At 40.3% G+C, this 72089-nt stretch overlaps 1 protein-coding gene across 1 annotated transcript; it reads left to right on the top strand.

The window, feature by feature from the left end:
- The first annotated feature begins 31034 nt into the window (after nt 1-31034).
- Nucleotides 31035-57622, top strand: olfml3b (olfactomedin-like 3b). Its single transcript, XM_028798093.2, has 3 exons — nt 31035-31225; nt 53649-53934; nt 56456-57622. The coding sequence occupies exons 1-3, from the start codon at nt 31121-31123 to the stop codon at nt 57238-57240; spliced, it is 1176 nt and encodes a 391-aa protein (XP_028653926.2). The 5' UTR covers nt 31035-31120; the 3' UTR covers nt 57241-57622.
- Nucleotides 57623-72089: the final 14467 nt, after the last annotated feature.

Below are 72089 nucleotides of genomic sequence, written 5' to 3'. Positions count from 1 at the left end.
GACTTGGCCACTCCTGGACACTGACATTGTTTTTAAGCTATTCCTGTGTAACTTTGCTTTAATTGTGGTTGAAGTCTTGCTGGGATACACATATTCTCCCAAAGTGCTGGTTTCTTGTGGACTGCTTCTGGTTTTTCCACAGGATGTCTCTATGTAATGTGCTGTATTCATTTTACCCTCCACTCTCATGAACCTTCCAGGGCCTGCTGCAAAGAGACATCCCCACAGAATGATGTTGCCACCACCACCATGTTTCACAGTGGGGATGATGTGTTTTTGAGAACATGCAGTGCTTGCCTTATACCAAAAACAGTGTTTAGTCTGATGGCCAAAAAGCTCAATTTTGACTTCAGCAGACCATAGAACCTTCTTCCATTTGACTTCAGACTCTCCCATGTGCCTTCTGTTGAGATATCATGTGCATTATTTCTCTTTACGACTCTCTCATAAAGCTGTGCGAGGCGAAGCACCTTGGGGACAATGGTTGTCTGCACAGTCTATCCAGTCTAAGTCACTGCGGCTTAAAACTCCTTAAGAGTTCTCACAGGTCTCTTGGTGAACTTCCTCACTAGTCTTCTTCTGGCATGATCACTCAGTTTTTATGGAGAGCTTGCTATAGGCAGACTTACAGCTGTGCCATACTCTTCCCATTGCTTCATCATTAAGTTAACTGGACATCTGTTATGTGGATATTTTTTTGCCTCCATCTCCCAGCCTGCACTATTCATTCACCTTTAGAAGGAGTCACTTGGAGAGTTCTTTTGTCTTTGTTGTGCAGGTTTGGCCACCATACTGACTAACAACAAGTTGGGCCCTCCAGATAGAGTTCAATCAATTGAAACCCTGGACAGGTGATTTCCTTTGAACTAATGATGGAACTTCTAAAATCAACTGGCTACACCAGTGATGATTTAGGTGTGTCATATTAAATGGGGTGAAAATGTATGTGATCAATTATGTTATATTTGTGATTAGTTTAGACAATTTTTTCAGAGATCAGTGTTCATTTTGACATTAAAGAGACTTTTTCTGTTGAAAATTGTCAAAAAGGCCAAATTAAATTCACTATGATTCAATGTTTTATTACTATAAAATGTGAAAACTTCCAAGGGGTGAATATTTTTTGTAGAACCTGTATACATGGCACAAAAATGCATAAAAAGTCAGTACTTATCATGAATACACAGGTAAATCACATGTATACATGTTATTTTTTTACTTTGTCCGCTTTGAAGAACAAATTCAGGCACTTGAACACAAAAAAAATCAATCTTTGTATGGTTTTAGTGCTTTCATAGTGCTTTGCTATCCATATGTACTTTACAGTTAATTTATTATAACATCATCCAAAGTGAGAACTATCAAAAAGCACTTTTATATCAACATCGCAAATGACTTTTGCAGATGATCTTTGTTTCATACAGGAGTTTATAGCAGTATGCAAAAATGTTTCACAGGAGCCACCATAACAAATTACTTGACTGTCAAACATGCCTTTACAGTGCCCTTCAAAAGATGTATTATAACAGAGGACTTCACGGTCTTCAGATGTCACAAAACACTTTACAAGAAGTCAGCCTTTATAATGCCTTTCACTGTGGGACTATTATTACACAGTTTATTACAATTGATCTTTAGCTGGCATGTTTTAGAATAGGCACTTACACTCTGCATTCAGCCCTTATTTTATACAATACACTTTACTGCGAACTCTCATACAACACTTTACAATAAATCACTCTCTTATATTTATTGATGGCATTTGTGTTCAATCAGTATGTTAGAGTTTCATAGAAAGCATCAACAACTTCTTTCTTTATTTCTTTGGGAGGAAAACTGAAGTTCCAGGTGGGAATAACACCCAGACACATAGAGATTGTGGAAACTCCACATGGACAACAACAGGGCATGAGGATTTGAACACAGGAAGCTGGATTGATTTTGTTGTGATCAGAAATTTTGATTCTAAGTCAAACTAGGGGGCTTCGCTCGCCTAACCCCCGCCCCCCCGTCTCTGCTGCCAGCGTTGTGATGAGGGGGGCTCAATGCACCCCAAGGAGACGCGGTCGCTCCTCCGAAATCCTCTCTTAAACGGTGATACAATGGGAAACATTGTACTTTGCTCGATCAGCTGCTGGCTTGCAGCTGCTGCCATGCCACGTGATCTGCATCTCACTCAGCGCACTTTTGTCATATCCATCCATTTTCCAACCCGCTGAATCCGAACACAGGGTCACAGGGGTCTGCTGGAGCCAATCCCAGCCAACACAGGGCACAAGGCAGGAACCAATCCTGGGCAGGGTGCCAACCCACTGCAGGACACACACCAACACACCCACACACCAAGCACACATTAGGGCCAATTTAGAATCACCAATCCACCTCACCTGCATGTCTTTGGACTGTGGGAGGAAACCGGAGCGCCCGGAGGAAACCCACGCAGACACGGGGAGAACATACAAACTCCATGCAGGGAGGACCCGGGAAGCGAACCTTGGTCCTCAGGTCTCCCAACTGCGAGGCACCAGCGCTACCCACTGCACTGCCCCACTTTTGTCATATCAACTATGTCCATATATTCCATCTCTTTTTGCTTTTATGTTTTCATCAATATCGCATTGAATTTTGATTCTGTGTTTGGAATTACGTCGTGACAATGCAACATATAACTGCCCATGAGTGAATATCGTTTCTTTCTCTCTACAAGAAATGTGTCTGACAATAGCATTCACACAAAGGGGAAATGATTTCTCTCGCGGGATTTCACTTTAACCAAACAACAAATCTTTTAATTCTCATGGATACGCCTCTTCATTGGGAAGAAACACTACTTTTTTTTCCCTGATGGCAACACGAATTAGACGATCTACAAGGCTCCGACTTAAAGTTTAAAATCGAATAATATATTCACTCTCTTTTTGCTGTTCCGTTATTTCACCGAGTAATAATTTCAGTTTGTTTGCGCTAATGTGATCTTTACTATCCTTTTTTTGAGACTTTCGAATTTTCGTACATCCATTATCTCTAACCTACTCTGCATGTGTACCGCATCAACGTTTTGGAATTCTTTACGACGTTCTTCTTTGTCATCTATTTTGCTTTATTTCCGGCCCCGGGCATGGTTAAATCTCTTGGCACAAAGACTTGTCTTGTGGTACGTGAAAGTGTCTCAGTGAGAAAATCACGTCTCGTCTCCTTCCAACCTTCCAAGGTTTTTTTTTTATAATGGAGTGATAAACAGGAAAACATTCAGGAGTCATAGAAAAACAAATTGTAACCATAGAAAGCAACAATAACCTCCCCCTTATGGCGCCCAACCCCACATCCACCCTCCCAAATTGCCCTGTAAAAAGGGGTCCATATAGGATTAAAATTGCTAATGGTGGTCAGAGAGGCCAGATAAACACAGTAAGCCCCAGGAAATAAAAAAGTAACATGATAATGGAGAATTAAGGATTAAGATTAGTGAAATGGCATGGACCACCCACCAACCAGCTCTGAACCAACTGCACAGCAGCTTGCCACCTCTTCATACTGCAGCCAAGTGATCCATTGATCTGTGCTGCCAAAATTCAAGTAAAATTAGATTATAGGATGAGAATTTCCAGACATTTACAGAGACAGTGTGTCAAGAGATTTCCATCTGGAGGTTAAGATTAGTTTAGAAGACATGGTACCCAGACAGAGTAAACTGCACTGGATAGGAGTCAAGGTAAGAGGGTCCAGGAGAAGAAATTTATGAGGGAAAGGGGGAATGTTAACAGAGAAAATATTGTATAGGCAACTGGAGACATTTGTCCAAAATGCAAAAACTGGAGGGCAGTCCCAAAACGTGGAGAAAAGTGCCAGGGATATTCAAAGGACATACAGTACATGACAGACAAGGTCAGCAGCTAAATGCATAGCAGAAGTACAGTTGATGTACACAATTTGAGTATGCTAATTCTATTTTTTAGGAAGATGTCTAGATATTGCTAAACATATTTTACCATATGAGGTTTTGGATGGGAGTCAAGTTTGAATGGTTGGGAAGGGAGTTCAGAGGATATTGAGACCTTGTTTGAATTAAGAACTGGTCTGATTTGAAGATAGAAAAATAATAAAGAAGCAGAAAACTTGGACCTTAGTAACTGGAACATTTCTAGTCCATAGTCATTACAAATGTCATCGAGTGTCCTAATGCCCCATCCAGTCCATGTCTGAAAAGAGAAGGGGCCTGTCACCTATACAAAGGGCAGGATTCCTGAAGATGGGGGTATGGCTCTGCCAAACTGGAATTGTGCCAAGATGTTTCTCCACCTTCTGCCAAATCTGCAGAACATATAAGACTAAGGAACTTAAAGTAGGGAGGCATGACTTTAGTTTCAGGGAAGTAAAATGAAGAACAGAGGGGGATCTAGGGGACTCCATGTTGGATTCAAAAGGAAACCAAGATGGTACATTTGTGGATATTATTTAACCATCTCCATATTGGCCAAAGGGTAAACACCTAATGATATGCAGTATCTCTAGGTCTGGCATTCTCAGACTTATCACAAATCAATGTGGAGTGCTTAATGGAAAGTCTCTTACTGTTCTGTAGAAAGGCAGACTAAAGAGATCTAACTTCTGACCTAGATTTCATGGGAGGAGATAAAGTGAGCATGGCCCTAACAAAGTTAAAATGAGGGCCTATATTCATTTTAATAACCTGGAAGGAAAGAACAATGGAAGAAAGGACCATGAGGAAAGGGATTCTTTGACATTCCTAAACATATGATGATAACTTGACATTGATGCCAGATTTGTGAGGCAGCGACACTAAGCACTGCATCACTGTGTGACATTATTATTATAGATTATTGTTAATATTATTATTGTCATCTAGAAATTTAAAGCTGGATTCCATCTCTGACACCAGCCATTAGGTTGGATTATATGAAAGGAAGCAATCTCACCCCATGGAATGCCCATGAGACAACTGCCTAACCTGTGTCAAACCAGAAAATGGCTGATGAACCAGTGATGATTACCATAATGATGATGATGATTATTATTGTATATTTAGCTGACTCCTTTACATAAAGTAACTTACTAGGAAAGTCAGTACATATACAACACATTTGTGGTTTGGGAAAAACACTTTAGGTACTGCAAAAATGCATCTATTATTTATTTACTGTTTTGTAACAATACCTTAAAAAGCATCAGCAAAGTGTTTATTCATCTCCACAATGTGACCTACTAACAGACCTTAACTTTGAAGTGGCTTCACTGAGACACACTTCTCTTGATATTACATATTTAGTATAAGACCTGTGAATCCTTCACATTAGCAAGTCATTTTACCACCATGTCTATATGCCACGCTGCACAGAGATGAATAACTGATCTACTGATGTTCTGTAAGTGTTATGAAGACCAAAAGAAGCCTTTGTTAAGATCTTGTTACATAAGAGTAAATGAGCAATAGAGGCATTTTTGCAATATTGTGTTTTGGAATAAAAGGATGAAGTTAACAAACAACAGAATGCAATATTTTAAATTATTGTAAAGAAAAGAAGCTTCATGAGACAAAATACTAGCAATATAAAAATATTACAGTTCATTGATGGCCAATTGACTCAAAGCAGGCTTTTGATATGCAGAGGGAAGCTGGGGGTGGAAAGCTGTCACTAGATGCTTTGTGAAGACCTGGATCCTCAAGCTATAGGATTTGTAATAAGCGCTAAAGCAAATTATAAACTTGCTGCCTCTGTTTATTGACTTTCACATTAAAGATTATCATAAAGAATGTTAAACCACTCAGTCTTCATATGGCACATTCAGAGGGAGTGATTAAAATTCTTTAAAGTTTGACTTTATAATGCTTTCATTAATAAGCAAAGGACTTTACTACTACTCTTTTAAATCACTATTCATTAGATGGACCTTCACCAAAATGCTTTAAACAATGTTACCTTTAATTTTACATGAAAACTTAAAACATTGTCACAAGGCACTTTCACATGGCAGTATAGGATGAAACAATATATCACATGAAAATACCAGGAGATCACGAAAAATGAAGGCAGCATGATAGCACATTGGAGATACAATAATTTGGCAAAAAGTCAAGATGAAGTGTCGGAACGCCTCTTTAGACGGTGGAATTCAAGATTTTTGAGGGTTTTAATACACAATCCACAAACCTCAATGCTAAAATATGCCTTCATTAATCCATGCATTAACAAACCTGCATAAACAAGTCCAAACATTCACTCACACTTACTCCTATTGGTCCAATTAATCACCAATTAATCAAATGTGCACATTTTTAGAATATGAGAAGAGTAGAATGTCCAAACTCCACAAAACATAAAGATTAGTCTCAGAGGCGACCTTAGGATTGTGCGGGGCCTAGGGATGACCAACCCCATGTGGGGCCGTTAAAGTCAAACACTTACTGGTATGTGTAGACTGTATAAACCTGCACATGTTTTTAATAAAAATAATGTTAACATACACCGGATTTCCTCATTACAGTATTCAGCTAAATTTTGGCAAGATAACACGTGGACTTTATCAACATATATCCATCTATTAAAAAAGTGTGCTGCAATCTCTTCCACTCATGGTGTCGACAGTGATAGGGTTAAACCAATAATAAAACATTGCTGCGCGTTCCACTACCAAACACTTCCTGCACTGTTTCGACTAGGCATACTGTAGCAAACTGAGCCAAAGACACGACTAAGAAATGAAGGTAGGCTCTCTGGATACAAATAAGTCATAAGCGACAAGCCATCAGCTGTTCCCAAGACAAAACAGAAGTCAACCCAGCAACTAATGGGCTATACCTATTTTAGGAAGGGACTATACTGGCGACCCTTTTTGGGCGATGAAGGTGGGCTATGGAATGTTTTCAAAGACATACATGTATGGAATTTGACCTTGAAGATGGGATTTTAAAAGTGTTCCTCTTAGAAGCATCCCAAATATACATACAGTATACTGGAGAATATAACTTGACAAATCCACCCAAACGGGACACGCAGACCTCAAAAGCGGGGCCCCCTTAGGTACGAGGCCTGGGGCAGTCGCCCCACTTGCCACCCCCAAACGCCGCTCTTGATTAGTCTTTAGCAGCAGATTTGAAACCTCTGGCTCAATTCTTCTAATGTTATTTTCAGGTTTCTCTGTGATATTTAAACTCATATAGAATTTGCAATTCTCGACAGTCACTTTTCATTACATCCTTACTATTTATGGCAGTGATCCTATTGCCTCTGCTCTCTGGTTGTTCAGTTTCTGAGCATTATTGGAGTCAGAGTTTGTCTCTTTTAATTTGTTGAGGAACTTCACTATGTTTGCAGCCATGTGAAGAACTAACTACACCATCTACAGGTATTTGTTTTATGGTTTTAGATATCAAGATATAACAAGGCCCTCGTCAATGCAAAGTCCTAAAATTGTTGTTTAATGAATAAATGACAATATACACTGTACATGTCAAAATGTTGCTTGTCTCTCGGGTTGGTTTATCTGTTATTTTTGAGTTTCAGATAGTTGTTTGTTATATAAAACAGGGTGTACTTACTTTTTCACATGACTGTATTTGACTTTTTGCACATTATGATTGCAATCTAATTTACCCAGAAATACATTTTCAAAATCTGCTTTCTTCATGCACAGGTTTTCCTCCCAGTATTCTGATTTTCCTCACACATCCCAAAAGATATGCAGGTTAGGTTAATTGGCAACTCTAAATTGGTCTCAACAGGTGTGGATGTGTTTGAGTCGGCACTGTGTTGGATTGGCGTCCTCTCCAAGGTTGTGTGCACTGTGTGCTTAGGGTAGGTTCTTGTTTCCCACATCTCTGAAATGGATTAAATGGGTTTGGGAACAGTTTGGTATGGTATATGGATTATCAGAAAAGAATAACTCATGAACCAATCATGAATGAGACATGAGTCGATCACAGGGCAGCCTGCTAATTCATACCATCTTTTGGATTTTGGGCCTATCCAAAGAAAATTCTACAATGACAGAAAACAAGCCATTAATTGAGCATAGAATGTTAACAGTTTTAATTTGTTGCATTTTTCAAATTCAGTAATCTGTAGATCTTTGCAGTGAACTTCCAGATTATTTTTGTGATGGTGAAATGGACCTTTGTTACAGTGTTCTGGGTTCACTGGTTGAATTTTAGGATTAGCAGTGTCAAGTTGGTACAATATGGAGATCTGCCAGGCTTTATAATCACAGAACTGAAAGACCTATTTGTTTCAAATTGTCCCTCTTGCATTTTCTAAAAAGAATAAGACTGAGAAACTGATAGCTCCTGCACCCCCATCTGAAACCAGAGTCACTCTTCTCCTCAGAGGCTATTTAAGCCTCTATCTTATTGTTTTTTGGGGGGCTTTTGATATGTTTATTCAGCTCAGGTTAGAACTGTTATTGGCCTCTTAAGGATAAATAAAGGGATAAATAAGCAAGGAGGATCTGAGCTGAGCTTCAGATTCCTCTGACTCCTCTTCTCTCTCTCTTTTCAAAGGCACACTTAAATAAAGACAAAGGGACAGTCAGCTCATGCCTGGATTTCTCTGAAACAGGAGACGCCCTAATTCCCTGAAGACGCTAGACAAGTTGGCCCTGTTTTGAATGAAGTCTTCAACCTCGTGGTTGGAGTGCATGTTTGTGTGGCTGGGTGTGTGTTTTTCCCTTTTCCAAGTAATTGTAAAGCTTGTTGTTTTGTCAGTGTTTGTGAATAAGACATCTCAAAGGTATTAGGATGAAAGGAGCAACTGGGAATTTAACAGGGAAGACACAGCTCTTTGATCCACCCTTACATTACCTGCATATTCAATGTAGACACAGAAAGAAATGGAGCCGATTACAGCAGCATTGTATGGAGCACAGGAACCAAACCTCGGGTGTCAGTCTCATAAAATATCTGCTTTAAACAGAAGCTTTCACAGTGATCACCATAACACGAGACTGCAAAGAAAATAAGGATATGTTGAAAAACAACACTAGAGTATGTCATAAAATAAATTAAATTCATCTGCAATAAAATAATTTACAGAGCAGTTAAAGTTCTGGCTTCAAGTTAGAATAAAATTGCAAATCAAAGGTACAGAGGAATCAAAACATGTAAAATGCATGGACAAATTTCTAGTCTACCCTAAAGTTATTTACTTTATGATTGTGTTTTTTTCCTTCTTTTTAAATTCTTTTAAAATTTAATATAAATAACTTGTCCAATGTGTAATAATAAGAAGAATAGGGTGGCATGGTGGTGCAGAGTTTAGAACAGTATGGCTGGGTCAGGCTCCAGCCCCTGCAAACCTGACTTGGATAAAGTAATTATGAGAATGTAATAATAATAATAATAATAATAATAATAATAATAATAATAATAATAATAATAATAATAATAATGAACCAAATAATCAGTTTCCTTACCTAGTTACTTACTTGCATTTTTTATAATACAGAGTGTAGACAGTAAGTGCCCAAACCACTGGCATCAGGAAAAAGTAAGGAAGCAATCTTTGGTATGACAGACAAGGGGTAGGCAGGTGTTTTAATTGCGTTTTCATTAGTGGTTTTAGCACATGTCGGTGCACAACATTTGCTTGAATGCGTGTCCCGGCTTAACAAGTTGATTACCATATAAGCGTTGTAGCAATCAGTGGGCACAAGCTATTGCAGGAGCCGGAGAATAGAAAAGGAAATGGGGTTGGTGCAGGAGAGACGTATTTGACTATGAATTGCTTTTGAGAAAGAAACTGAGGAGAAAACGATCGTTGCTTAGACAGAAGCCCATGCGATGAAAAGGGCAGCGTTGGTCGACTTACCAATGAGTTTTGAGCGGAGGTTTTGCGGCACGGACATTTAATTTGGCAGCTGAGCTGCGGAGCAGGAGAGTTTCAGAGGAACCACTGGAGCAGGAAGAAAGCGGGAGGCTTAAGCGCAATGCCATCCGGAGATGGACAAGGTGTCCTGTGAACGGCAGCAACTGTAAACGTTGTGGTTCAGATCCACTCATGCAGCAGGCTATTTATGTGGAAGCAGCCGAGTGCAATGGCACTCATAAAAGGGAAAGGTGTACTGGAAACGGCGGCAGCAGAGTGCGGTGCAGTTCAGATTAGCTTGGTAGATGGAGGGTGCGATGGGTGCTTGTTTCTGTACTATTTATGCCACATACGTGCAGCTTAGCACCTCGTTTTCTTTTATTTTGTGTTAAAGCAGCGATAGCATTAAAAAAAACTACAACGCGTCGTCATGATTTCAAAACAAACAAAAAAACACCTCATGAGTACCACTTTACGACTTGGGATGCTCAAATGTGAACACGTCCCCCTAGCTGGGAGTAAGAGTAGGATGTTTCATAAATATTTATCACGTCCTGCTCTGAGGTAGGGCAAATTCTTATCCTAGTCTGACTTTTATTGCAGTTCCTAGGAGTAATTATGTAACACTTGATAAATACTGGACCAGAACTCCAGTCTATAATGAAACATTCTCTTTCTCTCCCACCTATAAAAATCTCGACGAATTTAGAGTCCCCAGTCAACCTTGTCTCTATGTTTGGGTTGTGTGAAAAGAATGGAACAGCAAAAAAGAAAAAGCTTTGTGGGCACAAGGAAAACAAGTGTAAACAAACGTCCATGGGTTGGCTTAGACGTAAACCGTTAATAAAGTAACAGAACAGACTGCTTTAAGGACGACATAACTCTGTGCTTATCGCCGTGTAATTCACTTATACAAACTCCGTTACGCGCCCCACCGGCACCAACAGATCACGCCCCCTTTTCTATGGCATCCCCAAGGGGACAAAATATACTCAGTAGGCAGCCTCATAAGGTAAATCAATTAAAGAACAGTACTGTACATGTACATTGCAGGTGGCCCTGCTACACACATGCAAAGTGCACAGACCACGATTTGACCCCACTGGTTATTTTTACTTCCAGGTTTTTCAAATTATTTAAACCAGCAGTTCTTGAGACTCAAGGTTTAAAACTTGGCGATGGGTGGGGAGTGTCTTTGAGAGTACAAAATGTCCTTGGTTATGGCAAGCTAAATAAACATATAGAGATATCTCAAAATATATTTTAAGACACCTGGAAATGCATTTTACATTTCTCAAATTGAAGTGAAGATATATGAAAATTAATCTATTTCAAGATATCTGAAATGCATTTTATATCTAAAATAGATTTCAAGATATCGTGAAATGATACACTGTGTACCCTATTTTGAGATATCTGAAATGCACTTCAAGATTTCTCAAATACAATTCAAGATATCTTGAAATAAGTTTTTGTGCATTTTGAGATATCTAGAATACATTTCGAGGTATCTTAAAATACATCCACAGGCATTTTAACATATCTGGAATACATTTTCCGATATCTTAAAATAACTTTGTGTTCATCTGAAGATATCTGAAATGTATTTTGAGATATCTCAAAATCTCTTCCTGTAAAATTTCTTATTCTTTCAATGGGGCGTCCTGTCTATTTTAAGATATCTCAAAAAGTATTTGAGAGATTTCAAAATACACAGGAAGCTATTCTGAGATATCTTAAAATGTATTTGAGATATCTTGATGTGCACAAGAAGTTATGTTAAGATATCTTGAAATGTATTTGATATGCCTCAAAATGCTGTGGAAATTATTTGATGATATCTGAAAACGTGTTTGAGATAACCTTGAAATGTGCGGGAAGTTATTTTGAAAGTATGTGAAAGTGCTTTTGAGATATGTTGAAATGCATTTGAGATATCTCAGAATTTATTGCAGATCTCTTAAAATGTAAAGGAACTCATTTTAAGATATCTCAAAGTGAGTTTCAGATATCTTAAAAAGTAAATTGAAATTTAAGACATTTGAAATTCATTTTGAGATTTCTGTAAATGTTCATTTGGCTAGCCATACTTGGTCTTATCCCTGAGACTACATTGTTAAGGTCATTCTCTACTGTAAGACAATTAAAATCGGTGCTTTTTAAGCATGTGAGCGCAAAAATATAAATTGTATGTATGAATACCAATGGAGTCAGCACCTCCATTTTTGACACAACAGGTCGGGATATGGTTTAGACACTGAAAGTGAGAATCCCTGTAATGACATTGAGTCAAAGATGGTGCTTCTGCTGGATAAGAATGGTTGCTGGGTCAAATTATAAACTGCTCAAAAAATTAAAGGTACACTTTGAAAACACATCAGATCTTAATGGGAAAAAAATCCTGCTGGATATCTATACTGCTATGGACTAGGTAATGTGTTAGGAATACGATGCCACATCGTTTGATGGAAATGAAAATTATCAACCTATATAGGGCTTAATTCAAAGACACTCCGAAAATCAAACTGAAAAAATGATGCAGCAGGCTAGTCCATTTTGCCGAAATTTCATTATTTCATTGCAGCAACTCAAAATCGTATTCTGTAGTTTGTATGGCCCCCACATGCTTGTATGCATGCCTGACAACGTTTGGTTGCATCATCCTAATGAGATGACAGATAGTGTCCTGGGGGATCTCCTCCCAGATCTGGACCAGAGCATCACTGAGCTCCTGGACTGTCTGAAGTGCAACCTGGCGGCATGGGATGGACCGAAACATAATGTCCCAGAGATGTTCTATTGGCTTTAGGTCAGGCGAGCATGGGGGCCAGTCAATGGTACCAATTTCTTCATCCTCCAGGAACTGCCTACATACTCTTGCCACATGAAACCGGGCGTTGTCGTTCACCAGGAAGATCCCAGGACCCACTGCACCAACATAGGGTCTGACAGTGGGTCTAAGGATTTCATCCTGATACCTAATGGCAGTCAAGGTGCTGTTGTCTAGCCTGTAGAGGTCTGTGCGTCCCTCCATGGATATGCATCCCCAGACCATCACTGACCCACCACTAAACCGGTCATGCTAAATGATATTACAGGCAGCATAACGTTCTCCACAGCTTCTCCAGACCCTTTCACGTCTGTCACATGTACTTAGGGTGAGCCTGCACTCGTCAGTGAAAAGCACAGGGCACCAATGGTGGACCTGCCAATTCTGGGCTTCTTTGGCAAATGGAAATCGAGCTCCATGGTGCTGAACAGTGAGCACAGGGCCCACTAGAGGATGTCGGGCCCTCAGGCCACCCTCATAAAGTCTGTTTCTGTTTGTTTGGTCAGAGACATTCACACCAGTGGCCTGTTGGTGGTCATGCTGTAGATCTCTGCCAGTGCTCATCCTGTTCCTCCTTGCCCAAAGGAGCAGATACCGGTCCTGCTGATGGGTTAAGGACCTTCTATGGCCCTGTCCAGCTGTCCTAGAGTAACTGCCTGTCTCTTGGAATCTCCTCCATGCCCTTGAGACTGTGCTGGGAGACACAAGAAACCTTCTGGCAATGGCACGTATTGATGTGCCATCCTGGAGTTGTTGGACTACCTGTGCCAGCTCTGTAAGGTCCAGATATCACCTCATGCTACCAGTAGTGATACTGACTGTAACCAAATGCAAAACGAGTGAAAAAACAGTCAGAAAGATGAGGAGGGAAAAATGTCAGTGGCCTCCACCTGTTAATCCATTCCTGTTTTAGGGGTCGTCTCATTTTCGCCCCTCTAGTGCACCTGTTGTTAATTTCATTAAAGCCAAAGCAGCTGAAACTGATCAACAACCCCCTACGCTACTTAACTGACCAGATCAATAGCCCAGAAGTTTCATTGACTTGATGCTATACTCTGATGTAAAAGTTTTGCTGTAATTTTTTTGAGCAGTATGTTTCTCCAGTGTGTGTTTGTTTTAAGTATTTTTCACAATGGGTTTGAAAGCCTTGGAGATATTATGTGATAGTGCCTGTCATTGCCTCACAAGTAAAGCCACATTCATCCAAAAACTCTATGATTCTGAGAACATTTCAGCATTTTCTTTGTTTTCACACACAATGTCTCACTGCAGTTTCTTCATGAACCTGTCAGTATTATCAGCCACTGCTAAAATGATTGAATTGGCTCCCTGTATAGTGCATTTAGTGTTTGTAACATCTCTACTAAATATAACAAATTTGCCAACCACTGAATATCTGTGTAGTTTTGAGCATAAGGTAAGAAGCTATCATGAATTCATCTCTCATTTCAAACCTTCTTTTGGACAACCATCTTAGCAATACGATTTCATGCCCCCCCCAAAAAAAGTAAATTGTCTTGAGTTGATGGAAAGTGTTTCACAATTTTATACTTTTCTGTAATACTGTACTGTAATACAGAATTAAGGTTTTTATTTATAAAATCACTACAGGACAGTGCTTTAAGAATTCTAGCCCTTAGCCTCTTTTATCTTTTCCATTACACCCACGCCATCAGTGCAAGAACAGTTTGCTCAGATCAGCATGTGGGCATTCATAACTTCTACAGGTTTATTGAACATATCATTACAGGTTCCTTCACGTTTACCCCAAAAATCATCTCTTCCAATATTTTACCTCAAAAACAATTTCTTCCAGTAATTTACCCCAAAAATCATTTCTTCCAGTAATTTCCCCTTCTCGCCATATCTCACAAATACATGTAGCTAAGTGGAGCCATTGATATTAACTGACTCATCTAAATGGAGCACAATTTTTTTCACTTAGAAACAACAGACCCTTAATGTCTTTTTTGCCATGTCATCAATGAGTTGTGCCACCACATCGTTAGAAAAAGGTCCTATGTCTCGAGCTGGTGAGCAGATTTATCACCATGATTTTGCTCATTGTAGTGGAAGCAGGATGAAACAGGCTCTTGCCAATTGTGTGAGTCATTTTGCACTTGGCTATTGAGTATGCCTCTTTGTATGTTGCCATTTCTGGCTGATAATTTTTTTTGTTTTTATTTGTTATGATTCCCTACCATCCATGTAACTCTCCTTACGTTGAAAAAATTCATCTTTTTTATAGCATGTGTGGGATCTTAGTGGTCTGTGATTCTGCCCATTCTTTGAGAACTGAAGGATTAGTAGCTCAGCTGCCAGTCATTCAGCTGTTGAAATATTGAAAATATTTTACTGTAGTAAGGCAAACTGTGCATTGCATTCAAAATCAGTACTTCTGGGCACCGTACAAGCAGCTTTTTACGGAAGTGCTGTATTTCTCAGCCTTTTTCTTTTTGTTTCTGAACTTATGAACTTGTTACTAGTTACTAATCTTATTTAAAATTAGAAGAGCTTCCGTCTTGTCACTGATAGTAGCCTCTAGAAATCAGATAAATGGATTTTAAATGGATTTTATATTTACACACTATTGCCATGACTGCAATTTAAATGGTCTACGAACTTGGAAGGAATCATAAAGAGCACCCGAAGGCTACCTTATGTCTGCAACACCTGAAACAGCAAGAGAGACTAAAAAAAAGTGTGGTCTATTTAATACTTCCGTAATCAGCTACTTGCACTGAGATTGCGAGTGCCTAGGGAGATAAATACCATAATCTTATTTAATGTTTATATTCCTCCCTCTGCAAAAGGGGGCTCAACAATGGAAATGATTCATTCTCTTACCGACACTTTAATGACGACTCACTTCAGTCATGCAGTTATAATATGTGGCGACTTCCACCATGTGACTTTGGAACAAACATTGACAACTTCCTTTCAGTTTGTGACAGATTCCACTTCAGGAAATAACAAGCTGGACCAGCTGTATTCAAATGTTTAAGATACTTTTAAATGTAAACTACTGGCACCTTTGTGTAAATCTGACCACAACCTGATTCATTTTACTGTATTCCCAGCTACAAACCTGTTATTAGATGATAACCTGTTACCACCAGAATAGTAAGAAAATGGAGCCTGGAACCTGAAATGGCTCTGAATGACCGCTTCCAAATAACAGACTGGGTAATGATGTGCAAGGCACATGGGGATGAAAGATTTCTTAAAGTAAGCTAAATAATTGTAAATACAACTTTTTGGATAAGTCAATAATTCTTACAAAAAGAAGATTTAATGTCATGATATAAATACTTTTCACTTGCTTAGATTTCATTTTTTGCAGTGTGGGGCTCCTTTATACCAACAGTAATATGTCTGCATAATGCCTCACTGTGACTGTGACAGCCAAGTCAGAAGTTTTTCTTTCCTTTTAATTTTCTTGCTTTATAGTTATTCTTGGTGTTCAGGCCAAAGTGTGTGTGTATATTTATTTACTTATCTACCTACTTATGTATGTATTTATTTAAAAAGCTCCTGTAAGAAGCCAAATTTCTATATCTATCTATCTATCTATCTATCTATCTATCTATCTATCTATCTATCTATCTATCTATCTGTCTGTCTGTCTGTCTGTCTGTCTGTCTGTCTGTCTGTCTGTCTGTCTGTCTGTCTGTCTGTCTGTCTGTCTAATCTAAACATAACAAAACAATACACTGGGCTTATGGGCTTACTGAATGAGTTAAAATCATAGAGTAGGACCCCAACTAGGTCTGCACACACGGCCATATGACCTGTAAATCTGTCACTGCTCTCCAGCAGCCACCATGGGATTCTTGGCCACTTTTATGGGTCCAGTTGTTGTCCTGGCACTCTCTGTTAGTGCAGTTTGTCATCCCAAAGTGATGAAAATAAAAAGGGACAGAGATAAAATTGAAAGTTAATTGAATAAATGGTGTCAACTTTGAAGTGAAAAAGGACACACTGCCTACCACCAAATATTGAGAAACAAAAAAGAAAACACGTGTTGGCCAAATTTCAATCAAGTCAGTCAAAGCACTTTCAAAATTTTGGGGTATAACGTTTTTCTATTGTGGGGAGTTACTCCTAAATATTAATATATCGAAATGTCTTTTATTAGTGAATAACTACTGGCCTTGATGTACCATCCAACCAAATTTCAGCTTTTTAACTAAATTGGAAATAGTGTGTTTGTTGATAAGTAAGTGAGTCAGTCAATTTTGCGTGTTTTATATATATGTAGATTAAAAAATAATTGTATTTTGTGACCTAGGTTTAAATGGTTAACTCTTTTGTCATTGTCTTTTCAGTTCTCTTTTTCTCTGTGAAGTTTTCTCTCTTAATTATTTTCGAAAGCTGGCAATTAAATTAATGAATAAGGTGGACACAGGATCAAAGGATTTTGAACACTAAAGGCTGCAGCTGCTTTAGTGCTTCCGACTTGTGTGTATATTAGTAAATAATGGTTTAAATAAGCACAACACTAATAAAGAACAAAATATTAAACAGCAAAAATAAAAATAATTATTTTATCCCTGTATAATAAACAAAAATGCTTGCTGCATTCAATTGAAATATAGCAAAACCAGTAGGTAGCTTTTGGGTTGACTCAAGAAAGCATTGAAAGTGGAAATAATAGCTGTCTTAGTTAAAATAGGAGTCCAGGTAAAAGAAGATATCGGTCAGGCCTAAAACCTTTAGTCATGTGGAGGGGCAGGACTGAGCCTGAAAACACCTGATCTAAAGAAAAACGACCAAAATACAGTGAATAAATAAAGAAAAAATTTTTGCAGATAATGATGAGCTCAGTACTGGAGCTGACCACTGGAGGTCAGCAGAACATCACTTTAGAACACTTAAAACCACAACGGCTGCATGCATTGTGTTGAGCTGTCCGTGTCCAATCTTTTGGCATGTAGTGTGACCAGGGCTTTCAGGACAAGTCCCAAATTCAATTAATCAAATTCAGGTGCTTGCAGAACTGCAGCCTATTCCAGCATCTTTGTATAAAAAGCAGAAACCAGGCCTGGGTGGAATGCAGGTAGTGCAATCTTCATATCTTACTTTTGTTTCCAGTCACTGTGTGTCCTTTAGTCTTATGATGAGTCTGCCCTTCTATTTCATGATAAGATGCCATTCAAAAATTGTGAATTTCTCATCATTTGAAGCCAAACACATTTATTTTGGGTAATTTTTTCTAACATGTCAACATTAAAAGAACTTTAAAATCAGCATGGAAACACCAATCTTTGTATACTAGACATGAAAAGTAAAAAAGTAACATTACATGACTTGTTTATAAGAAGTATAGGAAAATGAGAAATTTAAGTTGTTTTGAGCACCCTTTACAAAAGGTCTTGACTGCACTTAAAAAAAAATGTAGTGGAGCTTCTGCCTCATACACACCCGCTCAGAGTGCTCTATTCTGCAGACACCTGGGGTACTGGAGAAAACAAGGAGGACTTAGATAGATAGATAGATAGATAGATAGATAGATAGATAGATAGATAGATAGATAGATAGATAGATAGATAGATAGATAGATAGATAGATAGATAGATAGATACTTTATTAATCCCAAGGGGAAATTCACATACTCCAGCAGCAGCATACTGATACAAAAACAATATTAAATTAAAGAGTAATAAAAACTTGGAAACCTTTAGTGTCGACTGTGCTAACTGTATCAGTTGTGCCCAGAGGAGAGTGGGTGACTAGCTGGCCTATGTTATTCTGACTTTCACGAAACTGATTACCATTAGACCTAACTATTTGATTTGCTCATTTCAGTCTTCTGTCTGTGGCTCTCCAGAGGTTTATTTTTCTCCTATGGCTCATCGTAGGATATTTTTTGTTTTCCTCTCCTCTGTGTCAGCTGATCAAACAATTACATTCAGGATTCAAGAACTTCATCTACATCCTAAATCAATAGAAACTGCTATGGAATATTTTATTTGCTTTTGTATCTTTTCATTAACTTTAATAACACCAAACTGTTTCTACTCAATGGCTTGCTATGTACTGTGACACTAGAGGGTGCTGTCGCTCCTCAAACCCGATAGACAAATGCCCAAGACACCAGGTAAAAGCACCAAAAGGATCTTTTATTCCTTCTCTTCTAATAGTGGTGCCTTGAAGCACCTCCGCCACCATACAAAGACAATAATAACAACACAATAATTCTCCTCTCCTCCCAGCAGCTCTGTCACGCTCCCTCCCAACTCCAGCACTCCTGCTGGGTCTCCACTAGTCCTTTATATAGTCCTTGACCCGGAAGTGCTTTTGTCCTTCCGACCACGTGACTGGCTGGCACTTCCGGGTCTAATACAGAACAGTGATTTTCTTCTTCTTCGGCTTCCGTCCTTGTGATTAACTCATACTTCCGGGCTATACTGAAAGAATATGTTCCCAGGTCCTTTGACAGCTCCTTCTGGTGGCACCCACGGCACCCAGCAGGGCTGTGTATTCAAACTCCATGTCCCATAGTGCCCTGGGGGAATCAGGGGTACCACTGCACTCCAGGGAAGCTGCCATCTAGCATCATGGGGGAAGCAGTGTCAGCAAGTAGCTGCCTTCCCCCATCCCCCATCCTTCTATTCCAGGGTCGTCCCGGCTGGGTTGAGCTGCCGGCCGACCATTACAGTGCATATGCCTAGGTAAAATGCAGATATATACTGTACATATTTATATAATAGCCATCCCCCACAGCTCTGCCCGTGTATTAGTGAAACAGGACAGTGAGGAGGACACTCCTGACATCACACTTCCCACTCCCCTTGGCCCACAGCCTCTGTCTCGGATTAGTGAGAATATATCACTCCTGCAAGTGAACTATGATTCTTAGTATTAAGTAGTTCTCTCGTTCACTAGCAAAGCAGAGGTAAGGAACATCACGAGACTGGCGCGTGAGTGAAGAGGGCCCAGTCCCCTCCCCTCGGCTCGCAGCTGCTCTCTTGGATTTGTGCAAATAAATTGGTACCACAAGCGACCTATGATACATAGCGCAATGAGAGAAGTTGCAAAATCAACCCGATCTAAATCCATTAAGTAGTTCTCTCGTAAAAAGTTGACTGACATACAGACAGACAGACATTGGATTTTATATACATAGAGATTAGATCTGGTTGCTCTGTTGTCAGCCTTAATATATAAATATTTTAATTAGAAAGCCTTGTTCTAATAAGAGTGAAGGTTTGTTTTGCACTTTAGTGTTTAAATTTTGTTTAACTAAACCTGGTTGATTTTGTACTTAGTATACTTACTTTTATTAGAAATTATTTTAGTATTTAATGATAATAATCCAATTAAATGTGGTATATCTTTGTTTTTGTTGATGACTCCGTGGAAACACCTTGATTTGCATGTACATGTATGATAAGATGCTATATACAGTACATTAAGTTATTATTATTATTTTTATTATTATTATTATTATTTCTTTGTACTTTTTGGTAGCAATTACAATTTTGTGTCTTCTTAGGCTTATCTCTACCAGCTTTGTACACAAGAATTTGGGCCATCCCATTATTATTATTCTTTCCTCTCAGGCTGTGTTAGATTGAGTATGAAGTGTCTGTAAACTGACATCTTCAGGTCTCTCCATAGATGTTCTATGGAGCTGAAGGATGGGCTTGTCCTGAAGTTTCTTGCAGCATGCTTAAGGTTGGCGGCATGGTGGCGCAGTGGTAGCACTGCTGCCTCGCAGTTAGGAGACCCGGGTTCACTTCCCGGGTCCATCCTGCGCGGAGTTTGCATGTTCTCCCCTTGTCTGCGTGGGTTTCCTCCCACAGTCCAAAGACATGCAGGTTAGGTGCATTGGTGATCCTAAATTGTCCCTAGTGTGTGCTTGGTGTGTGTGTGCATGCCCTGCGGTGGGCTGGCGCCCTGCCCGGGGTTTGTTTCCTGCCTTGCGCTCTGTGTTGGCTGGGATTGGCTCCAGCAGACCCCCGTGACCCTGTAGTTAGGATATAGAGGGTTGGATAATGGATGGATGGATGCTTAAGGTCATTGTTGGGCTGAGATGTCACATGCACTGTACAGCAAGTCTTCTTCAAGGACCACTCTGGATTTGCCAGTATTCATCCCTCCCTCAGTTCTTGCCAGTGTTCCTATCCCTGCTGCTGTGAAGCACATTCATGGTGTAATGCTGCCACCATCATGCTTCACCATAGGGATGGTATAAGGCAGGTGATGAGCACTGCCTGGTCTTTGTGACACATGTGGCTCTACCATAAACATGTGATTGATGGAGTGCTGTTGAGATGTTTGACCTTCTGACAGGTTCTCCAGTCTCAGCAGAGGATTTCTGAAGGTCTGTTAAAGTGACCATTGGGTTTTTAGTTACCTTCCTGATCAAGTGCCTTCTTGCCTGGTTGCCCAGTTTGGCAGCCAACTCTAGGAAGAATTCTGGTTGTTCCGAACTTTATCCATTTTATAATCATTTAGGCCATGTTGTTCCAGGATAGGGTGGCACGGTGGCACAGTGGTAGCACTGCTGCCTCGCAGTTAGGAGACCCGGGTTCGCTTCCTGGGTCCTCCCTGCGTGGAGTTTGCATGTTCTCCCCATGTCTGCGTGGGTTTCCTCCTGGCGCTCTGGTTTCCTCCCACAGTCCAAAGACATGCAGGTTAAGGTGGATTGGTGATTCTAAATTGGCCCTAGTGTGTGCTTGGTGTGTGGGTGTGTGTGTCCTGCGGTGGGTTGGCACCCTGCCCAGGATTGGCTCCTGCCTTGTTCCCTGTGTTGGCTGGGATTGGCTCCAGCGGACCCCCGTGACCCTGTGTTCGGATTCAGCGGGTTGGAAAATGGATGGATGGATGTTCCTGGATACACTCAAAGCTTTAGAAATTATTTTATCTTTTTGCCCTGATCTACTGTATGTCTCACCACAATTTTACCAGAGAGATCAACAGAGAGTTCCTGAACTTTATGGCTTGTTTTTGTCCTGATATGCAGTTTAAAAAGTGGGACCTTGCCTTCACAGGTGTGTGCCTTTCTATATGATGCCCAATCAATTCAATTCAATCTGCCACAGATGGAATTCAATCAAGTTCTAGACACATCTCAGGGAAAACAAACAGGATGTGCTTGACCATAACTTGGAGTACAATAGTGAAGGGTCTAAATAATTGAATGAGTGATTGATTTCATTTTCTGATTTTTATTAAATTTGCAAAGTTTTACACTTTGCCATTATAGGCTATTTATTATAGGCTGATGGGCAAAAATGTCAAATTTATCCATTTAAAATAAAATATACAACTCAATAAAGTGTGCAGTAAGTAAAGATGTTTGAATACAGTCTGTATGCAGTATATCAACACCCTTCTTAGCATCCTGATTTGTTCTTAAAAGACTCTTCATTTGTTCAGTTTTCAGTCATGACAACGTGCCATTCAAGTATACTATGCAAATATCTAGGCCAAAGTCACCTGAATTTGACACATCAAACAAAATTGCTAAACTAAAATCAAGTCAGAAAGTTTCTTCTTCTTCCTCTTCATTTTTTCCCACATCTATGTGAAGCATAGTGGCCAGAGTGGTGGCTCTGAGGCTCTGGGATTTGTGCTGGCAATTGGAAGGTTGCTGGTTTGAATCCTGTAAATGCCAAAAGTGACTCTACCTCGTTGGACCCTTGAGCAAGGCCCTTAACCTTCAATTGCTCCGTCCTGGGTATGACGTTAATCTGCATCCAGCCCTTCATGTAGGCCCTACAACCTGCAGGAAAAACCTGGGGGTTGGTGGCAGAACTGGCACTCCGGCCACCATAAAAAGCCTCACACTGTTCCATTCCATCTGAACTAGTGTGGTGCTGAGGTGTCACCCGTTGCATGGCTGCACTCGGGTCCTAATTTGGGATTCTGAGTTGGTTTGTCATGTGGTGGGTGCAGCAATGTACTGTATCAGCTCGTGCTCCTAACCTCTCCTCTATGCCATGCTTGTCATGTGCTTGATCAACCTTCTCCATACAGCTTGGTCCTGCATCTCTTCTCCTTTCAGACCCTTTTCCTTCAAAGTTTCTGTTACTTTATCCACTTTGAGCTCCCTTGCTTTTTCTTCCTTTGCACATCCATTCCCCGCACCTGACATGGTTTCCATAATCATTATGTTGGCAGTGCTTAGCATAGTAAGATAAGGTACATTGGCTAATAGAAACTTTATGTATTTCATGTGCTTATTTGATTTTATCATTATATATTTAATTCATTAGCTAATACATTAGTTGAGTCTAATAAGAAGACATATAACAGAGTTTACGTCAGCTTCTTGTGGGTTTAACAAGTACATTGAAATAGACTTGCAGAATTTTCAAGGCCCGAAAAATGCCTGTTCACTCACAATCTCCATGCAGTCTGACAGAGCTTGACCAGTTTTACAAAGTACAATGGGAATAAAGAGTGTAGCATTAAAATTAGCAAAGCTGACAGAGACCTGTGCATACAGACTCAAGATGTCTGCTACTGTCAACGATGCAGTTACTAAATACTGACTTGAACGGACTGAATAATCATGTGACCTACTGTTCTGTGTTTTATATTTGTAATTAGTCTGATCACTTTACAGAGATTTGACATTAAAGAGTCTTTTTTCTGTTAATTAGTGTCAAGAAAGCCAAATTAAACCCACTGTGATTCAATATTGTGCACCAAAAAACTGTGAAAGCTTCCAAGGGGATGCATTATTTTTATAAGCGCTGAACTTTTTCTCTAATGATGTTGGGCATACCTGGCTAAATATGCAAGTGGCTGTCCTACAGGAGAATGGAGAGAAGAGCACTTTTTTCCTTCTCCGTCCTGACAGTAGTTTCCAGGATCAACTAAAAACATTTCTGCTGCAGCATCAGACTCTTCTTCTCCTTCTTCTTCTTCGGCCAACAGTAGCCCAATTTCCGCCAGCACCCTGTTGGCTAACAGTACTGGTGGCAGTCGTTGTTAACCCGAGGCTCGACTGATCCGGTTTGGAAATTTGTATTGTTGTCTGCGTATTGATTTGGCAAAATGTTGCACCGGATGCCCTTCCTGACGTAACCCTCCCCATTTATCCGGGTTTGGGACCGGCACAAAGAAACACACTGGTTTGTGCATGCCCTGTGGCTGGGTTATCAGACAGAAGAGAATAAAACAAGGTATTATAGCAAACAGTAGTGCATTGTTATGGTATTAGTGTGTGCTTTTTGCTCACGCCCAAACCAAAAGTAAAAAATTTTGGAACACGCCCAAACCTACAAAAAATAAGTTATGAAACTGATCCGAGAAACATACTTTTGGGTGGACTTCAGCTGGAACCCTGGGTACCTGATTTGATGTTGGGATGAGTAAATGTTGATGTGACAAGAATAATTAAGTAATGTTAATCAATCAGTTAATTAATAATTAATTTTGACTTTGGTAATGGCAGTAATACTCCTTAATAAAAGGATAAGTGTCCATGTGTCTGTCGGAGTGTCTCTCTGTTTGTTACGTCTCTGCCATTTCAAAAACTAGTGCATCACAAACATTTTTATTAATAAAGTGCATTGCATTTTCATTCCAACAGATGTAACATCACAAACATTAGCACTGTTTTTACGAAACCCATACCCAAGTGCATATAACAGAGACATCTGCATTGCATGGCACACTGCAAAGATTAATGCTTAGGTCTACATTGATTATTAGGATTTTAACCCATCTTAGATGGGTAGCAAAGCTAGTTAATTAAATAATTTGGTAAGGCTCCCAATTTATTTTGCTGACGTTTGTCTTTGGGGGGAGGGGGCGTTTCCCTGGGAAACAGATTAAGAAAATTTAATCAATAATAGAATAATAGAAATATAATAATTGTATATGTACTGACATTTAAGACAGGACACAAGAAAGATCAACATATAACATAGACGAAGCTGGCTGCTTACTGGCTATTTGACACAGATAATTAGTTTTATGATACCAAGGCTTTAAAGTTGTACAATGCTGTGTGGAGTTGCATGTTGTTGCTCCGAGTTCAAGTGGACGAGTCTTCTTGTGTTGGAGTGCACTCTTGGTGTTTGCTACATGGCTCTTTGTCTGTCTGTGGTGTGGTGGGAGGTTGCCTTCCTTCCTCCTCACTGTGACCTCTGCAACTTCATAGAAAAAAAGAGTTCATCATTCTGGCACAAAAGTACAGGCACTGAAGTTCGCGTTTTGAAGTAATGCTGTTTCTCAGACTGGATTCAGTCTCTGGACTCCCTGAAAAAAACACTTTCCAAAAGCAGGGTCACTTTAGATATCTGGCTGAACACCATGTCTAATTTCTTTAGCTAAACAGACCAACCACTCCAGGTAGCTGGTTCCTTCCCAGTTTCTTGTATAAGTGCTATGTCATTAGGTTCTTACACTATGAGAAAATATAATTACACATAAGTATTATTATAAGCCAAATAACTGATCACCACCCCTACCCCTAACCTCCAAACATGCAAGAAGCCCCCTACTAGTTAGCAATGCTTCTCTACAACAGCCAGTCAGTATTGGTTCCAGAAGAATCTAGTCACCATATTTATAGACATAGTGAGTTCAACACAAGTGTTTAGAAATGGAATTATTGCCACTTTTTTTGTTCTTTATTTCACCTTATGCAGTTTCTTGTATTAGGAATTTGTTCGTTTTCTCATACCCCTTGGGGTCAGCCATTATACTGCACCCCTGGAGCAATTGCAGGTTAAGGGCATTACTCAAGGGCTCAGCAGAGTAGGATCCCCTTTGGCAGTAATGGGGATTTGAACTGGCAATCTTCCGGATACCAGCACAGATCCTTAGCCTCAGCACCATTACTTTACACAAGAAGAAAATCAAAAAACTGAATAACACTTTACTGTGGGAAACTATTTGGGCAGAGTTACTGGTGTCAGCAGCAAAAAGCAGCCTGCCAAGTGGAGAACAGAGAGACAATTGATTGCTGTGGACTTTGATTACACAAATCCACAAGGCTTTATCACATTAGATTAGACTAGATTATACTTTTTCTGTCCTCAAAGAGAAACAAAAAAAGAAGTGAATATATATATACAGTGGTGTGAAAAACTATTTGCCCCCTTCCTGATTTCTTATTCTTTTGCATGTTTGTCACACAAAATGTTTCTGATCATCAAACACATTTAACTATTAGTCAAATATAACACAAGTAAACACAAAATGCAGTTTTTAAATGATGGTTTTTATTATTTAGGGAGAAAAAAAATCCAAACCTACATGGCCCTGTGTGAAAAAGTAATTGCCCCCTTGTTAAAAAATAACCTAACTGTGGTGTATCACACCTGAGTTCAATTTCCGTAGCCACCCCCAGGCCTGATTACTGCCACACCTGTTTCAATCAAGAAATCACTTAAATAGGAGCTGCCTGACACAGAGAAGTAGACCAAAAGCACCTCAAAAGCTAGACATCATGCCAAGATCCAAAGAAATTCAGGAACAAATGAGATCAGAAGTAATTGAGATCTATCAGTCTGGTAAAGGTTATAAAGCCATTTCTAAAGCTTTGGGACTCCAGCGAACCACAGTGAGAGCCATTATCCACAAATGGCAAAAACATGGAACAGTGGTGAACCTTCCCAGGAGTGGCCGGCCGACCAAAATTACCCCAAGAGCGCAGAGACGACTCATCCGAGAGGTCACAAAAGACCCCAGGACAACGTTTAAAGAACTGCAGGCCTCACTTGCCTCAATTAAGGTCAGTGTTCACGACTCCACCATAAGAAAGAGACTGGGCAAAAACGGCCTGCATGGCAGATTTCCAAGACGCAAACCACTGTTAAGCAAAAAGAACATTAGGGCTCGTCTCAATTTTGCTAAGAAACATCTCAATGATTGCCAAGACTTTTGGGAAAATACCTTGTGGACTGATGAGTCAAAAGTTGAACTTTTTGGAAGGCAAATGTCCCGTTACATCTGGCGTAAAAGGAACACAGCATTTCAGAAAAAGAACATCATACCAACAGTAAAATATGGTGGTGGTAGTGTGATGGTCTGGGGTTGTTTTGCTGCTTCAGGACCTGGAAGGCTTGCTGTGATAGATGGAACCATGAATTCTACTGTCTACCAAAAAATCCTGAAGGAGAATGTCCGGCCATCTGTTCGTCAACTCAAGCTGAAGCGATCTTGGGTGCTGCAACAGGACAATGACCCAAAACACACCAGCAAATCCACCTCTGAATGGCTGAAGAAAAACAAAATGAAGACTTTGGAGTGGCCTAGTCAAAGTCCTGACCTGAATCCAATTGAGATGCTATGGCATGACCTTAAAAAGGCGGTTCATGCTAGAAAACCCTCAAATAAAGCTGAATTACAACAATTTTGCAAAGATGAGTGGGCCAAAATTCCTCCAGAGCGCTGTAATAGACTCATTGCAAGTTATCGCAAACGCTTGATTGCAGTTATTGCTGCTAAGGGTGGCCCAACCAGTTATTAGGTTCAGGGGGCAATTACTTTTTCACACAGGGCCATGTAGGTTTGGATTTTTTTTTTCTCCCTAAATAATAAAAACCACCATTTACAAACTGCATTTTGTGTTTACTTGTGTTATATTTGACTAATGGTTAAATGTGTTTGATGATCAGAAACATTTTGTGTGACAAACATGCAAAAGAATAAGAAATCAGGAAGGGGGCAAATAGTTTTTCACACCACTGTATATAATAAAACAAATAGCAACCCCCTAAAACACACAAAGTGAATCATTACAGTTGCTGACTCAGCCACAGTGATGTAACTTACTTTGGTGGGCAGTGATATGCATTTCAATGTCTTGATCAAACATTTTAATTTTAATTGTATTGTGCTCGCTTTTTCTCCATTGCACATTCATAAAAATCACCAGTGCCACTCATGCTAGTTCCGCTCATACTGATGAATGCCAAATAGCATTAAAATAGCATCTGAAATAAGAGGTGTAAGCCAGCTCTCCTCAGTAACCAAAATGTCACAGTACCTGAACTTGCCATGACCTGCTTTGATATATACTGTAACAGTTCAAACAACTTATGTTAATAGAACATTTCTCATTATAGGAAGTCAGGACAGGTCTGAATCCTTTCCACCTTACTTTTATGTTCGCTACTAATCTTCACCTCTTTCATCTCCGACAAGCTTGTAACTTTTATCCTTGCTCCGGATATTTGCCCTTTCACCCTTCTCATTTTCGGATGAGCAGCTCTTCTGATCGGGTGCAACAGGACTCTTTAGTGTTACCAGGTGAATAAGGGAATGTTTAATATAACCCACTTTACATTCTTCAGAACTCTTATATTCTCAGATGTTATAGATGTAGGCAGCCATCAGATCTTTTATGCTTACCGTGTGACATTTCTCAAGTGTGCAGCTTGTCTTTGAGGCAATTGAGGAAGGCTGGTGCATGGGTCTGCATTGACACCAGTATCTCTTCAGCTTAAGTTTAAAACTTCATGTAGAAATGTAGGATAATAAGCCAGATGCCAAATCTTGACATTACTAATTAATAACAATTAAGTACATTAAAAACATTAATAATTCTAAATAAAAAAAGAGAGCTTGTGTAAAGACTGCTGCTTGTACAGAGTACAGAGAACAGAGTATATCTTTCAAAAGACATTAAAGCAATAATTCTTAGTACATGATGTGAGCAGTAAAAAGTTTTCATTTGTTTACATTTCTATCAATTGTTTATTGATTAGTAGATTATAATAATAAAATATTATAAAAAAATCCTGCACAGAGATGAGACTTTTTGGAAGATTATTTCAAGTCCCGCAAGTTGAGACTTTGGCCATGAAATGTTTTCAAGTCACGCCCTCCTCTCAACCATAGAAAACCACGCACACGGTACTCTCATCTCTCATTCTTCTGAATGCTTTTGACAGACACAGTTCTTGCTCCGATGAAATGAAACATTTCATCATGAAGGGTTATCAACAGAAAAATGAGTACACGGGCAATCCTAACACAGAGAATGATGAAGTCAAAAGAATTAACGCCAAAAGTGACGATCAGTTACACGGCAAATTGGTTAAATGCGTATCAATAGACTATGCTGAAACAAATTGGTGGTGATTGTGCGGAACATGAAAACATCAACTTACAATATCCCGAAGAATATCTACAACTGTTAACAATGTCCGGTGTTCCTCCGCACGAATTACTGTAGAAAGAAGGATGTATCCAAGAAAGGTAATGTAGTAAATCTTCAGGGGATAACATCAGACAACATTCATTCAAAAAATTGTTTTTACTTAAGTTTTACAGTAAAAGTATAAGTTTAAAAAGTTTTAGTGTGTTAATTTCAAAGCCAAACAGAACAAAATCTTATTACACAATGAATAACTCTAATGCAACATGAAACATAATTTACATTCAAATGATTACGTTTTAACATTTTTCTAGCCATCCATCCATTTTACAACCCGCTGAATCCAAACACAGGGTCACGGGAGTCTGCTGGAGCCAATCCCAGACAACACAGGGCACAAGGCAGGAACCAATCCCGGGCAGGGTGCCAACCCACCGCAGGACACACACACACACACACCAACACACACTAGGGCCAATTTAGAATTGCCAATCCACCTAACCTGCATGTCTTTGGACTGTGGGAGGAAACCGGAGCGCCCGGAGGAAACCCACGCAGACACGAGGAGATCATGCAAACTCCACACAGGGAGGACCCAGGAAGCGAACCCAGCTCTCCTAACTGCGAGGCAGCAGCGCTACCACTGCGCCACCATGCCGCCCCTTTAACATTTTTAATATGGTTAATTACTCACTACAATGTAAAATAGTTGGTAAATTTTACATCCTCATCCCCATACATGAGCGGCAGAACTGCAAAGAGGCTAGTGCATAGCACAAGCATGGGAGTTGGCGAACGAAGCAAGTAGGGGTCAAAGCCCCCTAGTTGTGGTTAAAAAAAAGTATTATTGCTGAAGTAATAAGACTAAATTGATTTAAACTGAGGTATTTATGGTTTTCCTTCATCTTGGCTTTCTCATTATATATTTTTTTGTAAGCAGTTACAGGTGAACATGTGAGAAGCACATCTCGTAAAATAAAAGCATTATCCATCTATGCATTTTGCACCTACTTGTCCAGTTTAGTATTGTGGGAAGCCAGTGCCCTTTTCAGCTAAAGTGAGTGCAAGTTGGAAGCTGGAAGAGACACCAGTACATTGCATGGTATATTCACACTCATACACACATACACATGTGCACATACTCCTGCACACTTGAAAGTTACAGTATGCTTATGTTTCATAACAAACTAATGAAGCCTCACCTGGAGTACTGAATGCAGGTTTGGTCTCTAGGCTACAAAAATGAAACAGAAGTATTAGAAAAAGTTCAGAGGAGAGCGATTAAACTGATTACAGAACTACAGAGTGTGAAGAGAGAAGGAATTGGACCTCACTTTAAGCAAATAAATGTAAATAGATGCCTTGATTAAAGCAAGAACACTGGGACATAGTTGGAGACTGGTTAGGGGTAAAATACATACAAACATTAGAAAGCTTTTCTTCACACAGAGAACCAGAGATGCATGAAATATATTATCAAGTTGTGTGGTAGATAGTAGCACTTTAGGGACTTTTGATTTGTTTCACTAGGTGAATAGAATTGACAATCTTTGTTGGGCTGATCGGTCTGTTCTTGTTATAATTTTTCTAATGTTCTACTGATGGCATCCTAATGGCGCTGGTGCAAACCATTGTCCATCTGTACTCTGAAATAAGCTAATATAGTAAAAATGCTCATGAGAAATATTCCAGTGAAGTATTCCCCTTAAAAATGACATCAAAGATTATTGCATATTTTTCTGAAGGACACATACTAGCAGGGTTGAAAGTGAGTAAAAGAAGCCAAATGGCTGACAAGCTGAACTGCCAGTTGCAAAAGTGAAGATTCATCTTCTAGCTCATCCCCTTGATGATATTACAAAAGGCACATAACTGCATGCATTTTGTGTTGATTATAGAAACAAGCATCCCATGTTTTCCCACATGAATTGTTGAAACGAAAGGTACTATATGCTGTATAGATTGGAGATTGTCAAAACATCTCTGTCCAAGTATACTAACACATAATTTGTAGCCCCTCTCACTTTGCCCTCTGAGTATTCCTTCATTTTATGAAGTTTGTTTCCTCTTTAGGTTTGTTTATTCGTAAAAATGAACATCTTCTGGGACTCCATTAGCTGCATTCTTTCTGTGTGGCGTCAAGGAGGCAGCCAAGTCAAGAAAAACAAATCCACCATGGCCCAGGACCTGCCCACTGCTCAAAAACAAAGCTGGGCAGCAATGCCAGATGTTGTAGCTGCCCCGCCTCTTCCTAGGAGCAGATGTAGCCTCAACAGGAGGAGGAGGAGAAGGAGGAGGAGTAGGAGGTCTAACTTACGGACAGCCAGCCCAGAACATACTGTGGCCTATTTCTGACTGACCGACTGACTGTTCTCCTCTTCCATCACTGGGCTCAGCACCATGGCGCTAAAGCAGGCCTTCTTCCTTATCACCTTCTTGACCCTGACCCACGGCCAGCAGCAAGCACTGCTTGATTATTTGGAGAGGCGATTGCTAGCTATTGAGGTAAGTCCGGTCGGTCCTGCATAGAGGGTTGGCATGAAATCTCATGCGTAGTCCCCAGAGGACTAACTATAAAAGCTGCGTAGCATGGTTCACTGTGAGGCCAGCGTCACTCAGTACCGGTACTTTGAGACTTCACAGATTATTTGAATTTGTTCGTTGGTCTGGTTGCAGGGTCATTCATAATGACTCGTCTCAGTTTCCATGGATTCCTACTGCGCCATACACTACAATCTCCCCCACCATTGTCTTTCTGGAGGTTTGCATGTGGCTCTCATCATTTAATTACATGGCTTGCCAAGCTAAACGGTATCATGTTGCACCTCTGGTGAGGAATGCACCTTACTATTGCCTGACTTCTTCTGGTTTTGATTACCGGACTTTCATTTGAGAAGTAAGGCATATTTTGCTCAGTACTGCATTCTGTTGGAGCATGGCAGGAAGGGGTGGGGGAGGCAGCTAAATTCCAGTCAAATTGCTTTGAATAAAGAAGAAATGCAAGCAAGCCAGATTACTTGTTCCTGTTGCCACCCCTTCTGTATCTACTAATCTAATGATATGCCAGTCACGCCATCATACACATATGTTAAGACGCGTCCACTTGTAAGTGGAAACAGGCAGGCAAGTTGAAGAGCACTCTAATGCTTGAGAATGGAAGATCTGAGGTATGTAGACACTCTAGAGATACATATGGACACCATTCATCCACTCATCTATCCATCCATCACTTTTCTAGCCTGTTCAACAAGCTCAGAGTGATGTTAGCAACAAGTTATGTAGAACAGACGAAACTTCAATTCCCCCAGAACATTCACAAATGTTTCTTATGGCATTTCAACTCATTCCAAGATCATTTGCATAATTTGTTCCCTTTATGATGTCTCCTCCCAGCTGGCCATGTTGGGTAAAAACTGGAAGATGCCTAGGGCAGTGATTCTCAACCAGAACTCCGTAACTCACTAGGGAGCTTCAGTGAACTTCCAGGGGAGCCACAAAATGACTGAAATATTTATAAATTATTACAGATTTTCAAATCATTAAAAATCAAGCTATAGAACGTTAAATTTATCTTTTTAAATTGTACCACTTCATCAGTATCCGAAATATATTACACACAGCACACCATGACTGTCTGTTTTGTCAAAGACCCCCTTTAACATACATTTCATACACTCACCGGCCACTTTATTAGGTTCACTTTACTAGCACCAGGTTGGACCTCTTTTGCCATCAGAACTGACATAATTCTTTGTGGCATAGATTCAACAAGATGTTGGAAACATTCCTTAGGGATTTTGGTCGGTATCGACATGATAGTATCATGCAGTTGCTGCAGATTTGTAGGCTGCACATCCATGATGTGAATTTCCCATTCCACCAAATCCCAAAGGTGCTCTGTTGGATTGAGATCCAGTGACTGTGGAGGCCATTTGATGTTCAAGAAAACCGTTTGAGATGATTTAATCTTAACATGGAGTATTATTCAGCTGGAAGTAGCCATAAAAAGATTGGTACACTGAGGTCATAAACATATAAAAATGGTCAGAATCAATACTGACGTAGGCTGTGGCATTTAAACAATGTTCAGTTGGTACTAAGGGGACTAAAATGTGCCAAAAAATATCGCTCACACCATTATGCCACCACCACCAGCCTGAACTGTTGAAACAAGAGAGGATAGATCCATGCTTTCATGTTGTTGATGCTAAATTCTGACCCTACCACCCAAATATCACAGCAGAAAATGGGACTCATCAGACCAGGCAACGTTTTTCCAATCTTCTGTTGTCCAATTCTGTTGATCCTGTGCAAATTGTAGCCTCAGTTGCCTGTTCTTGGCCGACATGAATGTCACCCTGTGTGGTCTCCTGCTACTATAGCCCATTTGCTTTAAGGCTCAACATGTTGTGCCTTCAGACATGCTTTTCTGCATACTTCAGTTGTAATGAGTGGTTATTCGAGTTACTGTTGACTTTTTATCAACTTGAACTAGTCTGGCCATACTCCATTGACCTCTGGCATCAACAAGGCATTTTCACACAGAGAACTGCTGCTCATTGGATATTTTCCCTTTTTGGACTATTCTCTGTAAACCCTAGAGATGGTTGTGTGTAAAAACCCCAGTTTCTGAAATCCTCGAACCGGCCCGTCTGGCACCAACAACCATGCCACGTTCAAAGTCACTGAAATCACCTTTCTTCCCCATTTTGATGCTTTGTTTGAACTTCAGCAGGTTGTCTTGACAATGTCTACATACCTAAATGCACTGAGTTGCTGCCATGTGATTAACTAATTAGATATTTGCATTAACAAGGAGTTGAACGTGTGTACCTAATAAAGTGGCCAATGAGTGTAGGTTGTATCTGTATGCAGTATAATTTAGCTGGAATACATTTACAACTGCCATGAAAATGCTTCTCCGGTGTTTGCTCACGTTTATCTGCACAGCACAGTGCACTGCAGCTACTAGCCTGTAGTTAAATCACAGCATAAGTACAAGGGGGTAAATATAATGATCTGTGCATGGGGGTCCTCACATATTCTCGAAGTCCACTGAGGTACCATGGAGAAATATAGATCAAGAGCGATTGCCCTACAATACATTCTTTAACTGATGCATATACCATAGTTATTACACATGGATGGAATAACTGCTTACCCCCTAGATCTCCCCAGTTTATCTGGACCACTCCTAGCTCTCACTGAACATTTTCTGGACCAGGGTATCATCTCTGAAAATATCTTAGATGTAGTCTGCTTTACCTGTTCATGTTTTTTTTTAATTTGTATGAGAGCAATTCCTGAAGGTTTCACCTCCATCTTACAATCATAATTGTCATTTCCTGGCAATGACAATTATTTTGGAGTTACCTGAGGCCATTCAAGCCTAACCATTAGTACAGCAAGACAGTAATTAAAACACACATCATTTTAGTAATATTAAAAACAGAGGTTTACAAGGGGATATTATAGTCATGGGGTACTTTAACTAATTGCAAAAGGCAGAGCATAAGACCAGGAATTTTTAGAAGAGATCAGTGACTGTTTTTTTAACACAGTATATTAAAGCACCAATGCTGGGTGAACCCTGTCTGGATTTAGTATTTTGTAATAATCAGGGTGTAGACGTGATTAAACCACTAGGGTCAAGTGACCATAATATAATACAATCCACATTGTACAATGCTTTATAAGAGAACAGATGCAAAGGCTAAAATTGTTAAGTTTATCTCTGATAGGGCAAATTTTGAGCAAATGAGCAAATGTCTAAGGAGGATAAACTGGGATAAGCTTTTAAGTGTGGAGACAATCGAGGAGCATTGGAACAGGATTAAAAATGTTTTACACATAATGCAGGGCAGGTACATACATAAAGTTGGAATTAATAGGAAATTTTAAAAACTGCAGTGGGTTAATAAGGAGTTTTTCCTGCAAAGGAAAAAACAGCTGTATAAGGTGTATAAGACTAATAACTCCACAGTGAATCTTAACATGAAGCTTAACATGCATCACAGGAACATCAATGGAAGGAATTATTAAGGTGTAGCAGTAGAGGTATTGATCCACCTCTTGAACCCTCAGGTACAACTCCAAACACCAGGTGAAAGTCCAAGACTTCTTTATTTTACAATAATATTGTGCACAAAGCACCCTCCACTCCACACTATTCATATAATCAATAAACACTATCACAAATACCAATCCTCCTCTCCCAGACACTTCGCCACCCTACCTCCCAGCTCAGCTCAGTGTACTGGGCTTTCCCAAAGTCTTTTATACCCCCTGACCCGGAGGTGTTCCTGTTCCATTACCCACAAGTCCTTATTCCTTCCGGGTCAGGGTAGAAGTCCTTTTGTTCAACCTGGAAGTACGTCATCTCTCCTGTTCACGTGACCAGGACGTACTTCCAGGTTATAGGGCACATACGAGTCCATGAGCCTCCCTACAGCAACTCCTGGTGGTCCCCAAGGTATCCAGCAGGGCTGTGTATAAAAACTACATAGTCCATTCGGGGCCCGTCCATGCTGTCGGGAGAGCTCCTCCTGGTGGCCTGGGGGTGAGGGCCGGAATATGAAGCCGGCCATCCACCACAAAGGATAAAATTGAAGAGCACATGGCAAGTACAGGAGTTTTTCTGAACAATCAACATAGGTTCAGAAGGAGGAGGTCATGTTTTACTAACATGCTGGAATTATCTGAGGAAGCAACAAAAGAATATGGTCAAAGTTGAGCTTATGATATTATTTTTCTTGACTTCAGAAGGCATCTGATAAGGTGCTACATGAGAGGTTGGACTTCAAACAAGTGGGAGTTCAGGGTGATGTTTTTAGATGGGTTCAGAATTGGCTCAGACACAGGAAGCAGAGGGTGATGGTGCGAGGAACCTCATCAGAATTGGCTGATGTTAAGAGTGGTGTTCCACAGGCGTCAGTGCTTGGGCCACTGCTGTTTTTAATATATATAAATTATTTAGATAGGAATATAAGTAAGAAGCTGGTTAAGTTTGCTGATGATACCAATATAGGTGGATTGGCAGATAATTTGGAATCTGTTAAATCATTACTAAGAACTTGGACAGCATACAGGCTTGGACAGATTTGTGGCAGATGAAATTTAATGTCAGTAAATGTAAAGTATGACACATAGGAAGTAAAAATGTTAGGTTTGAATACACAATGGGAGACCTGAAAATCGAGAGTATACCTTATGAGAAGGATTTAGGAGTCATAGTGGACTATATGCTATCAACTTCCAGACAGTGTTCAGAAGCCATTAAGAAGGTAAACAGAATGTTAGTTTATAAAGCATGATGTGCAAAGTACAAGTCCAAGGAGGTTCTGCTCAAGCTTTATAATGCACTGATGGGGCCTCATTTGGAGTACTGTGTGCAGTTTTGGTCTCTAGGCTACAAAAAGGACATAGCAGCATTAGAAAAGGTCCAGAAAAGAGCGACTAGGCTGATTGCAGGACTACAGGGGATGAGTTATGAAGAAAGATTAAAAGAGCTGATAATTTTTTAGTTAAAGCAAAAGAAGATTAAAAGGTGACATGATTGAAGTGTTTAAAATTATGAATGGAATTAGTACAGTGGATTGAGACTGTTATTTTAAAATGAATTCATCAAGAACACAGGGACACAGTTGGAAACTTGTTAAAGGTAAATTTAGAACAAACCTGTGTGGTACACAGTAGGACTTTAGGGTCTTTCAAAACTCGACTTGATGTTTTTTCAGAAGAATTAAGTGGACTGGTGAACTTTGTCTGGCTGAATGGCCTGTTCTCAACTAGATTGTTCTAATGTTCTAATGGTCTAATATGGCAGCATGCCTTTTATACTTGTTAATTCCCTGATCATTGTGAGTCACTACAAACCTGCAGGGCTGGGTCCAAAAAGGAGATCCTGACATGAACACCGGCCGCTCCAAAATCCAATTAGAGTCAGGGAAATTATCAAATGACTTTGCCAAGAGAGTCTGTCCCAACTCAGTTAAAGTCTGTGTAGAATCAATATAGTCCATCTATGTCTTGCGATACTAGTAGGAGTGCGTATCTGAAGGTGTCTTCTGATGGACTGGTTTCCATTCGGGGTTGACTCTTGCTTGTAGCTGATTCTTCTGTGATAGACTCCAACTCTGCACAGCCCTATAATGGAGTTAACAAGCTCAGTTTAGAATATATATGGAGATTAGACCCACATGAACTGCATATGTTTCTAACTCTACTGTGTGATAAGTCTAGTCAACAGAGGTGAACTAAACAATTCACAAAAAAATGAATTTCCAGAGAAATTAAGTGTTTTGCTTCATAAAAAAAAGTTTGCAAAATAAATGACATTTTGCTTACAGCAAAATTCACGCCACTAACACAAGACAAAGTGCTTCAATGCATTAATTCCACATATGTCTGCCTGTCATGTAGAATTTAAATAACAATTTCTAGTGGAAAAACCAAATCAGCAAGCATTTATTTCCTCAACTAGGAAAAGTTGATAGGTAATGGCGGTTGTCAGCAGTGGTGACTTTTTGCATACTGAATTTGCTTGTAGAGAAAACTCAGTAATGTGCACAAATGTGATTTGGTTTGTCTTCATGTGGAAAATATACAGCATCTCTCATTTTTTAAAAAAAGGAACTGCACTCCTCCACAGTGATGTGAACAGGAGCCATGCAAAAAATTCAATTTACCAATGTGGTATGGAATTAAAAGAACATAGGTGAACACAGAAGTGTGAACAAGGCTTTAGGGTGTATTATTTCTTATTTTGAACCCTAAAAAATGTAAAACCTCCAAAAACTCTTTAGTGAGTTTGAGTTTTGCGATTGTGAAAATGAATTTCAGAGTCATTTTGAGAAACTGCATGCATATTGGAGCTTAGCTGTTCTACTACTCATCACTACTTGTCAATAAAGCTTCTTTGAACTGCATGAACATTTGGGGGACAGACATATATATGCATGTGAAAGGAGGGGTTAATGATAGAGATACAGTGGAGAAGACTGAAGGGCTGTATTGAAGATAAACATTTATGTTTTTTCAATTTATTAAATAAGATGCGTAATATTTTATTTGTGTGTATTTAATTTAGGAAGATGTAGCTTTTAGGTAATACACTGTGTGCATTTAAACAGGAGTTTAGCAAATAGGTTTGGAGGAAGGCAAATGCAGTCACAGGTGGTCCTGACTGACAGGATCAATGTCATAATGCTGTCTGGAGATGAGGGGAGAAGCTGCAGAAGATAAGGTGCAAGGGCCAGCAAGAGAAGTAAAGTTTTAGAGCATGGGGTGGGCTAAGTTTGAGACCATTTTAAAGAGGGGAAAAGGAGAGGAGAAAATGGGAGCCATTAATCTGTTTTTCTTTTGAACAAACAGCAAAACAAACTTGACGGGAATAACAATGTGTTTTTGGATTGTGGGACACATTTATACATATAGACAAGAACTCTAGGAATGATATGCAAATGTAAATCAAATGTAAAAAATGGAGCTCTGTCCTTTATTAGAATGTATATTTTTAAGCTCAGATAAACTAACCAGTGTGTATATGCTGGTAAGATAATATGATATAGGCATTTGGGAACTTTGTTAATTGTATCTCATAATTAGCTTGAAATAACTTTACTGAGAGGTAGCGAGACCTAGGGAAATTCTCAGTCGTTCATTTTTTGACTGATATCACCTTCCAAAATAGTCTTCAAGCCATGGTATAAAAGAAATCATCTTTACTGGCTTGACACAGACTCATGGAAATAACAGCGTTCAATTCCAAAATTAACATGGACAAATAACAATTCCTTCATTGGGGTAACTCTCAAGCAGAAATGTTCACTATTCATTAACAAAAAGACACACTCAACTGGAACAGAAGTTCAAGGTAGACACAAAACAACTGCATAGATTTAGATTGCATATTGGAACTTATAGTTTTCTTTTCAATTTCATGACAAACATCTGCACATCCATCAACAATGTCTATATTTTCTTTATTCCAGACAGAAATATGATAATGAATTATTTCTTTTTCATTAGCCCATTAATTAAATTGTGTTTTCATTAGCTACAGCTAGACAGGAGATTTTTGAATGGAAATGGTAAAAGGCCATGCCAGAATGCTTTTAGAAGATCCACTCCCACTTATGTGATTCCTCAAATGAATGGCTCCAGTGGTCCAGATATTTAACAAAGTTTGAATATAAGCTCTTGACAGGACTGTAATATTCTTCTGTCATAATATTTCCATCCTTGACTAAAACCTCCAACTGTACCTTTACATGGATGGTTGCAAAACACTCTAAGGTTGTGAATATGCAGTGTAACCTCTCTGTCAATTATGTCCTTTCACGGAATAATCTCCCCTACTTTGTGAAATGCTCTGTAACAAAAGAAATCCTTAATTTTACGCAAAGCTCACATAGCAAAACTGTGGGGCATTTGTCTTGAGAAAGAAAGTATGCTTTCTGTATATCTGAAATATTCATTCAAGAGTTGGTCCCAGAGAAAGAAACGGTGTGCTGCCATGCTATATATTTTTTTGCATTAGAGATGTTTATGGTCATATTCACTACAATAGCATAGTGAAATTCTTGTGACACAGTTGCAGTTATGTACAGTATAAATGAATACAGTAAATAAATAAGAGTAGCAAAACATAAATAAATAAACCAATAAACACATAGGAGTTGTGCACAGTATAATTACATATAAATCAGCGGGTGGGTACAGTACTCAATGCAGGGCAGGTAGGGTCAGGTTACTAGGAGTTCAGTGATCTCATGGCCTCTGGAAAGAAGCTGCCCCTGAAGAGGGAGGAGCGAGTGGTGAGGCTCCAGTAGCAGTCAAAAGAAGAATGGAAAATAGAGGATGAGCTGGATGGCTGTTGTCAGAGATGATGGATTCAGCTCTCCTCAATCATACGCTGTACTGACAGCCCTTTGGAGGAGTTTGAAATCCTGGCAAGTCTGGTTATGAATCCACACCGTGATGTATCCAGTCAGAATACTTTCAATAGGGCAGCACTAAAAATTCACTTCCCACCCAAAAGCTCTTTAGCTTCCTCTTGAAAAACAACTTTTTCTGGGCATTTTTAAGCATGTTGGTGGTTTTGGTCAAACTATGAAAGGCATTTGGTGATCTGGACACCCAGGAACCTGAAACTGCTAATTGTCTGGACAGGGGAACCGTTGACGTGGAGTGGCTTGTGACTGCCTTTGATCTTTCTTAACTCAACAATGACCTCATTTGTTCTTTCGACATTCAGGAAGAAGTTGTTGTTATCGTACCATACAGTCAGGACTTTTACCTCCCTTCTGTAGGCAGCTACATCATTGTCACTAATGAGGCCAATCACAGTGGTGTTGTCCACACACTTAATGATGCTGTGGCCCTCATGCTTTGCTGCACAGTCAAAGGAGAATTGACTGTATAGCAGTGGGCTGAGGCAGAAGACTTGTGGAATGCCAATGTTAATGAACAGCGTGAAGGAGGTATTTTTGCCAATCCTCACTGACTGAGATCTATTTCATAGGAAGTCCAGGGTTCACCCTGTGATGGCGCAGTCTTTCCCAATAAGTTTATTCAGGCACTGTGCGTCTCTTGAGATTAAGTTGCTTCCCCTTGAGACTGCAGAATAGAACACCACACTGGCTACTATGTACTGGTAGAACATTTTCAGCAGCTTGCTGCACATGTCAAAAGACTTGAGTCTCCTTAGGAATTGCAGTCTGTTGTTGCCCTTCTTACACAGTGCCACTGTGTTGTCAGACCAATCCAGTTTGTTGTTTACATGGACCCCTAGGTACTTGTAGCTCGCCACCATTTCCATGTCCTTCCTATGGAGGGTGACTTGTCCCAGAGGCTCTTTCACATGCCTAAAGTCCACCACCAGCTCTTTTGTGTTGCTAATGCCATCCATCCATCCATTTTCCAACCCGCTGAATCCGAACACAGGGTCACGGGGGTCTGCTGGAGCCAATCCCAGCCAACACAGGGCACAAGGCAGGAACCAATCCCGGGCAGGGTGCCAACCCACCGCAGGAGTCTTGCTAATGTTGAGTTGCAAATTGTTGTCTCTGCACTAGAAGACAAAGTCCTCCACAGCCTTCCTTTCTCATCTCCATTACTAATGCAGCCTATGACAGATATCTGAAAATTTTTGTAGATGGCAAGCACTGGTATTGTACTGGTAGTACATTGTGTAGAGGGTGAACAGGAGGGGTGACAGGACAATTCCCTGAGGTGATCAAGTATTACACACCACCATTTCTGACACACAATCCCTCAGCCTCACAAACTGCTGTCTGTTAGTCAGGTCCTCCATGATTGAGGAGATTGTGGGGGCATCAAGATGCAAAGCCTTGAGCTTTTCTCCCAGGTGATAAGGCAGAAAGGTGTTAAAAGCACTGGAAAAATCAAACAGCATTATCCTGACTGTGGTGCCGGCTTTGTCCAAGTGAAAGTACGCTCTGTGGAGCATATACCCTGTAGATGAGAGAATCTTCCACACCCATATGTGTCTGATAGGCAAACTGCAGAGGATCCAGATGCTCTGAAACCAGGGGCTGTAGCTGTTTTAGTACCAGCCTCTCAAAGGTCTTCATGATGTATGAAGTTTGAGCAACTAATCTGAAGTGCTTGGGATCCTGGAATGATCTTTCTTTGACACTGGGACCACACAGGATGTTTTCCACAGCTGGGGAACCGTCTGCAAATTATGTATACTGTATATCCACAACAAAACACTCCATATCAATTGGAAGACTCTCCACGGCTGTACTTATTTGGCTGACATCTTTATCCAAGGTGACTTACAAAATTTATGATGCAACTTGCTCAGGGTCCCACAGTGTCAGTAGAAGAATTGGAACCCTGAACCTCAGGGTTTGAAGTCCAAAGCCTTAACCACTACACCACACATTTACATTTACATCATTTAGCAGACGCTCTTATCCAGAGCGACTTACAACAGTGTTTGTTAGTTTTTTCGCATACCCCTTGGGGTCAGAGTGCAGAGTCAGCCATTGTACAGCGCCCCCTGGAGCAATTACAGGTTAAGGGCCTTGCTCAAGGGCCCAGCAGAGTAGGATCTCTTTTGGCAGTGACAGGGATTCGAACCGGCAACCTTCGGGATACCAGCGCAGATCCTTACCTCAGAGCCACCACTCCGCCTCCTCCAAGACAGTTATGTACAATGTGTGCAGCACAAGCAACACTTTTAATGTCTTTTCTCATCTTTTCCTGCAGTTTTTTTCCAGGCATCATTCCATCCAGCTCATCTCACCACTGAAAATGGTGTTATCATTGTCTGCACAAAATCGTACAATCTTTTCACTAATAGAAAATTTCTCAATCACTTTATATTCTGCTTGCAAATCTGTTGTTTCTCCAGTCAGAGCAGAAAATTCCACTCGAGGTCCACTTGAAAGTAAAAAATAACGTAATAACAAATAACAGAAAAAATTTAAAAGCCTTATGATTTTATGCATTTGTACTAAGACTAACAAATGAATATCACTCTTAATCTCAAAGCACTCCTTTCACTGACATGTTAGTTAAAATATTGCAAATGATGGATTCCTATTTGGTACATGCAGAAGTAAACTTGGGATTGTAGACTTTTTGGATTAGTTTGGCTGAACAGTCACCAGATCTGAAGCTATGTCCTTGAACCTTTGGATGATATCCAAACAGAACTTCCCTTGCATACATGTTGATGGCTTCAGGATTATGCTTATTAAGAAAAAAACTTGTTACAGCTCTTGTTATGGCACACTTACCCTTTGAGAAATAGAAAATCTGCTTAAGTGTGTTAGACATATAATAATCATAATAATTAAACTACTACTACTACTAGTACTACTGCTAATAATAATAATAATACATTACATTTATATGGTGCTATTCTCACTACTCAAACCGCTTAGGAGAACGGAGCCACTTCAACCACCACAATTCTGTAGCGCCCACCTGGATGATGCAGCTGCAGCCAGTCTTGCACCAGTATGCACACCACACATTAGGTGGTGAAGGGGTGTGAGGGATAGTTAGCCAGTCACGGACAGGGGATGAGTAGGGGGCCAGAATGACCAGGCCATGATGGGTAATTTAGCTAAGACATCAGAAAAAACCTTACTCTTTTTCAAAAGCTGCCTACAGATCTTTAACGGCCACAGAGAATCAGGACCTCAGGTTGTATGTCTCATCTGAAGCAGGGCAACATATTTGCAGTACAGTGTTCCCATGAAAGTGCTGGAGCATTGGCAGCCACATACAGATCACAGGGTAAGTGCACACTGATGGCCACACCTACACCTCTTACAGCAGCAACCCTAGGTTTTCCATGATGGTCTCCCATCTAAGTACTGTTCAGGTCCAATAGATAGAATAGATATTCATAAATTCAAATTCTTTCTGAAAGTTCTTCATTAAAAGAGCCCAATATATTAATAGATTAAGCATGTGGCTAAAGCAAGACATCTTAGGCACTTGCACAGTTCCCATGTTTGGAAGCTTTGCTTAATAAATGCAGAATATCTGACTGGTCTGGTATTTTCTGTTCTGAATATATAGCAAAGTGTCAGTCAGTCAGTCATTGTCCAACCCGCTATATCCTAACACAGGGTCGCCGGGGTCTGCTGGAGCCAATGCCAGCCAGCACATGGCGCAAGGCAGGAACAAATCCCGGGCAGGGCACATGCACACACACACACATACACACACCCATACACCAAGCACACACATTAGGGGCAATTTAGGATCGCCAATGCACCTAACCTCCATGTCTTTGGACTGTGGGAGGAAACCGTAGCACCCGGAGGAAACCCATGCAGACACGGGGAGAACATGCAAACTCCACACAGGAGTTACCATTGCGCAACCGTGCTGCCCTTAGCAATGCGTTCTTTCTTGAATGACATTCAGGCTGCCCGTGGCAGCATATGTCACTGAACTGAGAAATTAGTTATATTTAAAATATGGAACAAATGAGGGCGGCACGGTGGCGCAGTGGGTAGCGCTGCTGCCTCGCAGTTGGGAGACCTGGGGACCTGGGTTCGCTTCCCGGGTCCTCCCTGCGTGGAGTTTCCATGTTCTCCCCGTGTCTGCGTGGGTTTCCTCCGGGTGCTCTGGTTTCCTCCCACAGTCCAAAGACATGCAGGTTAAGGTGGATTGGCGATTCTAAATTGGCCCTAGTGTGTGCTTGGTGTGTGGGTGTGTTTGCGTGTGTCCTGCGGTGGGTTGGCACCCTGCCTGGGATTGGTTCCTGCCTTGTGTTGGCTGGGATTGGCTCCAGCAGACCCCCGTGACCCTGTGTTCGGATGGAAAATGGATGGGTGGATGGATGGAACAAATGAGTTGGGACACCAAAATTTGGCAAAAAAAGTAGAACTACCCTGAAAAATAAGGGACATTAGGTCACCATAAGGGGAGTGCAATGACAGGGTGACGTGAACACAAAATAAAAATAGAGGGTCAGCTTCTGATATACTCTACATTTATGGTGTGGGATGTGTGCTGGGTTAGACGGGTATTAAAGGGGCCAAATGTGTACACACTCACAAGGGGGACAGACAAGATCAATGAAGAAATGAGAACACTTACACACAGGGCAGGGGAGTGTCAGCATACACAGACGTACTGGAGGACAGAAATACACACACACACTTTTATATAGGAACAGACAAACATGAACAATGAACGACAGGAGAGTGGAGGGAAACTTACTTACCTGCAATCTGGGTTGGTGGTGGTGGTGGATGTCAGACATACAAACACTTATAAAGGAAAGAAGGAGAGAGACGGACAAACATAAACAATTATGGAGAGAGATGATGGACACTTACCCACAAATACTCAGGGCTGGGGAACATGTAAGGATAGGAACAGATAGAAAAGCTGTAAGCAGACCTTCGAGTGGAGGAGCCCAGGGGCAGCTATGCATCTAAACAGATGTTATTCACTTCAGTCATTTTTATATAATGTTATTCCTAATGGACATTACTGCTGTGTAATTTGTCTTGTTTATCCACAAGGTTTTTGCTCAATTATCTGATCTTTCATGCATGTTGAATAAATTAGATGGCACAAAGACTGGGTCCCCTATTGCTTGTTAGCAGGTCTGCCTTCAAGATCTCTAACAGGAAGGGGGGCTGCAAACGGCTCTACTGATAACCGTCATTTTCTTTTTCTTTTTTTCTTTTTCCTTGCACTCTTTGTACTTCTAACAAATAAATCTCCAATTAGTGCTCCTTATTACCTGCAATTTGTCTTTCAGAATTTCTAGGCAGCATCCCATTGTCTATCTCATCTTGAAAATAAATATTGCATTAATTATATATACATTAGATGGATAATTGTTTCAATTAGTCATAAAAATGAATGCATATGAAATAGTTTTTGAAATTCTGCATTTTAATAGATTCTTGCTTATCATGCATGTTGGTTGGACATGCAAGTAAGAATTTCACTGTACTCTGCACATGTGGTAATATTACTATTACGGCTACTACTGCTGCTGTTTAATATTGCATGAATGTATTGTCTAATAATAGTTGATAAGAACAATGAAATTGTGAAATTCATCGATCCATTTCCTGAACCCACCTGCTACATGAGCTAAGCCAGAAATGTGAGCTTGCATAACATTCACGCATTTATTTCCAAGCCCACTAATTCCACCTCAAGTTCACAAGGAGGCAAATCCCCTCCTGAATGGGCTCAGTGTTCGTACTAGTGGGAAAATTTACAGTCACCATTTTGTGCAAATTGCGGTAAATCAAAAAAAAAAAACGGTGCACAGTTGTTGGACTGGAAGGTAACCCATTGTCTGGAATACTGAGGCAGCTAATTCAGTCCCAAATATGATACCATGATACCAATGTAAAAATTGTCTATTGTAAGACTCTCTCTAGAACATTCTTGTATTATGGAGGACCAAAACATTTTCTGACAATACTGCACTTAAGACAGGAACTGACCCCAGACAGGATGCCAGTCTGCTTTGAGAAATGCTTACAGTAAGTACACATCCACTGACAATATAACCCTATAAACCTATAAACACTGTGATAGAAGGCTAGTTTAATCAAACATGTTAAAGGAAATTGAAGTATGTGGGAATAATTCATGTGAACTTGGGGACAAAATGCACTGTCTGTACAAACAGTGACAGGGTCAGGAATTGAACCCCAAATCCTTAATTAATGGTGCACCATTGTACCATCCTTTCAAAACCAATACACAAATTCTATAAAAATATTTATAAAATTATTTTAAAATAACATTACATTATTCAAAACTGAAATTCTTGCAAAAATACTCTGCATTGAAATTGGGAGTGAGCAGATATGGAAGGAATAGCACTTACTTTATTCTTACAATTGCTCACAGAGTCCAAGTCTGAATGCTTCTTGCTCTTTGTCTCCAATAGCACATAATGCACTTAATTACTATTTTAGGTGCCTTTTGTTGCCAGCTGACAAGGGGAGGTGCCCATTAGAGTCTACAAAAGCACCCATACTCCATACGCCTATGAAAGTTGTGACAGATAGGGGGCGCTATCGTCCCCTTACACCCTCGGACAAAACATACTGACACCAGATAAAAGTCCAATAATGAATTTATTGTAATAAATATGTGCACAAAGCACCCTCCACTCCACAATACTCAATAATAATCACAATAATTACAATTCACTAATCGATAAACACAATCCTCCACTCCCAGCAGCTCAGTCACCCTTCCTCCCAACTCGGCTCCCTGCTGGGATCTCCCAGAGTCCTTTTATGTTCCCTGACCCGGAAGTGCTTCTGATCCCCCAGTCCACGTGATTTCCCAGCACTTCCAGATCAGATGAAAACTCCTTCTTTTCTTCAACCCAGAAGATACGTCATTTCTTCTGTCCCCATGACTGGGAAGTACTTCCGGGTTATATGGAAAATACAAGTCCTTGAGCCTCCCTGCAGCATCCCCTGGTGGCCCCCATGGTATCCAGCAGGGCTGTGATGAAAGACTCCAAGTTCCACGATGCCCTGCTGGAATTTGGGGCTTCTCCATGTTGAAGGGATGGCTCCATCTGGCGGCTTGGGGGTATTGGCCAGGATAAACTGTCGGCCATCCCTCACAAAGTCCACAAGTCATCCTGCTGCATTGTCCATCTTATTCCCTCATAAGAGTCCACAAGAACACTCTGCTGTGATATCCTTTGTTCATACTCCATATAAAGTCCTAAACATCCCACTGCCCTGTTCATGCATCATGACTGATGAGACTCTATAATACTCTTTGCTGTATTATTCTGCACACACAATGTCATGAGTGTCTACAAAACACTGTGCTGTGCTGTCTGTCCTGCACCCTTGTGGGCACATGAAGCACACTGCTGCATTATCAGTCCAACAGCCTTAAATAGAAACACAAAATATCCTGCTGCGCTGTCTGTCCTGCACATCTGTATGAGTTTTTGTGCCTGCGACACCGACTGGCTTTTCTACTAACACCTACTACAGGATGGCATGGAGCTGCCAAGGAGCAGTTTTGCCACCTGCCAGTCTTCATGCCTTAGTGATATTCTTGGTCCTGGCCAGGGTTTAACTGCATGCAATTGCAAGTCATAAATGGACACAATAAATTGATAAGTTGAATGATCAATTAATTGGCTAACTAATTTTATTTAAACTAATCTCTATATATAAAATCCAATGTCTGTCTGTTTTCCATCTGTCTGTCCGCTTTTCACGAGAGAACTACTTAACGGTTTTAGATTGCTTTTTCTATAATTTGCTTGAACATTCTGGTTGATTTTGCGACCTTGGTCATTGCTCTAAGTATCATAGTTCGCTTGCAGTACCGATTTATTTAGGCGAATCAGAGAGAGATGCAGCGGGCCGTGGAAAAGGGGGTGGGGCCCTCCTCACTCACGCACCAGCCTTGAGGCGTATCTTACCTCCGCTTAGCTAGAGAATGAGAGAACTACTTAGCGGTTTTAGATTGTTTTATTCTAGAATTTGCTTGAACATTCCGGTTGATTTTGCGACCTCTGTCATTGCTCTAAGTATCATAGTTCGCTTGCATTATCCGATTTATTTGGGCAAATCTGAGAGAGACACAGTGGGCAGAGAAGAGGGGAGCGGGGCCCTCCTCATTCATGCACCAGCCTCAGGGCATACCTTACATCCGCTTAGCTAGTGAACAAGAGAACTACTTAATGGATTTAGATCAGGCTTTTTCTATAATTTGCTTGAACATTCCAGTTGATTTTGTGACTTCTCTCATTATGCTAAGAATCGTAGTTCACTTGCAGGAGCAATATATTCGCACTAATCCAAGAGAGAGGCTGCAGGCCGAGGGGAGGGGGAAACGTGATATCAGGAGTTGGGAGTTGGCATTTTGGAGGGTAACTTTCCTCTGCTTAGCTAGCGATACCTTTTTGTTTATTGATTTTAAAATAAATGAGTGGAGTCAGCAGAGACATGTTGAACAGGTGAACCTGTGTGTCTTCTCTTATCTCAATTTGCTTTCCTCATGTCTGCTCTTAATTGCGCATTTCTCTTTCTTTGTCTTTTTTGTCTTTCCCCTATTTATAATCTTTTCCCTCTTTTCAAGCTACAGATCACATCAGACATCCTTTGTCTCTCCAGTTAGAGATGCATTAAGCACTCATATTGTGGAGGTAATTAAAGAAATAAAGAAACCTGTTCCTTTAATTAGGGTGATCATTCATGTGCACAGACATAACTTGCCCCACATACTCAAAAGGAAAGCCTCAACCATACAGTTATATATTGTAGACCCTCAGGGTTACAGAGTAGGGTGGGCTTGGACACTGAAAGCAGATAAAAAAACAAAAGAAACTTCTGATCAGTTCTGCAGTTAAGAAGTACATCGTACCCATCAGTACAAAGTTCATTTTAAGGTTATGCCTCAGAAGCATAGAAATGCAACTAAATCTGGGTGGAAGAATATTGAGCAATATGCACAGAAACCAGTTCTTTAAGTAAAAATACTCATCCATCCGTTTTTTTTCTGAACCAACACACTTCACTTTAATGGCACATTGGTGAAACCAATCTCAGCCAGGTTTGGGTATAAAGCAGGAACCAATACTAGTTGGCATGACATGTAATTATCATCTTCCAGATCTCACTGTATGTTAAAATTTGATATGACAATGTATTTGTGCTAATACTGTTGTTTTTAAAATGTGTTATAAGTGTTCATTTGATAAGAGAAACATTTCCACATTCTAAGAAAACAAAACTGCTTAACAGGTACAGCTTACAGCTTAATTCATAGCATAAAACTGAAGGCTGCCAGTGTGGTCCTCACCACCGAGTTGCTGTTTGGCCATAAATGAGTTGCCAGTCCTTGAAGTGCATCAACTATAGACTTGTAGAGTCTTGAGATGGTGGTCACTATGGGAAAGATCTTAATAAAGTAAACATTGAATGCTTTGTATTTGGGTGTATACAGTTAATGCGGTTATCATAACCCTGTGTTTAAATCCTGGCCTATTAGTTGTCATCACATCCTTTTCATTTCTGTCCATTTCCATTTGTTGTCATCACGTCCTTTCCATTTCTGTGGGGGTTTTCTCTGGGCACTATAAATTTATCCCACATTCCCAATTGTATTTGAGTTGAGTTTGAATGGCCATTCTGAATTAACCCTGTGTGAGTCAGTGGGTAATGTAATGGACTTCCTATTCAGGGACAGTCCCAGCTTTGCTCCAGATGCTACTGGGATGGACGTTATCCTCCTGTGACCCTAAATTGCATTGAGCAGGTTTGAGAATGTTATGCTATATCATGTGTGTAAAGGTATCCTGTAATGGACTAGTGTACCATCTGGACTTGATTTTTCACCCTGCAACACTTCAATGCAATCAAAACATTTGGAGAGTTTGTAGATGGACCAATGATCTTTCCTTGGCTACTCTGTTTTCATTCCAGTAAAGGCAAGTCTAGTTTAAGTGTTATCAGACATGCATCTGACCTGAAAGGTGCCAACTAACCTCTTAGGGGGACAAAAAGAAATGTCAAAACCAGACTTTCAGCTGTTACCTGTAACCTCTTACCTGTGTCGTTGCTGGTATTGTACCCCACATATTCAATTCTAGGGACCTTTATAGCATGGGGGCTGTCTTTCCTTCCAAGCCTTTACTTCAACCCAGTTTACCACCAATAGAAAGCTTTACAAGAGTTTCCTCTAATGGCCTTAAGGGACTACATTTAGACAAGGAATGGGCAATCTTTGCCTCTTGGCTAGCTAGTAAAAATTAGACAGAAGAATTAATTTAGATAGATAGAGAGTGTAGGAGGCATACAGGATGGACAGGCATCCCAGCAGGGAGTCGGGAAGATCCCTTACCCAGACGGGACACCCCAAGGATAGAGAATGGTATCCCAGTCAAGAGAAGGAAGGAGCTCGCACCCAAACAAGGCTGTCCTAGGGGATGGATGGACATCCCAGCCGGACATGGTTCCAGCACCTTCCCAGGATGGGAGTAAAAGGAAGGACAGGGAAAGACTCTCGCAGAGGGATATCTAATTCCCCCAGGTGCTAGATGGCAGCAGCCCTCCATGATGGCACCCATTCAGAAATCAGCAAGGAATGCTTGTAGATGTAGTCCGGCAATACATCCCTGTTGATGACCATCGGTGCCACAAGGAGGCGCTGTAGAGAGATACACTCCCCAATTTATGGAATTGCCATGTGACCCGGAAATACTTCCGACAGACAGTCGCCCTGGCCTTAAGAGTCCTTAATAAAAGGGACTGTATTACCTTATCCAGGTGAGTTAGAGCTGGGAGGAAGGAAGGCAACACTCGACTGGAGGAGGGCAGTGCGGTGGTGAGAGGAAATGAGAAGAGAGAGAGTATTGAAAGAGAGAGAAGGAAAACCTGTATTTGTACTTGTGCTACTTTTGGAGGATTTTTGGTAAATAAACCTTCCATTATTTGAACCCGGGAATGTGTTGGTGTGTTCATATTGGAGTTTGGGGTTCACTGACACCCTGGTTTCCATCATGATAGATAGATAGATAGATAGATAGATAGATAGATAGATAGATAGATAGAACTTTATTTGTCCCGGGGGGGAATTAGGCTTTTTACAGAAGCTCTTTAAATAAATAAATACATAAATACAGTCAGGGCCGGATTTATATGAAAAGAGGCCCTAGGCTATTCCACTTATGAGGCCCTTTCACCTTCCATTTTTAAGTTTGTAAATTACATGAGAGATAATAAAATTTTGCTAACAATTTGAATGTAGGCCCCTCTTGATCTTGAGGCCCTAGGCTGAAGCCTAGTTAGCCTATAGGAATATCCGGCCCTGAATACAGTAGATAGATATACACATACACACTTTGGTCTGAACTCACACCAGAATGAGTAAAAAGTTGTGCTTTGGCAGTCCCAGTCCCAGTGAGATTTTATGTAGACGTATTGCTGTTGGTATAAAGGAGCTCCCATAGCATTTCTTGACGCACTTCTGCTGAATAATTCATTGGCTGAAAGTCCTCCATGTTAGTGAGTCAAAGAGGGGATGTGCAGCATTGTTCATAATGGCACTTTATCCATCCATCCATCCATTTCCTAACCCGCTGAATCCAAACACAGGGTCACGGGGGTCTGCTGGAGCCAATCCCAGCCAACACAGTGCACAAGGCAGGAAACAATCCTGGGCAGGGTGCAAACCCACCGCAGGACACACACAAACACACCCACACACCAAGCACACACTAGGGCCAATTTAGAATCGCCAATCCACCTAACCTGCATGTCTTTGGACTGTGGGAGGAAACCGGAGAAGCGAACCCGGGTCTCCTAACTGCGAGGCAGCAGCGCTACCACTGCGCCACCGATAATGGCACTTTATTTTTGTTTTGCTACGACCCCCAGGGGGTCCAGAGTTGCCCTTTTAACTAGCTTGTTGACTCGGTGGACCTCTTTTGAAGTGTTATAAGAATTATTGTACATGGGTGAGTTCAAGCAGTCTTCATTCAGTATCAGATGGATTATTTTCTTAGTTGCAAATTATGTGTTCTTAATCAAAAGAAAAAAAGAAAAATATTTCTTACTGGAGAGAGAGCTCCTTAAAAAAGTATGTAACAGCAACAACTCCATGATTGTGTCCATGAAAGGTTCCTTGCCAATGCCTGTTTTTGCAGCTGAGCTGTACTCTTTACAAACGTGTCAGAAAAGCAGTATTTGAAATGAAAGTGTTTAAGAAGATCAGCAAGTGAACTGAGAAAACTCTTTTTGAAGCATGTGTCGGAGACGGCAACCACCTCCCTTCTCACACACATCAAACATTGCCTTACATGTTCTTATCTCCATTAATAGTGGATGTCAGGATATTTTACAGTTTCTCAAAACACACAGAAAATGATTCTAAATCATAATCATAATAAGTCAAGATTATTTTCCCATGGGAGTCAAAAGCTGCAGTTTCTAATTAAGCAAAAAAACTTGAAATCCTGCTTTGCCTTTCAGCTTTACCAGAATAAGATGCACTTCTGATCAGCTTCACAAGACTTTCCGGCTAAGGCCTATTGCCTGACATCTGTCAGCTGAGAAGGTTAAAGTATACTCTTAAAAATAATGTTCTTTAACGGCACTATATAGTTCTTTACTGGGTTGTGTGGTTTCACATAGAACTATTGCTTGCCAAAGCACCATTTCATTCTGGGAAGGGTTCCTTGCATGTGAAGTTGGTTCTTTCTGCTTTGAAAAACTTCCTAATATGTATAAAAAACATGATATGTTGGGCTACCTAGTAGAACACTAACTCATTAGGAAAACCTGGACTTAGCCTGTGTTATTGTATGCAGGTACAGTCCTTTTAAAATCATGTTCAATTGAGATTTTACAAATCTATTGCCATCCATTCATGGTTATTTACAGTATGGAGCCTGTTATGGATCTAAATAAGTAAAGGTTCATTCTGGGACCTTCATGCGGATGGGTCTTTCAGGAACCAAAAATAGTTCCACTATGGCATCGCTCTGAAGAACCACTCTGGCCCATTTATTTTTAAGAGTGTGTACCTCCATACAGTTGTCAAATCTAAATTGTCTCAGTGAGAGTCAGTGATAATATGCTTGACATGGGAATCACCTTCATCACACCAAAACACAATCATTAAAGGAGTTAACAAGTTGCTGTTTTATATAATGCCTGGACCAGAGCACACCATCATGAGTTGCTTTAAAAACTAAAGAAGGGTTATGTTATATTATGTTACTCTATGTTGAATTATGTCTGGGACTGGAGTCTTCTTAAAATAACAGTAAAATGTAGGTAGACAGTAAAATGTTTGCGGTAACCACCCTGTATACTTGAAAAGATGAGGGTGGATATAAGGCAAAAAAGCAACATTATGCCTTTACAAACTTGAGTCCAAAACAGAGGTACAATGACAAAGATGGCCAACATATAGCTGATTGATAGGAAGAGGCGGGACTGGAAACAGAAATGATGTCAGAGGCAGGAGTGGAAGTGGAAGTGACGTTGTTATGAGGCGAGTTCTTCTGATGGTCTGCAGAAGGAAAGAGAAAAAAGAGTTAGAGTACAGTGCCAACCCCTGGTCCGGAGGAGAAACGCATTTATTTGAGCCCTTAAACTGTCTCCCATGCGCATGTGAGTGACAATGTAAAAGACATTTTTTATTTTGTATAGCACCTTTTATTGAGTAATGAGCACACTATTGTTAATCAAGAATTACAACACATCACATTGCTCCATATTGAATTATATTTGAAACTGGAAAATCTTAATTTTGCTAAAATCAATTAGTCCTTATTTTCACATAACACCCTTTACATAGCACACCTCATGTGGACAAGAACATGATACAAAGTTTCAAGTTAAACTGGCAGATTACTCAGACAGAAAACAAACAATTCACACTCGCACCCCCTTTCTTTTTGTAGGACCGCATTTCGGTGTGGCATGATCAGACCAATCGATACGCAACTGAACTGAGGGACTTCAAACAGCAGATTGTTGGTGTCTTAGAGAACGTGGAGAAAGAACGAGAGACGCTGCGTTCTGATATGGAAAATGTCAACACCCGTGTTGATCGCATGGAGAGGGAGATGGACTACCTGGAGACCCAACACCCTGCCCCACCATGTGTGGAAGTGGATGACAAGCTTGTTGAACAGCAGGTCACTAAAGTGAAGGAGAAGAACAAGGGCAAGTATGAGAAACTAACAGGTAGGTGAGCTGGTAAGGTGCTGTTTGGTTTGCCATAATGCTGTAGATTCCAGGTGTCCACATACATTTACTGATTTGCACCATAGTTTAGTCTTTTGACAATTGAATGTGTTTGTCTGCGGTGGGCTGGCCCCCTGCTCGGGGTTTGTTTCCTGCCTTGCACCCTGTGTTGGCTGGGATTGGCTCCAGCCGATCCCTGTGACCCTGTGTTCGGATTCAGCGGGTTGGAAAATGGATGGATGGATGTCTTTGTTTTGTCCAAGCAGGAGCACATTAACTCAGAACAGAACAAGCCTCTAGTGGCCGATTATGAGGCAACTGCCAACATCTATAGAGCAACATCCATCCATCCATCCATTTTCCAACCCGCTGAATCCGAACACAGGGTCACGGGGGTCTGCTGGAGCCAATCCCAGCCAACACAGGGCACAAGGCAGGGAACCAATCCCGGGCAGGGTGCCAACCCACCGCATATAGATCAACATTTGCGAACTTATTTGTATGTGTGTATCTAACTCCATGAGTGTAGTTTTCATTATGTGCATTAGTAGTTATCTAAATCTTGGTGTATATGAGGCAAATTAGCACATTTGTGTTTCTCTCACTGTATATGCTACATCTACAACATGCTGTGGGTGTTTCTGCTTTGGTAAATATATCTATACCAGTAACGGTGCACTGCACGATAACGTGCAGTGAATATACTTGACTTGAGCATTCATAGCTTTCATTCTCTTTCTTTCTCTGTATATTTAGCATTCATTTGCTCAGAGTTTGATTAGCTTGCTGCTTCTGGAGGTGCTCTTCTTTTCTCCACCCTAGCAACCTGCTTCTTCTCTTCTTTCATCGGCATCTTTTCACATTAAAACTGATTAAGTCAGTGTTTGTACTGCAATTACTTAGTACCTTTTCCTTAATTTTTCACTTAAGCTGGCAATTAAGTCTTCAATCTGCCTCAAGAATGATTTAAGATATGAAGAGGTAGGGGAAGTGACGGCAAAGGTGGTAGGGATGAGAACAGAGCCCGTATGCATGAGCCGCACATAGCTATTTATAGGTCTATATATTTATTTCACCTTATACAAGTTCTTGTATTAGGAATTTGTTAGTTTTCGCATACCCCTTGGGGTCAGAGTGCAGGGTCAGCCATTGTACAGCGCCCCTAGAGCAATTACAGGTTAAGGGTCTTGCTCAAGGGCCCAGCAGAGTAGGATCTCTTTTGGCAGTGATGGGGATTCGAACCGGCAACCTTCTATATATGTATATATAGTGACCACCAGAACCCCAAACCCCAGACACAATCTCATATACACAAGTCCTGGTATAAATAAAAGGGTTATTAAGAATAATACCTTGCATAAAGGCACCAAAAGTGGCATAAACCAAATATAATTCTTCTCTCTTTGTCCCTCCTTCACACTTACCAGGCGAGCTTTGTCTGTCCTCCACACCGAACTCCAACTTGCTTGGATGAGGTTGAATGGCTTCTTTTATGTTTGACCTGGGAGTCCTTCTGGTGCTAGGGCACAGCCCAGTGGAAGCACTTCCGGGTCAATTGGAAGTCCCACAAAGTAGGGAGTATAACTCCTTGCATCATCCTCTTGCAGCACCCACGGACCACAATCGGGCTACCCCACTGGACTATCATTCCCATCATTCCCTGCAGGTTTCTGAACAGGTACCAAAGCCCAGGGATGCTGCCATCTAGCAGGCTTGGGAGGTTTTGGGGTTTCATGCAGCTTTACATCGGAGCTTCCCAAGATCTTTATGTTATATTGACATCCCTGATAAGAATTTTTGCAAATTTAGTAAAAATAAAAAAATGAAAAGTCCCATTGACACAAGTATTCATACTCTTCCCTCTGTACTTAGTTGAAGCCCCTTTTCCAGCTATTACAGCCTGAAGTCTTCTTGGATAAGGTTCCCACACCTTGAGTTGGTGATGTTCTGCCATTCATCTCTGCAGATCCTCTCAAGCTCTGTCAGGCTGGGTGGAGACCATTGATGGACAGCTATTTTCAGGTCTCTTCAGAGATGTTCAATTAGATTCAAATCTGAGCGCTGTCTGGGCAACTGATGAACATACCCAAAGTCGTCCCTAAGTCATTTCTTTGCTTAGGATCATTGTCCTGTTAGAAGGTGAACTTAATGCCAAACAAGAACACAACTAGGTGGGCATCAGTGGTAAATGACCTGTGTTGGTTGAGGCTAGTTGTGCATTCAGTCAGTCAGTCATTTTAAAACCAGTCTAATCCAACTCAGAATCAGGGAGCCTATTGCAGCAGCTCCTTGCATAGGGCAGGAAAGAGACACAGAGAGGGTACCAGTCCATCGGGGGGTCAAGAAATACATAAACACAGCATAATCTTAAATATGGCAGTTTCCCACAATTTTCTTTATCTTAAATCCTCTAGAACATCTGATCTTAAACATGATTATGTGGTCTTTTGCCACAAACTTTAATTTTTAAATGTTCATGCAAATACCTTTTCATTCTTCACTGTTGTTGTCTTTATTACAGATTGCAGAGATATGATCTCTAGCATCAAGGCCATGAAGATTGTCAAGAGGATAGGTGGACCTATAGGACTATGGACAAAAGACCCAGTGGCTGAATCAGATAAAGTCTATGTTTTCAACAGCTCACATGGACACGTCATCTATGAATTTGCCACAATACGTGAACTTACCTCATCCTTGGGATTGACACGGGCCAGGAAAATCAAGTTGCCCTTCCCGTGGGCTGGCTCTGGGCACACTATATATGACGGCTATGCTTACTACATCAAAGAAGGCCAGGAGTTTCAAGTGATTAAGTTTGACCTGAAGAATGAGAGTGTTGTGGACAGTGCTGTGTTTCCTTCTGAGGAGCAGGTACCAGTCTATGGCCTCTCCCCTCAGACCTACATTGACCTCGCAGCAGATGAAGAAGGCTTATGGGCTATTTATGCCACCAAGGAGAATGAGAAAAACATCTGTTTGGCAAAGATGGACCCCAAGACTTTAGATATTGAGCAGATGTGGGACACACCTTGCCCCCGGGAGAATGCAGAGTCGGCCTTTGTAATCTGTGGCACCGTCTATGTGGTTTATAACACCAAGTTGCCCAGCCGCTCTCGTGTGCAATGTGTTTTTGATGTCAGTGATATGGTGACCAGTGAAGATGCCCCCCTCGTCTACTTTCCCAAGCGTTATGGCTCTCACTCAAGCCTGAAGTACAACCCCAATGAAAAACAGATCTATGCTTGGGATGATGGCTACCAGATTCTCTACAAGCTATCCATGAAACAGAAGCTGGATGTGTGAGGACCACAGACTACAGCAAGATCCATTCATCAATTTAGCAGAAAAACAGAAAGTCCACCAAAGTCATTACCCCAACATCCCCCTTTGTGGTGTGCCATCCACCCAAAGTAGAGTTGCTGAGGGTACAGGTACCATTTGGTTTTGTCTGTAAGTGAGGCTACATATCAAAAATGATGATCTTTTTGTTCATTTTATTTCATTTTTTTGCCAATGCTTATTGTTATAGTAAACTTCAACGTAATCATTCATTACATTTTGCACCAGTTAGTTTATTATTCTCCCAGATCTGTTTTTCTGTTACTCATTAAATGCTAATATCAGTATCCTTACATTTTGCTCGCATTGTTTTCAGTAATAAAGTTTGTATCTTGCTGATTGGTCACTTTGTTGCCTTTCCTTATCCCTGGGCTACTTTTAGCTCGACTAGCCTCTTAATTTGTTCCTTCTGCTGGTCATCTTCTTGCGGAATCCATTACCACAGAGCTGACTGCTGCTCCATTGAATCTGAAGTATAGTTTACTAGAATCCTCTACCCAAGAATCTCTTGTCAATATTGGTCAATTCTGTTGATTTCACATCTCTCCCATTTATGTTCATCTTATATTTGCATCCATTGCCCCAAATTTTGTTTGTGCAGGTTTATTCATTATGTTATGGGCAAGGTTATTAATTTTAAGGAGAACTATGACAAAAATGAAAAAATAATTTTGCTAATTGAAATTAAAGCCAAACTAAAAGAAGATCAATAATGAAAACTAAACTGAAATTAAAAACGTAAACCTGAAAGCTAACTGAAATAAAATTAAAGTAGGTGAAAAAAAGTATTGCTTCTGTTTTTTAAATAAACCAGTTTCCAGTAGCCTATAGTTGACTGTTCCATTTTTTTTGCCATGCACTATTTGGCAATGCAGTCTAATAAGCATAATAGTAGTCAGCTAGCTAGAACGAAAACATTTTTGTACATGGACATAATGTAAAGAATTGGATGTAAACTGAATTGGCAAGTTGAAATAAATTGCATTTTGCTTCCATCTAAATTCATGCTATTCACACAAGATGGAAGACAATTAGATATTCAGATAATGTGAAAACAACAAAGTTAACATTGGCCAACATCCCAGTGCTGCAGTGTGGGCACCTTGTTGAATTCATAGTAAATTGAAAAGCCAAATAATAAATCATGTCAACACTAGGTAAGTGGAACTAACAATGTGGCAACTCACTACTGGTATTTATTGTAGAGGGTCACATAGAGAGTGCTCCGACTGAAAAAGCAATTTTACAGCTTGTCTAGAATGAAGGACTCTGAAGTGATCTCTCAGTTTCACTTACATCGACAGTCGCCCAGTCCGTCACTGTGGCACATTCTGAATGGATATATGAACCCAGAAAAAGACGTGGATAAGGCCAGAGACCCAAACAGGTTCACTTGAGAAAAATTAAGTGATTCACTGAAGGAAATAACAGAAGGCTAGCACAACGACAAAGAAAACAACAAATTGCGCCTCTTGCTCATAGACACATGCAAAGTTGCCCTTATGTGGCATCTACAGTCTACTCCTTCTCACCTCCATCCTTCATTATCTACTCTAGCCTACTGCTTCTATTCCACATGAGAGAAGCCTTTCCCAAACAATCCTACTGATTCCAAGCTCACAGTTTGACAGTCCTGAGACTCTTTTAAGGCATGACACGGGAACACTTCCTGTGCAACAATTGCTTATGGCAGAAAATCACTTTTGGAACATCATAGAGTTTAAGAAGGAACTTTACTGAAGCGCTGTCCAAGTATTGATGCCTATGATGACTGCCTTCCAGGCAACTTCATGGAAGCCTGAATAATGGCACACCATATTGTTGCTGCCTTCAATCAGATTGAAGAACTAAACGAGAATATCACCCCTTGTCATATCTTTATTATTTTATCCTTCAGCCCACTGGGATGCTGAACTCCGTACAGCTTGACCATTTTTTATTACAATTTTTATTTTGCAAAACACTTTCAACCAGTCTTCTTCTTCCATACTGTATGTGGAAGATCAGCCTCGACACAGACAGACACAAACTTCAGATGTCAAAAAACACACACGCTTTATTCCTGGGCACACAACACAACACAACACAATACTCAGCCCAATACAGCTCACAGTCCTTTAGACTTCATTTTCTTCTGCCACCATCCCGTTGCAAGCTCCATCCTCTTCCACCCGACTCCTGGATGTGCTCCAGGTGTTCCCTGATGATCTTCCGGCAGCACTTCCTGGTGTGGCAGAAGTACTACCCTTGCACCCAGAAGCACTCCAGGCATATCTGATTCCTGTTCAGGTGGAATGGATGGAATCCAGGGAGGCTGTCCTCTTACGTCCAAGGTCATTCCTTATTCCAGGCATCCCGGTGGGGCAAGGTCCCTGGTCATCTGCCACACATACAGTTAGGTCCATAAATATTTGGACAGAGACAACTTTTTTCTAATTTTGGTTCTGTACACTACCACAATGAATTTTAAATGAAACAACTCAGATGCAATTGAAGTGCAGACTTTCAGCTTTAATTCAGTGGGGTGAATGAAACGATTGCATAAAAATGTGAGGCAACTAAAGCATTTTTTTAACACAATCCCTTCATTTCAGGGGCTCAGTTGACTCAAAGGCTATTTCATGGGCAGGTGTTGGCAAGTCCGTCATTATGTCATTATCAATTAAGCAGATAAAAGGCCTGGAGTTGATTTGAGGTGTGGTACTTGCATGTGGAAGATTTTGCTGTGAACAGACAACATGCGGTCAAAGGAGCTCTCCATGCAGGTGAAAGAAGCCATCCTTAAGCTGCGAAAACAGAAAAAACCCATCCGAGAAATTGCTACAATATTACGAGTGGCAAAATCTACAGTTTGGTACATCATGAGAAAGAAAGCAAGCACTGGTGAACTCAGCAACGCAAAAAGACCTGGACGTCCACGGAAGACAACAGTGGTGGATGATCGCAGAATCATTTCCATGGTAAAGAGAAACCCCTTCACATCAGCCAACCAAGTGAACAACACAATCCAGGGGGTAGGCGTATCGATATCCAAGTCTACCAGAAAGAGAAGACTGCATGAAAGTAAATACAGAGGGTGCACTGCAAGGTGTAAGCCACTCATAAGCCTCAAGAATAGAAAGGCTAGATTGGACTTTGCTAAAGAACATCTAAAAAAGCCAGCACAGTTCTGGAAAAACTTTCTTTGGACAGATGAAACCAAGATCAACCTCTACCAGAATGATGGCAAGAAAAAAGTATGGAGAAGGCATGGAACAGCTCATTATCCAAAGCATACCACATCTTCTGTAAAACACGGTGGAGGCAGTGTGATGGCTTGGGCGTGCATGGCTGCCAGTGGCACTGGGACACTAGTGTTTATTGATGATGTGACACAGGACAGAAGCAGCCGAATGAATTCTGAGGTGTTCAGAGACATACTGTCTGCTCAAATCCAGCTAAATGCAGTCAAATTGATTGGGCGGCATTTCATGATACAGATGAACAATGACCCAAAACATATAGCCAAAGCAACCCAGGAGTTTATTTAAGCAAAGAAGTGGAAAATTCTTGAATGGCCAAGTCAGTCACCTGATCTTAACCCAATTGAGCATGCATTTCACTTGTTGAAGACTAAACTTCAGACAGAAAGGCCCACAAACAAACAGCAACTGAAAGCCGCTGCAGTAAAGGCCTGGCAGAGCATTAAAAAGGAGGAAACTCAGCATCTGGTGATGTCCATGAGTTCAAGACTTCAGGCTGTCATTGCCAGCAAAGGGTTTTCAACCAAGTATCAGAAATGAATATTTTATTTCTAGTTATTTAATTTGTCCAATTACTTTTGAGCCCATGAAATGAAGGGATTGTATTCAAAAAATGCTTTAGTTGCCTCACATTTTTATGCAATCGTTTTGTTCACCCCACTGACTTAAAGCTGAAAGTCTGCACTTCAACTGCATCTGAGTTGTTTCATTTAAAATTCATTGTGAAAATGTACAGAACCAAAATTAGAAAAAAGTTGTCTCTGTCCAAATATTTATGGACCTAACTGTATTATACACTACAGCTTGTTTTTGTATTTCTTTTTCTTCCTTCACTTCTCTCAGACAAGCTTTGTCCACCTCTCTGGACTCCGAAACTGGAGAGTAGCTTCAGTGCTCAATCTCTGCTTCTAAGAAACAGTTCCTGGTCAACTAGAACCACCTCCCATTAGCTCTCCCTGGCAGCATCTGTGGAACCCAAAAGGGAAGCACTACAGAACACAAATCCTGTGTTGCATTGCAGGTATAAAAACACGGATCCACCAGAGGGGATTCTGTACCCCATTGTATGGAGCAGTGACATGAGCACAAGAGGCAGCCTCTCAATGCCTGACATTCACTCATTCTGGCCTACTAGCCACTGGACTAGGACCTACAATAAAAGGGATGCTGAATGGAGAGGCAGCAGTTCACCTCTGGATGTGCAAGGAGGAACTCCATCTTATGTTAGGTAACATTACTGTAACAATTATCCTAAGCTGGATTTGCCATTAAATATGTTTAAAATAGTATTGGACAATGATCTTAAAGGGCCTAAGGCTTAGAGACCATTAGAACAGTTGTCTGCTGAATTTTCTCAATGTGGATTGATTTATTGTGTTTTAATAAATATAATCTACAGCCAGAATGTGTGTTGTTGTTGCCTGTGTGGCCCCCAGAAATCATATAAACAGTATATTTAAAGTCAATACAGCAAGCCACAAAAAAGAATTTTGTGACTGTAGATGCAAATGAAGTTTAGAGGCCAGATCAAGGTCCTTTATATTTATGTCATTAATTTCTGTTGAATTACCTAAGGCATTGGACCTAATATAACAGGATCGCATTTCTGAAATTGAATGAGGCAGAGCATGGCTTTTACTCAAATATATGTATGAATATTTAGACAATATATACGTCTGCCTGAATGATGTTCACTATAGAAAGTCACTTTGTAGTATGTGTTTTCTTATTTTGAATATTTATTAAAAATCAACACACACATGATAACCAAGAAACAGCTGTCATCATGTGTTATTTGAAAAAATCTTCCTGCTTTCCATGTGTGTGCTTGCTGTCTAAGTACATAAAATTACAAGGTATTCGATTTCAGCTTTTAGCTTGCCTCCTCTCACTTCCTTTGGATATGCTTACTTTGTGGTGACATCTGCACTCCATTTGAGGGGTCGAACAAAGAAATGCTTGTTGATTTCAATTGCCTGCCATGCTTCTTTAATGATGGTTGGCATTCTGACCCTGCTTTGATTTAATCGTTTCAGATTTAGCATATTTATATGTGAGCACATGCCCAGCAGGTGGCAATGTAACATTAGGAGCAATGGTATATCTGTGCTGAATAAAGAGTATTAATGAATCTCATTGTATCAGGATAGATGGGTCTATATAACAATGTTATGTGGGGTCTTTTACTATCTATCTATCTATCTATCTATCTATCTATCTATCTATCTATCTATCTATCTATCTATCTATCTATCTATCTATCTATCTATCTATCTGTCTGTCTGTCTGTCTGTCTGTCTGTCTGTCTGTCTGTCTGTCTGTCTGTCTGTCTGTCTGTCGATTTTAAAGTGCATCTTCTATTTATCTATGGGTGATGATGGACGTCACATCCCAGGTCTGGAATGAACTGTGGCAGATGTTAAATGTATGATGCCTGATCTCAGGCTAGTAAATCATGAGTTTGTCTGAGTTCCTGTATCTACAGCACACATCAGTTGCCACTTTATCTGTCATTTCAGTTGTTTCTGAGTTGCCACTATAATTCAACTTATGGCCTCCTCCTCCCCAGTGCTTTAAAGAGCCACAGCCATTGCTTAGTTTCAGTTCTTTTTAAACTCAGTGAAATGCGCCTGTTACTCTGCACACAGTAGGCGGGAGGCTAAAACTGCTGTCTATAAAATGCATTTTACTTTACTGAAATATTTAGTAACACTAAGTATATTCAATCCAACCACCCAGAATTAGATTAAGTATGTTTTATAATGGATTAACAGTTGATATTCAAGGCTTCTGGGCCAGAGAACTCTTTTGTCTCTTTGGAAAACATTTTGAACTCAAATAATTGTTTCTGGACAATAAATACCTGGAAGTCATAAATGTATAATGCTCCACAATGTCTAAATGTATATTGTACATTAGAAGTAGAACATCAGAGAAACTTTGACAAGAACAGGCCATTCAGCCCATCAAAGCTCACAAATCCTAACTACCGACTTCCTCTAAAACAACATGAAGTTGAGCCTGAATGGCCCGAAAAGTAACTTATTCTGTGAGTCATTGGTTCTCTGTTGAAAGAAAAAAACTGTAATGTTTGCGTGAAATTTACCCTTGCAATAACAAGATGCACTGTATGAATTCCTTTCACTATTTTAGACACTTCAATCATGTCACATCTTTATCTCTGTTTGTTTAAACTGAAAAGGTTCAACTCCTTCAGTCTTTCCTCATAACTCATACCTCTCAGTCATCAAATCAGCCTGGTCACACTTCACTGGACTTTTTCTAGTGCTGTTATGTCTTTTTAAGGTAATGCACGAAGCACCCATTAGGACAGTCATGTCTGTCTGTCCACATGAAATAACTTGGCCCTGGTAGACCAATTTTGTTAAAATGGCACACTTATTCTTCATGGATGTTTCTCAAGACAGTGAAATTTTCATTACGATATCGTGAACAGATCATGTTGTACATAGTTTTACAATTTCAAAATCTCCCATTGAAAAGCATTAGCGAATTTGTGAACTTGTCATTCTGAAAACGGAGAAACATTCTGTGTGACTTCAACTGTTTAAATTTGACCTTGACAGTGGTTATACCACTTGTATATTTTGTAGATTTTCCTCTTTTTCACCTTCAATAACCCCTACAGAGATCCCCAGTACAAGTTAATGAAACACCAATGGACTGTGTGTGTGTTGTAGGAACACTCTGCTGCTGGCTGATTGACAGGACCCCTCTTTCAGCATGTCACGCTCAGTGCTTGCAGGAACCTCTGCATACATCTTCAACTTCCTCGATGCTTTAAGTCATAAGAGGTAAGATGATCTTACTAACTCGTAAAAGTATAGAATGCAAGCAAGTGAAACAAAAGGGCTATCAAGGCACGAATGAAGTACATGTGGCGTATAAACTGCTGTGCACTGGGCAAATAAATATTTAGTCAGTACTATTTAACTTACACAAAACCAACTCCGTTAACTGCAGATTATAATGATTTACTATTTCACGGTCACTATAATTTACTGTAGCGGCCAGATGTACAGGTGACAGGGACATTTCCAATTTCAGGCTATACACAAACAACTGAAAAATATAAAAATATGCCCATTTTAGCAAACTGCCCATCTAAGAGAAAATTGCTCAGGCAAAATATCCTTATCTCATATTTATAACAGTGTGTACAAAAGACCGCCTCAAAACTCCAACGAGAAAAGGTTGATTAAAAATAGCATCATGAGGACGATGAAGAAGCAGACAAAAATAGACAGTACTGTCATTTATTTGTTTCCACTTCAAGCACTGTGTGGAATCATATAAGTTCATTTGGGGAAGTGTTTTTGCTCTTATTTGTTTTCCATGGCCTGAACCCTTGCTGTTGATGATAGCATAAAGGAGCCTTTAAGCCAACAAGGATGGACTTTATGTGTGGGCTTAAATGCTACACAAGAGTTCTGGTTTGGCACTTTGAAAATCTGGTCACCCCATAATTTACCATCAGAACGCCATATTTACTTGATATCCATAATGGTCACTGGATGTAATAAAGCTTGCCTTAAATTAAAATTTGTACTGAACAGCTTTATAAGACCCATTTCATGAAAATTACTATGGCCAGGCATGGTCAAGCACAGATGGAATTAACAAAAAGGTTTTATTTATTTATTTAGTTTATGTTAATTGGTCAGTCCCTACTCGGTCTATGTCTAGAGCCAGCCCTGTGTGTGGTTATGTACTAATGTGTGTCTGAATGAGGGTGGTCTTTGTGATGGAGCTGAGTCCTGTCCAGGGCAGTTTTCAGTGCTTTGTCCAATTCTGGTGAGATAGTCTTTGGCTCCCACCACCCTGAAATGTATCAAGAAAATTCTAGAACCCTCAGTCTATTGATGGCCAGAGTGATTGCACTGACCTTGATTGCACAAACACATGAATATTATTCCATATATTTCCAACTTGCTGTAAAATGGAGAACAAAACTGAACACAGTACTCTGGCAGAGGCCTCACTAGTGCATTTTGAATGTCCAGGGAGCCATGCATTGTGCTATTCAACTTAATATTCTGTCAGTCTTCTTAATGGCTTCTGTACACTATGTGGAGGCAGAGAGTGGCAAGTCCACTACATTTTCCAAGTCCTTCTCTTAATGGATATTTTCAAGTTGCAGACATCCCATTGTGTATAGCATTTTGACTTCCTGTAATACTTTACATTTATTTACATTTAATATCACCTGTCACAAATCTGATGATGATATGATGATTTGGCTGATTCTACATTATCTGCCATTCTAACTAGGTTGGCATCATCCGCAGACTTAACCAGCTATACGTATATGCAGTATACACACACACATATACAGGGTGAGTAAAAATTATGTTAACACTAATGGTACTGCTCTGTATATACTTATATACAATTTATGTGCCACATATGATGGCAAACAGGTTGAGACATTCCTGTAAATCATCTTGCACATATGAAGTATGTTTTGTGAATAAATTGCTTCCACCATTCAAATGTTAACATAATTTTGACTCACCCTATATATAGCTAACCTACTCTCTACAAATATATATAATCCTAAGCCTAAAAGTGCAACAATTTTATGTGATGTTTTTTTGTCACATTTTAAATAGGGCTTATTTTAAAACCTACATATATATGTTTGGTTTCATTCTTTTCAGAATTTAGTGAACTTCAATAATAATTCTTTGCATTTATATAGTGCTTTTTTCACAGCGCTCAGCAATTGCAGGTTAAATGCCTTGCTCAAGGGCCCAACAGAGCAGAGTCCCTATTGGCATTTACGGGATTCGAACCGGCAACCTTCTGATTTCCAGTGCAGATCCCTAGACTCAGAGCCACCCTTATGTGATATTGTTAGATTTTCAGATTCTTATTCCATTTTTTAAATTATAAACTAAAAAATATCAAGAACTCACGTACCGCGAGACAAGACTTTGTGCCAAGAGATTTAACCACGCCCGGGGCTGGAAATAAAAGACAAAGAGTAGGACAGCTGCTCTAAAGGCTTTTAAATGTTCGAAGCACTGCGCGAGATGCAGATCATGTGGCACAGCAGCATCAGCAAGCCAGCAGCTAATTGAGCAAAGAGGAGGTGAAAAAAAACCCTGTATTTGTTTCCCATTGTATCACTGTTTAAGAGGGGGTTTTGGAGGAGTGACCTCGTCTCCCTGAGCATGAGTGGCAGAGATGCAAAGTGGCTGGAGCGTAGCGTAGGCTGGGGGGTTTGGAGAGCGAAGCGAGCTGGTGGCGAACCCCCTAGTACATATATATATCACTTATTAAAAATAGGAGCAGCCCTAGCTGAGAGACACTACTTTTAACATCACTTACCAGTAATTCTGATAAGAATTGCTCCATAACCCTTGTTCCAGATGTTTAAGCTCATTTTGTACCCATCTATTCATCACGCCTTAAACTTTCACCTCTTTTGTTTGATTGCCAACTTCTCATGTGGTTCCTTAACAAATGCTTTCGGAAAATCAACATAAAAAAATTCATATTCACCACTTTTATCACATAATTTTGTTCCTTCCTCACAATAAGGGGTCTCCAACTCTGATCCTGGAGGGTTAAAGTGGCTACAGGTTTTCACTCAAACCCTTTTCTTAATTAGTGACCAGTTTTTTTAATTAACTTCTTTTGTCAAAATTTGAATTGATTTGCTATTTAAGACTCCTTTAATTATTATATTTCCTTAATTAGCAGCCAAACAATAATGGAATACAAAATGGGATAACACATGACCAGCTATCCTTATTCATCATACAACACCTGAAAATAAAGAAAGATGAAGGTCTCAGTAATGTTGATCTGGTCAGGTGCACAAAACATTTTGACGGTGCATGTAAAAAAAGGGGGCGGCACAGTGGCGCAGTGGGTAGTGCTGCTGCCTTGCAGTTAGGAGACCCGGGTTCACTTCCCGGGTCCTCCCTGTGTAGAGTTAGCATGTTCTCCCCATGTCTGTGTGGGTTTCCTCCCAAAGACATGCAGGTCAGGTGCATTGGTGATTCTACATTGTCCCTAGTGTGTGTCCTGCAGTGGGCTGGCGCCCTGCCCCAGGTTTGTTTCCTGCCTTGTGGGCAGGGATTGATGTAAAAAAGGCAAATCAGTTTTGGAAATGTCTGCTGTGGCAAAATGAGAGTCCAACAAGCTATGGAATTAAATAATGGGTTTAATTAACAACAAGAATCAACTTCTAATTAAGACACTGATTAGAGTGAAATTGGTTTGAGTTCCAAGCCCCAAATTAGCTGGTCATCTGTTGGCTGAATTCACATCTCATTTTTGTTTGGTTGCTATTTAAGGGAAAAAGAATCAATTCAGAGAACCGAGTCTTAAAAGAAAAGGCAATTAAAACAAAGGGAAAAGAAGTCAATTAACAGCAGAAATTGGTCATTGATGAAGAAAACGTCAGGAAGAAAAACCTGCAGCCACTGTAGCCCTCCAGGATTGGACTTGGGCACCCCTACATATAGAATTCCAGCATATTATTTAAACACGACCTTTCCAGTCTAAATTCATGCTGACTGCTCACCCACTCTTGCCATGTACTGCTCAATCCTCTTAATAATTCTTTCTATTAATTTACCTATGATGCATGTTAAGCTTACTGGCCTATACTTTTCATATAATTGGATAATATTTGTTACCTTCCAGTCCTTTTGAATTTACTTAGTGTGCAGTAACTTTTAAAAAATGTGCATCAGGGGTTTAATTATTTACGCTCCCTAACCTCCTTAAGCTGCCGAGGATAAATATTATCAGGTCCTGGAGATTTATTAGGTTTCAGCCTATTAAATCTAAGCAACACTTCTCTCTCTTCTTCTTCCTCTTAATTCTTTCTTATTTCTATGTGGGGTCGATGTACCTGATCAACCTTCTGTCTTGGTAGAGTAATATTTTACTCTACTTTCCCCTATTGTATTATTAATATGTAGCCTTTGTCAAAATGCCTCAAATCTCACAGACTTACCACTGTTTATAAGGTACTGTATCATATAACTTCTCCCCACCTTCCCTTCTACATCTATAACCTCAGGCAGTTAGGTGTAGTAAAAGACAAGCAGGAGTTAAGTTACAATGTATTATTGATAATATTCATAAATAATAACAATATGCAAAGTACATTTGAATATTGGCAACCATACAACCTGATAAATGTTGATGTGTAGTTTCAGGAGGCACACAGACTTGTTAGTTACTTAAAAATTTCTTTAGCTAAGGCATCATTGGTGGTCAGCTTTCTTCAGAACAGGCTGCATGCCTGTCTCAATATGGCTGCCGAGATGTGTGACTTATTTTTAACTTTTTAGTACACTTTTTAACTTAATATAAGGGTGGTTTTTAAAAGTTTCTTTTTATATATTTAGAACTTAAGATGGGTACTCAAACATGTCTTTGATTATGGCTTGTTTGTTGAAATTCATTCTTCTTGATGTTTACAAGGATTCTCACAGGCTAATAGTGCATCTCAATTCAGCATCTTGCATATCCCGTGGAAGGCACAGCAGCTGAGGTTCTCTTCTGTTGTGCTTTGGTAAGACAAATCCAGTTTTTTTAAAATGAATTAATTTATTAGTGATTTTAAGTAGTGGTTTTTAAACACGGCCTGGGGGCTTAACCACTGATAAGTGGTTCACACGTGAATACGTGTGATCACACTGGTTTAGTAAAATAAAGGAGGAAAGGTGTGTCGTAAAGATAAAAGAGAGGTGATTTAGTGCTAGAGAGGGGAAGAACAGAAGAGAATTGAATGAGATGAGAATGAAAGAGTGATTGTTCATGGGAAGATGAGTTTGGATTGACAAGTATTGCAGGTGGAAAGGAAAGGACAGGCAGCACCAGCTCTGCTGAGGCAAGTAAAGAGAGGAAGACAGTTGGCTGCTGTGGAGGTTTCAGGGAGTGGCTGCGTGTTTGAGTCTGTAGTCTAACTTAAGAGATTCAGTGTGTGGTGGTATGTTTTTGGGAGGAAGGTGCCATGATGAGCTGAAGTGACCGACTGAGGTAGCAGTTCAGGTCTGCGGGGCACTTATTAAGGTGGCAGACCAGGATGCAGCAGGCTATGTGATGAGAAATCCAAGATGATGCTTTAACATGAGCAAGAAGAATACATCAGGAAAAAGTGTTTTGTATTTGAACAGCATTTATTTATAGGATATTCATGGAGTACTTAAGGACACTGTTTTTGAAAAGCATGATTTTAGAGAATAATTATTAAATCACATGTGGAAAATAACCAGACCAGAACACCACCACGTCTGTTTCTCCAAGGCTGGTCTCACCCTCAGCACCTTAGCCTTCAATGCAGACTCCAATGGCAGGCCCAAAGATGGAGCTAAGGCTTTAAAAAATCCCAAATTTCCACAGATAGAACATGCAAGCTCCATACAAACATGGCCAGTTTGCAATTCAAACCCAGGACACTGGAGTGTGAGGCATGCTCATCTTCTAGTCACCTTTATTAACTGCATATGTATCATAAATTACAGGGGGGGTTGTAGCAATTTGCCCTTGTATCACTGAGAACCTGCGTCCTGTGTTTGATTGTCCTGATGGAGTTTACACATTTTAGACATTTTTGTCTGGGTTTTCTTCCTGATACTTTTCCTACATCCTTGTAGACATTTTGGTTAGGTTAACAGGCAAGTCTAAATCAACCCCATGTCTATGAGTGGAGCCTGGTGAGCTATCCACATCTAGATCTTACCTTTAGCCCATTGCTACCTAGGCTACACTTTTCCTCACTGCAACTCTGAATTGGGTTATTTCGGTTTTTGAAGGGTCTGTTCCATTTATCCTGGTAATTCATTACTGTACTTTCATCTGGTATGGAGGACTGTGTAGCCAGCATGTTGCTGCAAAGATCAAAGCTGGCTGATTTTCTGTATGTTGTATATATATATGTGTATATATGTGTTTTATGGATTCTGTTAATTATGAATGATTTGTCTTATATGTTGTCACACACGTGCGATTGGGAGGCAGCTAGAGAGCCTAAATAATAGTAGTACTATGCCAGACCAGGGGGAGGCGAGCTGCACTGACTTTCTCTCTCAATCCTCTGCAGACCATCCACGGGAAATCCCACTAGGTCATGATGCCTTTGATGACATCACTTCCGGTACCGATGCCTTTGATGACATCACTTCTGACATCGGTGCCATTGATGATGTCACTTCCGGTGCCACTGATGATGTCACTTCCTGTCCCAGCCTTTAAAGCCTCTATATTTTCCTTCTTAATTCAGTTCTGTTTTGGACTCAAACCTGTAAACATCTCTTCAGAATTACCCAATTGCAGCCAGGGCACAATAGACAGATGGCTGCACCAAACCTTTTCAATGTCTTCAATCTGTTATTGTGACAATGTATATATTTCCTGTTATTTGGTTACATATGTACAGTGTTTGTAAATGGCAGTATGTTCCATGAGTTTTGTGGGTGTTCCTCTAAGAGGAGAGCCTCCTACCATTCACCACCAGGACCTTCCCATAGCCCTATATATGTCTCCCACAGCTGCTGGTGGTTCATTTTGAATGAACTCTGGAGTTGGTGAATTCTTGTGCTTTGTTGCGATTTACTTATGCTGTGGCGATTTCCTGAATTTTCAAACCTGTGCTGTTTTTTGACTTTCCTGTGGATTTGTGATTTGGACTTGTTCACCTTAGATTGCCTTGGTTTTAGGCAACTTCTTTCATGTCTTTTTGCTCTACAGAGCTTCATGTTATGGCTGAACATTTTTATTAAGAATAAACCTTTATATTTTGTAACGATTCTATGAGACCCTGTCTGGCCTGGGTTTTTGATGGTGTTTTCTCCCCTAGTGGGCATTTTTGGAAGTGCTTTTGGGACTTTGGGACTGCTGGTTCAAAACTCTGTAATATTGCAGACAACAGCAAATGTTATTAGATCTTCAATCAAAAACTAATACTACATGAAAGAGTCTCTAAGTAAAAAATATCACAACGCTGTGAAGATTATTTAATTATTAAAGAGAATTATGGAACAAGGATGGCACACTAGTGCAGTAGGTAATGTTGTTTTCTCATGGCTTCAGGAGAGTGGATTTGTAACCTGTAATCAGTTGTCATTGTGTGGTGTCTGCAGATTCCCTCAGGGCTGGGATTTGAATCCAAGACTTTTAAATGTGAAGCATGCCACTCTTCTCAATTTCCTGTCACTATTAATTAACTACATATTAAAAAATAGTTACAAATTATAGGGACAGTAGTTAGCTAGTCTTCTACTTGGATTTAGAATTCTGGGTTCAAATCCAGTTGTCTGTGTGGATTTGGCATGAATTTCCCACGCCTGTGTGAATTTTTATCCTGGTTTTCTAACCACATTACCCAAAGATGTGTGTGTTCACTTAACCAGTGACTCTAAACTGATCCCAATGTGGGTGTGAGCATGTGTGAATGTGCATGTGGTAAGCATTTATGTTCTTATTAATAATCTAGAGTTTTGGTCTCTATATTCTTCAGTAGTTCCTCATTTTAAACCCTTGTCTCCTCATGAACATTGTTTTGAGACCTGATGAACAATTTTA

This window comes from Erpetoichthys calabaricus, chromosome 3 (genome assembly GCF_900747795.2).
Source record: "Erpetoichthys calabaricus chromosome 3, fErpCal1.3, whole genome shotgun sequence".
NCBI classification, from domain to species: domain Eukaryota; kingdom Metazoa; phylum Chordata; class Cladistia; order Polypteriformes; family Polypteridae; genus Erpetoichthys; species Erpetoichthys calabaricus.
This window is presented reverse-complemented; position numbering and strand designations above follow the sequence as displayed.

Bases quoted from the DNA above. Each gene is read 5' to 3' on its own strand.
- olfml3b (XM_028798093.2), top strand. From the start codon at position 31,121: ATGGCGCTAAAGCAGGCCTTCTTCCTTATCACCTTCTTGACCCTGACC. The intron at 31,226-53,648 runs GTAAGTCCGGTC...TTCTTTTTGTAG, and splicing joins GGCGATTGCTAGCTATTGAG to GACCGCATTTCGGTGTGGCA. The intron at 53,935-56,455 runs GTAGGTGAGCTG...TCTTTATTACAG, and splicing joins CAAGTATGAGAAACTAACAG to ATTGCAGAGATATGATCTCT.